A 71,550-nucleotide genomic window follows, 5' to 3' on the forward strand; every position below is an offset into this window, starting at 1 on the left:
GTTTGAGTATAGTTCAATGATCTCAAATTTCATTTATCCATTATAAATTTACCATTTCAGGGAGAAAATTTTCTATTATGTTAAATTTAGAAAGATAAATTTGAAGGGACTAAACATAAATTTAGCATTGTCGTTGTCTCTAAGGACGGACGTATGATTTTATGTTAAGGAGAGAGAATATATAAAATTTTAATGGGACAAACTTATACAATTTAAAGAGTAAAATATGTATTTAGTCATCCAAATATTCTCGCAATTTCGTTTTAGTCAATTAACTTTTTTATTTTCAAAATCATACCTAAAGGTAAATTTTGATTCCATTTTGGTCACACTTCGTTAAAAAATAAACAGAATTGTTGACGTGACAATTTTTTTCCAATCGTGATATGGTATTAGCTAATGGTGACACGTAACATCACCGTTAAATCTTTAACGGAAGGTGGCCAAAGAGTAACTTTAGATATAATTTAAAAAATAATTAAGTCCCAAAAATAGAACCGTAAAAATAATTAAGTAACTAAATATATAATTTAAAATATTTATATTTTAAAAGACAAAAGTAGTTCATCAATAAAAATATATATTTATATTATAAGAAAATTTAAAATTAGAAAGGCAATCATCTCCGTGAACCCCTTAGTTCATCCATTATAGTCTCTGTTTTGAAACAGGATAACAAAATATAGTATAGAAGGGAGCACCGAAAACTTAATGAAAACTCAACAAAACACCTAAATTGACAACACATAAGTATGTAATTATGTATGGGTTTCCAGATTCAAAGAATAAACACATAGAGGCTTATAGAAGAAACAATCAAATAGGTAACAAAAAATAGCCACGTGGAGATATGTAGGGGGTGTTCCAATTCATCGTGGCATGTGGGAATGCGCTTCACTCTCTCCATCTTAATTTGCTTCTTTCTTTGTCTAGTCTTTTTTTCCAAATCCCACAATAATTTCAAACATATAATACAATTACACGTTATGCGTCCCTCAACAAATATCATTTTCTTTAAAGGTTTTAAATTTAAAAAGACGTATTTGAAAAGTATATATATTATCATTATATTAAAAAATTTAAACATATAGTATTGTACAATTATTCCAAACTATTTTTAAAAAAATATAATAATCAAAGTAAAATAACTTAAAAAACAATGACAATAAGAACAACTATTTAAAGAATTTGCGATTAAAATGACAATAAAGGACATGAGATGTTGTATAGAAACAAGTGGACGATGTTAGAAACGCAAAGGTTGAGATAATCACTCATTAAGTTGGAAAAAGACCCCGAATTGGATATTTATAAAGCATTTTATTTCCTTTCTTATTAAACTGTGGGATACGTGACTCTTGCATACATACGTCGTTGTTGTTCGATTTAGATTCATATATCACGACGTATATAAAATTTTAAAGGATCGTATTAATCTTAAAAGATAACATTCATTTCGAAAATTTTACATTAATTATGAACAAGTTCGATCTTATATTTTCAATGTATGTTAACGAATTATTTCTATTAGCTACTATTATCAAACGTATAACTCTATAAGTTTCAGCCTACTTCTTTTCCTTATTTTCTTTATTTTTCTTTTCCTTATTTTTTGTTGGGCGACAAAATGATCGACCATCGTTGTTTCCATTTATTATATTTAATGATTAATTAATTAAATTTAAATTAAATTAGATCCAACTTATATAAATCAATATAAAACAGAATGAAATAAGGTTGGTTTGAGCTTATTTAGGTATATGGGTCGTAAAAATGTCTTGATGCCCCGAGAACAAGGGAACCTTCACCCGAGGTCTGACCCGACCAAAATAAAGTTTTACCCAATCCGACCCGAATATATGAATTAAAAACCTGACCGACCCGAAATAATAATAAAAATTATTATTATTCAATAAAAATAGTGATTTAATTGAAAAAAAATTATATATAGATGAGTACTATTGTAATTATTCCTAAGTATATAAGGTAAAATTATATATTTTTTCCGGGTCGGGTCGAGTATTTTTCACCCTAAACCCGAACCGACCCAAATATCACACTTAAAAAATCCGGCCCGAATATCACACTTAAAAAAACTCGACCCGACCCCGTATTTTTTGGAAAAAAATCCGACCCGATCCCGATTTTTTTTTAAAAAAAATCCGACTCGAATACCAAAAAGATTGACGATGGTAGTATGGTCAAATTTCACATTTCCTCCTCCAAAGGATTTCAATTTCATCATGTTATGGATGTAATTTACTTTCCCTCCCTTTATGGAATTGGATTTCAATTCCCCCTTTAAAAACTTGAACCAAACATATGAGAAAGTGATAAAATTAGATTCCAATTTTACCTAATTTTAAGGTATTCAGGCGAACCAAACGCCACCTAAAAAAAATGAAAAACATTTGTGGGTTATATTGTTTTTTATTTCTTTCGAGGAAGATTTAGATCACATAAAGGACTAGTGAAAAGGCGGTGTTCATTTTCTTCCTGCACCTGATGCTTCCAAGAAGATAAACAACATTATAATATTAATTCATTAGCCTAACACGTATGTGGGTTAAAATTTAAAAATGAAATTATCTTAAAATAAAAGGCAATATCTTTATCCCATTCATTGTATCTTAAAAGTATCTAAATTATTATAGTTAATTGAGTAAATATTTTAAATGTTAACGATTAATTGGTGTTATGTGTCAAATAAATTCCTAAAAAAATTTAAGTACTGTCAGACGGAAATATTAAATATTGGAAGGGACTAATTTTCTCTACAATAAAAGCACCAGGTTCAATAAAGTCTTTTAATATAAAAATCAAGAGGAACAAAGGTATTATTTAACTAATATTTAAATTAAAAAGGACCTAAAACGCAATTACACCAAACATTTGAGAGGGGCAATAAGCCCTTCAACTTTCTTCATAGCTCTATCCCTAATTATTGTCATGTGTTATCATCGTATTAATCAAATAAAAATATTAAAAAAACAACACGTGAACTACTGGTAAGAAGAAAAATTATGATGTGAAAATCATATTAATCAAATTAAAAGAATAACATTCGTGATTGTTTTATCAAAATCTAATTTTATAAAAATAATAGATTAGTGAAAATAAAATCAAAAGGTGAGAAAAAAATAAAATCAAAACATCTCTTGAATATATGCTTTATCTTTCAAAAAAAAAAATCTAACAATTATCAATAAGCTTATGTTTTTATAGGAAACTATGCGTAATATTAATATAGATGTGGAGATTGAGAGAATAATCTGATAGATTACTCCATCAATAGTTTTGAATGCAGCAACTGATTACCGCAAAAGGATTTAATTATATGAAATCGTCGATAACGACAAATCTAAAAATAATTTTAAGATGAGTACAATATATATATATATATATTGATAATATATATTTTTTTACAGGATGTATATAAATAAATTTTTTTAGATGGACACGAGAAGTAAAATAGGTAATTATTTGAGGAAATTTGAATTTCAGTGCCCACCTCAATAAGAAGTGGAATCATCACTGTCCGTCAATCTTTTATAATAAGAAAATATGCAACGATGATAACAATATAAAATGTCAAAACTATCAAAATAATAAATAAAATTATATTGTAGAACTCATTGACCGGCCTAAATACTTAAATAAAATGTTGTTATTCTTAGAGATAACGTGTTTAAGCAACTTTGTTACATGATGTGTATGTTAACAATGACTAAAAGAAACAAATACTACATTATAGTCACCTTAACATTCATATCATAAAAATTAAAAAAAATAAACAATTTAATAATACACTTAGATTTAAAATTAACATAATAAAAAGTCATTTATTTTATTATTAAACATATATTAATAATTATTATATATTTTTATATAGATAAAACGGTGACAAATGACGCCATAATAGGCAGGCACCTAATTTTTCGCAACGTACATAAATGTAAATCTGGCCAAGAAAAGAAACATACGATTTCCCTTCTTTCAATATAAGCCGAAACACCGAGGGCAAGTAAATGCTCTGTTGCTGTCTGCAACTGCAAGAGGAAACAAATCCCATTTCTTCATTTTAGAGTTTCCCAGAAACTTTAAAAGGAAACTTCGAATTTGCATCTTTCAACGCGCAGCCGCTGAGCAGATCAGCCTCCATTCTCCCGTTTTTCATTCTCGAAAATTTCAGTTGTTTTTGTTCTCTCTCCGTTCCACTACGGAAGCAGAGTTTGATTCAGCCGAAAACAGGTACAAATCTCTTTGATTTTTCACTGTTGATTTTCGTTTTCTGCGCATTTGATTCGCGCATCACTCTCAGCTACTGATATTTCTTCTGCGAGTGAAATCTAATAACATAGTATTTTAAAAAAATCATATAAACAAATGGAGGAGGAGAGGATATTGAAATAGCAGTATCCTCGTAACTTCTAGCTGTTTTAAAATTTCCAGAAAAAATTGATCAGTTTCCATTTGATTTGCACATCACTCTCAGCTATTGGTTATTCTTCTTTGAATGAAATCTAACCTTATACATCTAATCACATAGTATTTTGAAAAAAGAAATCATCTAAACAAATGGAGGATGAGTGGATATTGTTGTAGGCCAGTAGTATCCTCGTAACTTCAAGCTATTGCTAAAATTTTAGAAGAAACTGATCAGTTCCCTTTTTCTCTAAATCGAACTGATTAAATTAACCTATAATATAATTTATTTAGATTTTCATAGCTGAATGATTAACAAAAAAAATTCGGAATTTCGTAAGAGAATATTAGATTTTTAAAAAATGTACATATATAATTTTCTTTAACTGGTAAAAATCATTCGAATTGAATTTGTAGAAATTGATATTATATAAATTTGTTTTTTAATTCAAATGAAGAAATTTAAAATATTTAATTTCCTATTATTATATAAAAAATTAAAAACATTTTGTTAAACCAAATATACACTTTTACTAATTATTATTATATACATTTTTAAGTTTTTCCGTAAAAATGATTTATTTTAATATATATTTTTTATTAAATACATCCAATTAGATTACCCAAAATTCTAAAAAAAATACCGCTTTGACTGATACGTATTTTCGGAGAGAAATGATCATGTACAACAGTTTTAATATACAGTTAAAAAAAGATATTATCAATTTTATTATTATTATTTTTAAGAAAATTAATAAAAATTATCGGAAACATTATTATTTCTAACGATTTTGTTATTATTGGGTGCTTTACCGTGTTTAATAAAATATTACCAATTTTATTATTTTTTTCTATTATTTTTATTATTATTGGATATTTTACCGAAAATATTAAGAACATTAATATTTTAAATAGAAATAATAGTATTTTTGATATTTTTTACCGATTTATTAAAAAAATAATGATAACATATTTTTTTAATAGAATATTAAGTCTGCATTAATGTAGAACTCCCTTTTCGTGGCCGCCTATCCCTACAATGTTTTATTTTCCTACCAAAGATAGTTACTGCAGTGCTGACCTTTTCCCTCTCTTTTTTCCTACAAGTCTTTTGGTTTCAATTGTTTTTCTTTCATCTTCCTCTTTGCTTTTCTTCATTTCTTTAACTTATTTTTGGACATACAGCAATGAAGCGGAGTTCAAAGCACCAGCCAGAGGTATTTTTTTTCTGTATCTGAGCCTTTTTTAAATGGGACATGTAATAGAGAACTTGCAGAGAAGTTGGTCTGAAATCTGCTGTTTTGGTTGTTCCTGCATACAGCACTTTTGGCCTCGTGTTTTCGTGCGCAAATTGCTCAACATTGCTCCCAGAGACTCCTATTACAGCGCTGATACTGAGGATGAAGACGACATTAGTTCTGATTCTGGATCCGAAGGTAACTTTCACCATTTTCCTTTAAATAGTCGATTTTCTGCAACTTATATTATAAGGAAGATTGAGCTTTTGGGTGATTTTTATGTCCCGTTGAGTTGGTTAATGATTCTTTTTTGGCTATGTGAATTGGTTTTGCAGAATACTTTGAATGCAGTCATGGCAGAGAATCAAGGTTTAGAGAGTGCAGAGTGGAGGAGCCTCAGTTTGATCTAAATGGTAATGATTTTAATTCCTTAATAACGTCATCGTTTTCATTTTGCTATATCATTGAGGTGTAAGCTAATAATCTTCTATTTTCTTGACGCCCGAGACTTGAGTATGACCATTTTCGTTTTAGTTGTTAAGTTTGGAAATTGAAGTTTCTACAGAAAGAAATTTGGGTCGTACATTGGTGGTTTGATTGAGTTCAGAAATCAGTTTTATGATCAGCTGCGCCCGTAAAGCAGCCAAATTGGAATAGTTGCGATATTGGGATTGAGATTTCTTTTCAACATATGATAGTTGATTTAGTAGAAAGATTATTCAATATAATTAGTATTGAGTGAAGATAATGCAATCATGCCGTGGCCTACAAGTACAGCTCCTTTCATTCTTTGCATGTGTAGTGGTGCATCTCATGAAGCACGATTGATGAGGCTGGCTAGGTTAAGACAATGGACTTAAGTGCGAAGGAAATTTTTATTTATTTTGTTTGATTGATGGAGAATTGATAATCATGATAGAGTTATTCATATTTTTGTGCGGTGTGGGGGCCGGAGGGATCTCTCTTCTCGCCTTTCCTTTCAATTGGATGCCATCTATGTGGATGTGCACTTCCAAAAATACTTAAAAGATAACTGAGGACCACCTAACAACGGATTTATCTATAGCATCCGACTGAGCGAGTATTTTAAGAGTTCAGTTCTTTTAACCTTGCTTCATAACCCTGTGAAACTAATTAGTTAGGTACAATTTATCACTGCAATTTTCAGGTGGAAAATTTTTAATCTGCTTAGGGGTGTTCAAATGATAAGTTCGGTTATTAACCAAACCGAACAATCATTAACTGAATTAACTAGAATTTAAAAATGTTTAACCATTAATCCAACTGAATAATCAACTAAACTGTACTAACTTTATTCTATTGATTTTCGATTTAATCAAACTATTAGTGTTCTAATCAAATCTCCCCGCAAATGGAGACTTGATGTTGGAACTCTAAAATGTGTAATATTTTGAGGCTTGTATGAATCTCCAATTCATGGAGTGGTGAATTGCTCTTGTGATTTCCTTTCATACTAAAATTCTTTTTTCCCTATTTTTGGGTTCAGCGAATATTCCAAGGGTAAGAAGGAGACGAAAGTCAGAGACTTTTAGAGCACAATACATAGACTCAAAGGACATAAGGTGCACTGTCTCTCCCTCGTTGACTGCATATAAAAATCCTAAAATGAGTTGTGGTATTTTGGTGGCTCATAGGAGTTTGGTTGTTATAAGGTTTTTTGCTGAACCCTTGTATTTTGTCCTTCTCAATTAACAGAATATGCGTTAGTACCTGGAATGTTGGTGGTAAGGTTCCACCTAATGACCTAGATATTGATGAGTGGATAGATATGAATGACCCTGCTGACATCTATGTGTTCGGGTAAGTATTTTCCTGACATGTAAACTTTCTTCATTTTCTGGTTGTACATTTTGATTCTAGTTTTCCTTCCGTCTTACTGACAGGCAATGTTTTCATAGAAAGTTTTTCGGTCACTTCCAAATTTTTTTGTATCATCTTGACCTTAAAATCCCTTATCATACATGTCAACTCAAAATATGGTCATCTTGCTTTTAGCAATTTATCCTGAATTTGATTTTCTGCTATTCATATTCATCTCAGAATATGATAATTCCTATATGTTTACAGTCTTCAGGAGATAGTACCATTAAATGCTGGAAATATATTCGGTGCAGAAGATAGCCGCCCAGTTCCTAAGTGGGAAAACATCATCCGTGAAACGCTCAATAGAATTCGACCTGCAACAACTAAAGTAAAATGCTACAGTGATCCCCCATCTCCATCAAAGTTTGAGCCATCTGATGATCTCCCAACTTTAGAAGAGGAGATATGTCTTGAAAGTGATAGTGATATTGGTGAAGAAATTTATCCATTGGATGAAGAACCCCATGGCTTTGATGAATTCAATAATGCAGCTGAAAACAAAATGGTTTCCCCCGATTATGAGGTTTCAGAGTATTATGATGGTTCTAAACTTGATGTGCCAGTAGCTGAAGAACAGGATTTACAAAGGCAATTTTCTTCTCCAAAGAGATTAGACAGACTTAACTGCATGCGGACAGAAGATTGTGCTGAAAATGAGGAAGCCCCAGTCAGTCAACAAAATGCGAAATTTACTAGAATGCTTAGTGGGATTGAACAAAATAGAAAATTAACCAGAATTCTTAGTGGAACTGAAAGGATTGGTTTAAGCTGGCCAGAGCCTCCACTAAACTTGCTATCTCAGCATGTTTTGGAAAGACCAACTTCTTTCAAATCGATCAAAACTTTCACAGCAACCAAGTCTTTTCGAACATATAGTTCCTTCAAGTCCATAAATGACATGCCATCAGGGATAGCTTTGCTTGCAGATCTTGACCTGGAATCCCTCCTGAAGCGGAAAAGAAGATCATCATATGTAAGAATAGTTAGCAAGCAGATGGTAGGAATCTTCCTCACTATATGGGTCCGTAGGAGTTTGCGCAGGCATATTCAGAACTTGAAGGTGTCTACTGTTGGTGTTGGTGTAATGGGCTACATTGGTAACAAGGTCTGTTCCCTTCTAGTGATGTTAGATTCTTGATTTTTTTCCTTAAATTGACTGTTTGTTTTTTCTTGGGTCGTGTTAGAACTTTGTGGAGTAATATAGTTTGTATATTGTGCTGCTGTAGTTCATGTAGTTTTTAGATTGTACAATTCGGCAAGAATGATGGTATTCTTTTCAGATGTTGTTAAATGATCTAACCAGCGGAGGCAAATAGGAGGGTTTTAGTAAGCTAATATATATTTAAGGAAGATCAGATCCCCTTTATTGATAATTTTAAAGAGTCCTTATAGGGCCACATTCAGTAAAATGTCAGTGCATTGAGAATAAATCCCCACCGTCCCAGGGCCACTCTCGATTAGTACCTTAATGAGGGATGAGGTAATGCTACAACTAGGTATACAAGACAGCCCTTTTTCACTTGAGCATTTTGGTGGGAGTCACATTAGTAGTATAAGAATGATGGCATTCTTTTCAGATGTTGTTAAATGATCTAACCAGCAGAGGCAAATAGGAGGGTTTTAGTAAGCTAATATATATTTAAGGAAGATCAGATCCCCTTTATTGATAATTTTAAAGAGTCCTTATAGGGCCACATTCAGTAAAATGTCAGTGCATTGAGAATAAATCCCCACCGTCCCAGGGCCACTCACGATTAGTGCCTTAATGAGGGATGAGGTAATGCTACAACTAGGTATACAAGACAGCCCTTTTTCACTTGAGCATTTTGGTGGGAGTCACATTAGTAGCATGTGCTTGAAATAGGTGATTGAGACGTGAACCTTGAGGGGGTGTGGAAGGTAGTTAATGTAGCCAATGAGGTGGTGATGAGCCATTTTTAAGTGATAAGGAATGAGTTATAAGATAGCAGTTGCTATATCTGCCCTTTTCACTAGCCATGTTACTCGGACTCTGGTGTAAGTGTTGAACACATGTATAGTTAGACTTCAAGTTTTTCTATATCTTTGGAGGTCATATCCCAGTACCCAAGTGTAGGACGTGTACTTCAAGAAAAATAAAGAGTCCGAGGAACATAGTCCACTTGTGATTTAGGTGATCTTATGCATCAACAAATGACTCATGATGGTGGGTACTTAGTTATTCCAAAGGAGTTAATGCAAGAACCCATATTTAAGCAATCTAAGATTGAAGCCCTCAAAGAGAAAACCCTGCTTAGTGACATTCTAAAGATCTGATAGCAGTGGAATATTTCTGCCATTAAACCAGGGTTACTCCAATCAAGTAGGTAGTCTCTATATATCTAGGATATGTGTGGTCAATTTGTAATACAACTGAAACACAATTTCAAGAGTAAGATGGTACGGTTATTGGTAATGCTAAACATGTATATACAATATCATGCTGATTTTTTACTTCCCGTATCTTGTAAATCCTGTTTCTGGGGGATAATCTTTGAAGCAATTTATTGGAACCATGCTACTATATTTTTTGTCAAAAATTTAAGCTGTTGATAATATTGTTATTCAATTCTTCTGTCTATTCATTTTTTTTTCAGGGATCAGTATCAGTCAGCATGTCCATATATCAAACACTTTTTTGTTTTATATGCACTCACCTGACATCAGGTGAAAAAAATGGAGATGAACATAAAAGAAACTCTGATGTGCATGAAATACTTAGGCGAACTCATTTTCATTCTCGTTCTGCAATTGGACTTCCCAAAAGCATTCATGATCATGAGTAAGTATACTCTAAAATCTACTTGCGGTCTGAATCTGTGATTATTTATTCATCTATCATTGTAGCCGTTGAATAATGCATTTGGAACGTGTTTGATTTTTGGGATTTGGGGCCCTTATATAAGAAGTAATTTGGATACTAGTGCCTATAAACAGTATCTTAGGAGAAAGATATATTTTAAGCTTATTTTGTGTCTATGTAATGAGATTATGCATGCTCGGGAATCAGAAAAGTGTTGCTTGGATATGTTCACATGTATTACTCATCTGTCATTTACATAATTATATAACAGAGATACTTATGTTTTTTCAAGCAGAAGAATAATTTGGTTGGGTGATTTAAATTACCGTCTCAACCTCTCTTACGATAAAGCACGAGAACTCATAACCAAGAGGGAGTGGTCCAAGCTGACTGCAAGAGACCAGGTAGTTTAATCCTACACAAAGTCTAGGTCATTGCAGTTTTCTTATCAATTATAAACTTGAAGTCTGTTGATAGGGTACTAGTGCAGTTATTGAATACATTATCTTATCATGTCAGCTTGTACGAGAGCTGCGAAAAGGTCGTACATTTGATGGATGGTCTGAGGGTGCTTTAAATTTTGCACCGACATACAAATATGAGTTAAATTCAGAGAAATACTACGGAGAAGATCCCAAGGTCGGGAGACGAATTCCTGCATGGTATGCTTGAAGAAGATTATAAGATTTATGATCCATGCTATTGCCGTTTGTTTGTCTGGTGATTTTTTTTATTGCACCTCTTCTTTCAGGTGTGACCGCATCCTTAAATATGGTAAAGGATTGAGGCAACTGAGTTATAGGAGGAGTGAACTAACACTTTCTGATCATCGCCCTGTTACTGCCACATATATGGCTGAGGTTGAGATATTTTGTCCGAAGAAACTACAGCGAGCTCTCACCTATACCAATGCTGAAATTGAAAATGAGGAAGTTGAAGCAGAGGTGATCGACTACTGATGATGGAACGAGTCCCTTAGTTGGATCAGGTAAGTGGTCAATAACTTAACAAAGTAACGGTGGGTGCAGATAGTTATTAAATGAATGATGATGTAATGTGAGAGGAGGATTGTTGACAAGATCCTAGGAATAAGGTAAGGAAACAAGATTGAACATCGTTAAAAGCAGTTGATGTTGCAGTAACGAGAGAATCTGTTCCTGGAAGGGGCATGAATTGGTATATATGGGTTGAATGGTGGTTAATATTTCCATTGAGAATTTACATATGCTTATTTTTTTCCCTTCCCTAAGCAGAAGGCTTTCTTCCTGATGCAGGATAGGTTAACCGGGGGATCATGATCGGACACTAATCTATGCCTGAACTGTCGAAGCTGGGGGTGAGAGCTCCTACAACTCTTGATATTATTGCCTGCGCATTAGATTCATTCATTTTGGTTTTTAATTTTATGTGTAATTATAGTTTTTGTTGCAATCATTGTATAAATGCATCAATTTTAGGGGTTCCACAAATAGATTCCAGAACAATGCCAGCTTAAAAAAAAAAGAACCAGAGTTGAGTTTGCATGTAGGCATTCCGCATTCGAATAAAGTTAATGAATATGCCCTTCGGCCAACATCTTTTTCTAGCTCATAAAGACCTGGTGATGTTAAAAGATAGTCAATGCATGTGTTTTGGTGGTGGAGTTGCCTCCTTGGGTCCAAAAACCTCAGTCTTGCTCTCTGCTTTTGGTGTATGGATGTGATCACTGGTCCATCTGGATTTTTTTGTACAATTATTTCACTTTGTTACACTTCCCTACTAGGAACATTTCAAGGTCTCCTTGCTGTTCCTTGCACTCGGGTACACCTCGCTCGAGAACACTTCACAGGTCGACCCTTTGACCCTTGAGATGATCTCGTGCCCATCCTAGGTCACTAGGTACCTATGAGGTCAGGTTACTTTTCTTTTTATTCTCCAATCAAAGGGTGACACATATTACTTATAAGGGACTATAAGTTGGGACTCCTACCGGAGATCCTAACCACCCAAGTTTCATGACCATTCCAGTGCCCTTTACTGGGTGAACAATCCTCAATCACCTCAATCCGATCCTCGTAGTAACACTGTAACACACTCCACTTTTTTCTTTTCTAGTTGGGATCATCATTCATCATGGTTTTAGTTGTTTGCCTGCCTCGAAGGAAATTCCAAATAAATACCATGGTATCTACACCTAACCATTCCTAAATTACTGATTGGAAGTATTTATATATGAACATCTCTAATAGTAAAACTATAAGCAAATGACAAGATGACATGGTTTTGAAGATTTGGGTTCAGAGATTTGATGATATATATTTTTAAAAAAAATTGGGAATAAATATGGCCGGATTTTTTCATTATAAGAAGAGGTATTAAATCTTTTAAATATATACCAAGATTTGAATTTGTAAATTGATTTAGTAAGACGAGATATTAGATTTTTAAATATAAATAAAAATTCGAATTCAAAATTTAGTATTATAAAGAAAGTAAGTTGAGTTGAGAAGATTAGTTTATAATAAATTTTTTGATAAAACACAGATGGTTTTAGATTATAGGTATTGTTTTGTTGAGTTTTTTAATTATTAAAAGTTGTAAAATGATCATTCAACTATGGGTATTGTTTTGTTGAGGTTCATTATTAAAAGTTATAAAATGATTATTTTATATATTTTGAACTCGTCTTTTCTTTTGTTAAAAAGTTAATGGTAGTTTGAACTAGATGTTAACAAATTGACAATGATATGATAGTCAATTAAGATTCTTAGATCAAATTTTATTATATCGCAATAAAAAATTAACATTTGGTTCAGACTATCGTCTATATTTTAACGGAAAATAATGTGTTTGAAATACATGAATAGTTAGATGACTTTGTAACTTTTGATAATTGATAGATTTAATAAGGATTATTATATATTTTTTAATAATTGAGGACTCGTGTCATTTTATAGTCACAGTTTTAAATATACATATATTAGTATGTATCATGTCACAGATCTAAATAAGCTTAAATGTATATTATTAATAATACCGTTTAAACATAAATTATAAATATATGATTTATTATTATTAAAATCATAAAACAATTAATTTAATATTGCAAAACATCAATAACATAATGAATGAACAAATGAAAATTGACGAACAATCGGTTAGTTGACTTCCTTCCGTTTTGCTTATACCTTGAAAGCCAACTTACCGACTTTCTAAGAGTTAAAACCAACAACTGATTTCACTGGGGAAAAAAAAAAACAGAAACCGAACTATTTTGGTCAATGAAAAAGTAAATGTTTGTGGATTTTATTATTTTCGTTATTTGGATTTTTTTCACGTTTTTTAAGTTACAATCTAAAAATATCAATTTTATATATTTATTAAAATCTCAATTTTTGGTGGATATAAAATTTTAATAATGAATATATTTATTTGAGTTTGAGGATTTCATACTAATAATTAATGTTTTGATTAAGTTGTATATAACGAGTTAATTGAATTTAAATTAAATTATCATCACTTTTAATTATTATCAATATTATTATAATAAATTTTTTATTATTTTTTTTATTAAATTTTACAAAATATATTTTAACATATAAAATAGTAAATATGAAATAATTTAATATATTTTATAAATATTTAAATTAAAAATATTTATATAAAATCGATTAACTCGATAGTGACAAAAAACTAATGACGAATTACATATTTTAATATTAAAACCTAAAATAAATTGAATGGATTGAAATAATAAAATTATATCAGAATTTATTTAATGTTAATCAAACTTTGTACCTTCTTACAATTCAAAATCATAAAAAATGAGTTGATATTTGAGTAAAACATATATAAGCCACGTTGATGTTACATACTTTACTAAAATATTGAATATTTTGGTGTTTATATATTTTAATAAACATTAAAATTTCAAAATCATAAATACATTTTTATAAAATAAAAAATTTTAATAGGTTGATAAAATATTGTGATATTAATATTAGTTATTTTAGTATTGATTAAGAATAATGATTAACTGTTAACTATAGTTATTATTGACTTACCATCATTCACCGTTGATCATATATTATAATGTAATATCAAAATTTTAACAGACATGTATCTTTTTTTAATAAATAATAAAGGTAAATTTCTTTTAATGATGTGTTAGAAAAAAACGACTATATAGAATGCATTAAATTTTTAATTAAAAAATATAATATTTATTATTATATTTATTAGAAGTCGCGTGAAACACAGGATGTCTTATGAAAATCATGTAGAGTACGAGACATCTTTTTCACAACATGCACGATAACAATGATAATTGGGTGGTGGTGTAGAAGTCGTCAGATAATCCAAACGTTTTCTAGAATATTTCATGTTATCTAAACATCTTTCAATGGATATTATAGTAAATACCTTAGTTGAATTTTTTTTTCTTCTTTTCATCCTATATGATCAAATATTTTTTTTCAAACACATTATTAGAGTAATTACCCAAATAATAAACTTTTAAGTATGTATTTAATGAATATCAAAATTAAGTATATTTTTTTGATAAAATATATATATTAAAAAAATAAACCGTTACTTAGGGGTGTATTTGGTTCGGTTCGATTTTTTACCAAAAATTGAACCGAACCGAAATAAACAGGTTTTCAATATTTAAATCGAAACTGAAACCGAATAGTTAAAAACCCGAAAAAACCGAAACCGGTTTTTTCGGTTCGGTTCGATTTTTTTAACGGTTCGGGTTTTTCGGTTTGGTTCGGTTCGGTTTTTCGGTTTTTCAATAAAAAAAATCACTTGAAACTATAATTTTTTTTACAAAAATTACCCTATTCGGTTCAATATGAAACAAATGGGTTCCATATGGAAAACCCGAACCGAACCGAATCAAAAAAATAAAACCTTTAAACCGAACCGTTTAAAATCAAACCGAATCGAACCGTTTTACTCGATTCGTATCGATTTTTCGATTTTCTCGATTTCGTTGCTCAGCCCTACCGTTACTAATCAACTAATACAACTAAAATAATTAATAATAAACTCAATCTTAAACCCTCACGCTGTATACAAATGCGGATGAAGGTTCGTTTTCATTATACCCTGGTCATGATCCTCATCATGCGCATGATGACGGAGGCAGCAATATCAACTCTGATAGTTAAACCAAAGGGTCCCACCAACACGGTTTTATAGGACACGTGTACGTTCAAACGAAGCAGCACCTAAGCCGGCACTTTCTCACCGACCAAAACATCTGATTCGCTGCTTTCCCCCCCCCCCACTATTTTGTTTTATCGCAAACCGACATTAATTAATTAATTAATTAATTAATATCCCCATTCATTTCATCATTCTAGATTGTTCTAATCCGTTTATTTCAAAATGTTCCTATCACGACCCAATATAAAATTAAAGGATTAGAATCAAATAATTTTGATGATTGAGGAGAAAATTCTACTTTAACAAGAATTTTTAATTAATAGCACTATTTTTGACCATTCTAATTTAAACAGAATTTTTATTTATTTATTTATTGATAAATTTGTATATACTGTCCAAAGGAAGTAGAAAATCTATTACAACTTAAAAGCATCCCAATAAAAATAAGTATATTTCAAAAGGGAATAGTCCGACCAAGGCAAAAGCCTTCTATTAAGGTTGTCATCTCTCTCATCCCTAGCACCATAAATTGAAGCATTCCTAGCAATCCTAAGAATAAAAGAGATCAAAGATTTACCCCTAAGCTACAATGGCGCCTATTCCAGTTCCTCCTCCTAACTCATAGGCCTCTTAGGAAGATTGTACATAGCTAAAACAATATTTGTATGTGGTGATTGTCAAATGATTGAAATTCTTTCGATAATCATCTCGAAGGATTAATGTATAATAAAGGGACTAAAATCTAAAAAAACTACAATGTGAAGCATCTTTTTAGAATTTGACCATATTTTTAAAATGCTTTTTAATGAAGACGAGTTAATAATTAATTAATTTATAAATCATATATGATAATTATATAAAAAAAAATTAACTTAAATATTTTTCATTTTATCAAAACCCCTTTATTTCTAAATCATTGCATCTTACTTTATAACAAATTATTTACGATTTTATTCATCTAACTTTCAAATTTTAAGAAATTTTTATTTTTAATTTTTTAAAATAAATTTCTTTAAAAGACGTAACATAAAAAATTGACAATAAAAAATAAGTTTCTCGACACTTATTTTAAAAGAAAATATTAAACACTTAATGAAATATGAATTAATTGACATCGATGATAAAAAAATTATTATTATCGCTAAAATATCCTATTCAAATATCTTTAAATAAATAAATGTTGTATTATACTTATTCTGAAATATTTAAAGTAAACATTATATTTAATAAATGTGTACCGAAGTCAAACGAGATAATTTTCGTTTTTCAAAGGAGTAATGAGTGGAACACCGTACTGTAGAAGTCAAATTCATGTATGATGCCATGATAATGGGGATGCATCGCACATCCATACAAGATATATTCCTAGCGCCTCATTGCACCACGTGTCCTAGTATGTTATCTATAGCTGCTCCTTGATTGGCTCTGTATCTGGAAACTGTTTGGGGAGTTCTTTTTAATATTTTTATTATTCTATTTAGGTCAAATTTGGTTTTCAGTCATTCTATTATGATTATGTCTGGGATCTAGTCCCTATATTCTAATTTAATATAATTTAATCCTTCATGTTTATAATATCATTAATTAATCCAAATAATTAATATCATTAATTAATATAGAGCAAACTAAGTTAGGGATCCTCCTCGCCTCTGCAATCCATGATCTAAATTAATCAATTAATAGATCAGATATTGATGATTATATAAAATAATATTGACATTTTTTTTATTAAAAATACTCATTCCAAACAAAAATCCATATCTATGTGTTTGAAAATGTGCTTTTTAATTTTTTTTATTATATATATTGGTCAAGTTTATGGTTTGGTCCATCAACTATGCTCTAATTTTAGATTTAGTTTTATATTTCAATTTGATATGATTTATTTTATAATATTCAGGATGCAGTTATGCAATGCTTGACAGGGGCATGGTCACCCTAATTTTTTTTTCCATCAAATGACAATTTTAGGTCTCTAGTACTTTAAATATTGATCAAACTAAACTTTCACCCATTCAATTTTGGAGTTTAAATCTTTAATAGGTTATTGTTCTTTTGAATATAGAATGCAACGAGAGGAGACACGATATGCCATATTTATTATTGTCTAAATCTCGATTTAAAATTTAACATACTTCACTCGACCCTGATTCATTCAAGAATTAATTTTATTTCACTTTCACCGTTATTTGTGATACAAACAATCTAACTTAAAAATAAGAACCCTAAAATAGAAATTTAAAACAAAAAGAAAAAGATCTAAACGGATACTACATTATAATCATATGAGACTATTAATTTTGAATATTATATAGATAAATATATAGATAGTATTAGTTATTTTTTTAATTAGAATATGAGTTTTTTTAATTCACCCAAGCATTTTAATTAAAATATTCAACTGTGTTAATTGTTTGCACTAACTAATAATATTTATAAAGTAGAAAGATGGAATTATGTCAGATTATAATATAGAGACCAAATATAAAATTTTAACATAGTAAAGGGACCAAAACTACAGTTTGACCTTTTTATGTATTATATTTATGGGTGATTGAAAAATATCTGAAACTAGGATTCTTACAACTAGTATCCAAGGCTGCCCGCTGAAACCTTCTAGTAATTCTGAGCCACTGAACATTCCACGTGTCCTTATAATTATTCGATGCATTCGGGCAGATATGCCCGTGGTTTTCGGTCACATTTCTGACACATGGTCGGTCCCACATCGATGGCATCTAAAGTATCTGATTCTGATCCTCTGGAAGGTCTTCGAGTTGAGTCGACTCCAGAGCTGTAATTCGGTAGCTCGGCTCTTTAACTCATTTGCTTTCCGTTTTTTACTTTCCTCAGAATAAACTAAAACCCGTCACTATAACTGAATACTTGGATGTTATGACATGGCATGCATGCTTGTATGTATGTGTTAATGTCATATCATGTATGGTGGATTCATATGACATAATGACATAAAGAAGCTTTGTGTGAAGTTTGAGGAAAATATCATCACCACGTCATCAGCAATCTTATTCTCGCCAATATCAAAAGTTTCTCTGCTACTTATTGAAATTTTCCCAGCAAACAAACACTGAAAAAACAGAAGAACTCGAGAGCAAATCTGTATCTTTATTATCCCCTTTCCTGTACATGCATTAAATATTCTTTATCAGTGAGATAAATCAACTAAACCAGGAAACTTTTAGCAGCTGGTAACCAAAGCCCAGGTTTGTTAGTCGTCTTCCATTTTCTATGAAAATGGAGTTTTTCTTTTTTCAATTTCTGTTTATGATTTTTTAAATATATATGTTCTTATAAAAAATGGTTTTGAGATTTGTTCAATATTAATCATAAAGCTGATGTTTTCATCTAAATGTTTAGGTAGCTGTGTTGTGTATACAGTGTTCTTAGCTTGCTTATTGACTCCATTTTCAAGATTTTTTCTGATTTTTTTTAATTTTGTTTTTGTTTTTGCAGTGAAGAACAGATTTATGATTACCAGTTAAATACTAATTGGCAAGCTCTTTTTGTTACAAGGCAGAAACTTTGTGGAGACGACTATCATATTGTTTGTAAATTTCCAATCCTTTATCAGAGAGAGAGAGGTGCAATATAGTTTCTCTTGTCGATTCAGTACCTTTTTTGTGTTCTTCAATTGATATACATACATACATACATACATACATACATATATATTTGTGGAAATCCGTGAGCTGAACTGGCTTGGGATGTTGAATTACGAAATATTGATTCTAGATTGGTAGAGTTGCAGAGTGGGAGCTCAAGTTCTGGTGTGTGTGCCTTGTTGTTGATTGATTGGTCTGAAAGGTTATAATTCGGTGACTAGTCCAATAATTTAGGATACATGACTAGCCCGTCCGAGCGATGGATCGATGGTCTTCAGTTCTCATCACTGTTCGGCCTTCCACCGCAAGACCCTCAACATCGAAAGGTACCATAGTTTCTTTGCCTTGGATTATCTGTTGTCTTGTTGTTATCTATTTAGGTTATAGCTCATTATGTTACCTTTTTTTAGGTTCAAATTACAGCGTATGTTGAGTATTTCGGTCAATTCACATCGGAACAATTCCCTGAGGACATTGCTGAGGTATGTTCATCGTCGTACGACGATTTCACATCCTTAGAAAATGAAAGCAAAAGGGGAATTCTTTGATCGTTTGGGATTTATTCACGTAACAAAGTTTGCTTATTCTTGTAACAGCTTGTCCGCAACCGCTATCCATGTAACAAACAGCGCCTTTTCGATGATGTTCTAGGTACTGGCTCTTTCATCTTTTGTATTGTTACACTATCCATTATTACCTCACCTTCAAGTTCAATGAACTTTTATCTTGAATTATACCCGGACAATGACTGATTACTTAATCTGTTTGCAGCAACGTTTGTTCTTCACCATCCAGAACACGGGCATGCCGTCGTTCTTCCAATTATATCATGCATCATTGATGGTATACTGGTGTACGATAAGAATGCACCTCCGTTTTCTTCATTCATCTCCTTAGTCTGCCCGAGTAGTGAGGTATTGTACAAACTTCTTATATGCTTACTTGTATCTAATTTGTTAACTTAAAAAAGCATCATCGTGGCTGACCACGAACATATCTATGGTATTTATGCGTTTTTTTTCTTTCACAGAATGAGTATTCTGAACAGTGGGCACTGGCATGCGGAGAGATCCTGCGAATTCTGACTCATTACAACCGTCCAATATGTAAAACGGAACTTCAAACTAGTGAAACAGAAAGAAGCAGCAGCAGCAGTCAAGCTACAACTAGTGAATCGGTAGACCAGGAATCATCCTTTCATATTCCTTTGGTGCAACACGAGAGGAAGCCTTTGAGGCCTTTATCTCCATGGATTACTGATATATTGCTTGCGGCACCTTTGAGCATCAGAAGCGATTACTTCCGTTGGTGAGTGGTTTCTATTGTAGCTTAGTATTTTTCCATTTTTGTTTAGTTTGAAACATCAATTGGCCTGTATAAAGAAAAAGCGGTTTAACAGTCGAGTGTTGCAATACTTGTATCCTAGTAAACTTAACTTCAAGAAATAAACATGTTGACCCGAAACATGCATGTGGATGCATACATGCTTAGGATGCCGTTTCAAATTGCACCTTGGATGACATTTTTGTTTTTTCCCAGATGTTACTGGTTGACAATTTTATAGCATTTACTATGTTGCATAAGCTCTATGACCAGTTATGAGAATTAGGGGCGGTGCATGACTCCGTTTTGCCCAAAATTTTTCACCGAGGCTTGATTAGTAGGTGTCCGTCCTATAAATAGATCTCATTTTTTGTATGATTATTACTGAAGCTGGTGATCCATTATATGTACGAATAGGTGCAGTGGCGTTATGGGTAAATATGCAGCTGGAGACCTCAAACCGCCTACAACCGGTAAGTTCCATGTTTTGGCTGGAATGTATTATATGAAAATTAATGTTCAGGCATTGGTGTCTTCTGCTACGAGCCTTGTTTCTTTAATCAGGAAATCCCGAATTCTAAATATAAATTTTTTATCATAACGGACTAAAAACAATTCGACGAGCAAAACATGAAGATATTGGACTGAATGAAAGTTGGACTTATGTCACAATTTATTTTTTTCCAACCATAATTAACAAGATATTTTGGCCTGGGGACTCATTATTTGACCACTGTTGTCCACTAGCTTCTTCTCGTGGATCTGGAAAGCACCCTCAGCTCATGCCGCCAACTCCGAGGTGGGCCGTTGCTAACAGTGCCGGTGTAATATTAAGTGTATGTGAAGAGGAGGTTGCACGCTACGAGACTGCTACTCTAACTGCTGCAGCAGTCCCTGCGCTTCTACTTCCTCCACCAACAACAGCATCAGATGAGCATTTAGTTGCTGGGCTACCAGCTCTTGAGCCATATGCACAATTGTTTCACCGGTAAACTGTCAAACCTTTGGGAGTTCTCGAACAGCATTGCTTAAGTATATTTGTTCTATTGTAGGCGTACATGTTAATATCTTGCAAGTGTTGTGCTTTGCCATGTATACATGGCATTGAGCAAAGCACTTTCAAATTTATATCAGGAATGTAGATCTTGTTTAAAAGTTTCAAACGAGTTTACTACGAAGATGAATGCCTGACATGTTTAGTCGCTTGTATATGCATTATCATTTTTTTTCCTTTTCTCCCGAACAGATACTATGCCATTGCAACTCCAAGTTCCACACAAAGACTTCTTCTTGGACTTCTAGAAGCACCGCCATCATGGGCCCCAGATGCGCTTGATGCCGCTGTACAGCTCGTGGAACTACTCCGGGCGGCTGAAGACTATGCAACTGGAATAAGGGTGAGTGAAATGCTTTTCACCACATATATTTGAATAAAACATGACACTTTCTGTCATCTGGTGTCAAACTTGATTTCATGTGATTTTATGATCATTACTGCAATGAATGGGCAAAGTTTAATGACCATTCCCGCAATAACTTGGACATCATTTCCTATAAAAAACTACGCAAATACACTTTCAGCTATCACCATTTGTCTTAGCAAATTGATTTTGTGGATGTTGATGTAGCTTCCTCGAAATTGGATGCATTTGCATTTTTTGCGTGCAATTGGGACTGCAATGTCTATGAGAGTGGGTATCGCCGCCGATGCTGCTGCTGCTTTACTTTTCCGTATACTGTCACAGCCTGCACTGCTCTTTCCTCCTTTAAGACGTGTTGAGGGAGTGGCAGTTCAACACGGATCTTCCGGTGGTTATATCTCGTGTTATGGGAAGCAGGTATTAGTTGTCAACTTCGAAATTTTGCATGTTATCATCCCTTTAATGAGAAGCATTTTTGTATGCATATACATACAATAATGCATGTTCACAAGTACTGAAAATTCATCTCCAAATTGTACTGTTAATCAGATAGAAGTGCCTGCAGCTGAAGCAACCATAGAAGCTACTGCCCAAGGGATTGCGTCAATGCTTTGCGCTCACGGATCAGAAGTGGAGTGGAGAATATGTACCATATGGGAAGCTGCTTATGGCCTGATCCCTTTGAGCTCTTCAGCTGTTGATCTTCCGGAATTAATTGTTGCGACCCCATTGCAGCCTCCTGTACTATCATGGACTCTATACATACCTCTTCTCAAAGTCCTCGAATACCTTCCACGTGGAAGTCCTTCTGAAGCATGTCTCATGAAGATATTTGTGGCCACCGTTGAAGCTATTTTACAGAGAACTTTTCCTCCAGAATACTCTAGGGAACAATCCAGAAAAACGAGATACAGCATAGGTTCTTCCTTGAAGAATCATGCTGTGGCCGAGCTTCGTATGATGATCCATTCCCTCTTCTTAGAATCGTGTGCTTCGGTAGAGCTTGCTTCACGCCTACTTTTTGTTGTCTTAACTGTGTGTGTTAGCCATGAAGCTCAGTTTCGTGTGAGTAAGAGACCGAGAAGCGATGAAAGTTATTGTCCTGACGAGACCATTGAGGAATCCCAGGCACAACCGGAAAAGCTGAGAGACATAAAACCTCAAAAAACGAAAAATCAAGGGCCTGTAGCTGCATTTGATTCTTATGTGCTGGCTGCTGTTTGTGCTCTTGCCTGCGAGCTTCAGTGGCTCCCCTTGGTTATAAGCGGAAATACTCGTTCAACAGCTAAACATGTTCAAGCTACACCCAACTGTACAAAAGTAAATGGATCTTCTATCGAGTATGGACATAGTATTGACTCAGCTATTCATCATGCTCGCAGAATCTTAGCGATTTTAGAGGCACTCTTTTTGCTAAAGCTGTCTTCTGTTGGCACCTCGTGGAGTTATAGTTCGAATGAAATAGTTGCTGCAGCGATGGTTGCCGCTCATGTTTCTGAACTATTTAGACGGTCAAAGGCTTGCATGCGTGCACTCTCTGTTTTAATGCGATGCAAGTGGGACAATGAAGTTTACACCAGGGCATCATCGTTGTACAATCTCATCGATATTCAAAGCAAGACAGTTGCATCCATTGTTACCAAGGCTGAACCATTAGAAGCACAATTGATATATCCACCTGTTTGTTTACTCGAAATGAGGCAAAACAAACGTACGAAATCTGCTTGTTACGATCCCGGGCAACTCTCTTCTTCGGAATGTGAAGATTCAACCCATTCGGACATTAATCTCGGATGTGAGAAGGTGTTAGCATCAGATGTAGGCTTAGGAAATTCTTCGGGCAGAGGTGTAGCAAGTTTCTCAGTAGATGCCTCGGATTTGGCCAATCTTCTCAACATGGATAGGCACATAGGATTCAATTGCAGTACACGAATCCTTCTTAAATCCGTGCTTCCGGAGAAGCAAGAGTTGTGTTTTTCCATTGTTTCACTATTGTGGCACAAACTGATAGCAGCTCCCGAAACACAAATCACCGCCGAAAGCACGTCTGCCCAACAGGGATGGAGACAGGTAATCCGATACTTTTTCATGCATAACAGTTGGCAAAGATATATTTTTTGTCAAAAATTCTGATTCCATGAAGACATATTTGTCTGACCACCCTACTTTTATGGAATTAGGTGGTCGATGCATTGTGCAATGTCGTATCGGCATCACCGGCAAAAGTGGCTACAGCAATTGTTCTTCAGGTCTAAATTTCGTTCTTCTTGCAAGCATTACTCGAAATTTAGAATGACAAAACATTAGTCCATATGTTTTCATAAAAGCAGACACCGTCGTCCAAATCAGCAGCCATAAATTGCCTTGTTGTCTTGCTGTTTTACTTTTTTCTAGTTGTTTGTTCACTTTTATGGCCTTGTTTTATTGTCAGGCGGATAGGGAATTACAGCCATGGATTGCGAAAAATGATGATCAAGGTCAGAAGATGTGGAGAATCAACCAGCGGATCGTAAAGTTGCTAGTTGAACTAATGAGAAATCACAATAGCCCCGAATCGTTGGTAATCGTAGCAAGTGCCTCTGATCTGCTTCTACGTGCCACGGACGGAATGCTTGTTGATGGGGAAGCTTGCACTTTACCCCAATTGGAGGTACTGTCTCTTATTTTCACCAAACGCATCCAGTTCTATCTCAAAGCCTCACTAATGTCTTGAGTTTTTATCTAAAAATTGCAGCTGCTGGAAGCAACAGCAAGAGCAGTTCAGCCAGTACTAAATTGGGGGGAATCGGGACTGGCAGTTGCGGATGGCCTTTCGAACCTGTTAAAGGTGAGCAAGTACCCTTTTTTGGCATGTTCCATTTTCGATGTATTCTAAAGGTTTTACGTCAAAACATGCTCTCAAGCTGTTCATAGTAAGATCTATGCTGATGTGATCTTTAATCTGCCATTTCATGCAGTGTCGCCTACCAGCGACAACTCGATGCCTTTCTCATCCAAGTGCACATGTTCGTGCTCTCAGCGTTTCGGTACTCCGCCATATCTTGCATGCAAGTTCAGTTGAATCGAATTCCAAGGCCATCCATGGTCCCTCACATGAGTTCCACGGTATTGGTAGTATCGACTGGCATACCGATATCGAGAAGTGCTTAACATGGGAAGCTCGTAGTCAACTTGCAAGAGGAATGCCTATATATTTTATCGACACCGCTGCCAAAGAACTAGGCTGCCATGTTTCGACATAATCGGTTATCCTGTGGATTCTTGTTTCAAGTGAAGCTTCCGAAGCATGCAACGCAAGGGACCCTTTTTCTTTTTTTGTACTTTTTCTTTTTTTGGTAAAGTACAGAAATGATTCTTCTACTATATGTTATTGTTTTGTTGAGTCCTCTAACTATTAAAAGTAATAAAATAATTCTTTGACTATATTGAGTTGTTTTGTTGAATCTTTTGACTATTAAAAGTTACAAAATGGTAATCTGACTATTCATTATGTTTCAAACTTATCATTTTTCGTTAAAAAATTAACGGCCTTCTGAGCTGGACGTTAACATATCGAATGAGATATAATAATAGTTTGATATTATGAGTTTAGATTTTATCATATATCAGTCAGCAAATTAACTTCTAGCTTAGACTACCATTAATTTTTTAATAGAAAATGGTTAGTTTGAAACGTAATAAATGGTCCGGTGATCATTTTGTAACTTTTAATATTCGAGAGACTAAACAAAACAACTCTCTATAGTCAAAAGTTCAATTATAAATTGTAATAATCGGAAGACTCAATAAATTAATATCTCAAAGGACCATTTATGTATTTTAATCCTTCTTTTTCTAATAACATAAATTACGATTTGCATTTGATAATAATTTTTTTCCTTTTTTAGGCTTTATTGTAACAAATTTTCAAACATAATATTTTTTAAATTTTAACGTATCTAAATTATTTTTTAAATATATCTTAAAAATTCATTTGTTTTAAAAAATATTTTTTAAATTCTCTTTATCACTTGATAGTTTTTGATATTATCATAGAATCTAAATAAATAAAAAATCAGAAGGAATGATAATAATATCAATAAAAATATTAAAAAATTATAATAAATAAAATTTAATTTAAATACTTAATATTAACCATAGACCTACTTCAGTAATTTTATAATAACATTTAATTTTAATATTAGTATAGATTTAAAAAATTATTTACATGTTTGGACATTAATCTTATTGTCCATAAAAGATGAATTTGGATCTTTAGCCCAAAACCCAACCCTAAAAGCCCTACAACAATCAGTATATATATGTTAGATGAAAACCCTAGTTTTTAACTTTGGCCTCCATTGCATATTGCATAAGCTCATCAGTTCCCCGAGAGCCTCTTCTCCTTACTCCCGTAAAAATGGTAATAAAAAAATCATCTTTCTCATCCGAATTCCTTGTACTTGCATTTCTATTCTCATTAATTCATCATTTTATCTCTCACAGTAGTTTAGACACGCTTTATTTCTTCTCCCAACTCTATTTTTGTGAGGTGTGTTGTTATGAGGGTTTTGTGAAGTGGTATTTGCTTGATTTCTGAATTTGGGTTTGTTTTTTCACCCTAAAGATGGTTGCTTTAAACTCCGTTTTAATGCGTTCTTTTTTATTTTTCTGTGTGATAGTCTCTTGTGACCAACGAAGATTTTCAGCACATTTTGCGTGTGTTGAACACCAACGTTGATGGAAAGCAGAAGATTATGTTTGCTATGACTTCCATCAAGGGTATTGGAAGGCGTTTCGCCAACATTGTTTGCAAGAAAGCTGATGTCGACATGAATAAGAGGTTTGATTTATCTTCTAAATTTGTATATGCAAAGAAAAATGTTTTTTAATGTCCGTTTTAGGCTTAGTTTTGGTTAATACGTTTCTTGTTACAAAGGTTAGACAATAATATACGATATGCTTTCTGTAAATTTCACATTGAAACCGTAGATGTAGTGGTCTTCTAGGTTGGAATTATGTATTTATCGGATAGTATTTGCCTGTGGCATGATCAAGTTGCTGAATGGTTTTTTATTCTTGGTGGGTTGTGAAAACTTGAATTTGATATACTTTGTTGTTGTTAGGGCTGGTGAATTGACCGCACAAGAGTTGGACAACCTCATGACGATTGTGGCAAACCCAAGGCAGTTTAAGATCCCAGACTGGTTTTTGAATAGGCAGAAGGATTACAAGGATGGTAAATATTCCCAAGTTGTGTCTAATGCTCTCGACATGAAGTTGAGAGATGACTTGGAGCGCTTGAAGAAGATCAGGTTAATTCACCGTCCAGTGTTGCTTTTGTATATAAAATGCCTGAAACAATGTGATCGACCCTACTACATCCTTCTGGTTATTAACATTTGCTTTTGTATTTCCAAGCATGAAAGTAATAGTCTACACTGTGTATTTGGGACAATTTTCTTCTACAATGTAATGCTTATATCCAAGTCTCAATATAGAACATGTGTTGTCTCTCCCTTTTCTGACATTTTTGGTTGGTGTCTTGCACGCTTATGAGTCATGGGGTGGTTAGGTTATTCTCATATTGCAGCGATGCCATCTAATGGTTGTCATTGTGATTAAAACGAGTAAAGAGCTACATTAATGAAAGCCTATAAATCTAAATGCATCTTATGTTTTTATATTGATGCATTTCCTTTATGGATTGGTTACACCTCATGCATATATGATTAGCTACTTTATGCAGCCCCAGATATGTAGTGGCAACTATCTAACAATTGATATTATACTGTGATGCAGGAACCACCGTGGTTTAAGGCACTACTGGGGCCTTCGTGTCCGTGGTCAGCACACCAAGACCACTGGTCGCCGAGGAAAGACTGTTGGTGTCTCCAAGAAGCGTTGAGTGCTTCATATCATAGTCTATTATGAGGCAGCAGATGGTTATTTATTTGCTTTTAAGCGCTTAGTTTTCATCAAGACGAGTTTTTGGATGTGATTTTGTTGTTATTTTTTTGGTTTGTTTGAAACCTTGCAGACAAGTAGTGTTTTGTTTGATCTTTTTATCAATTAGTATTAATGGAACCATTTTGTTCATTAATTAACTGTAATGTGTCAGTAATATATAATTTAAATATTACTTAAATATATTAAATAATGGAATAATTTAGTAAAGGTTTAAAATCACTGGTGAATACATGCGGAAACGTAGCGTTGTTGACAATGTGAATTATTAGCACAATTAAAACGTTATTGGAAACGGCACTTAAAAGCTGTATCCAATTCAATATCCATGTGTTACGCGGTTGAACAGCACTGGTTGAAGTGTCCAACCTCCGTGCAACCTCTTTTGTCTTTTTAATACAAAGTTACATAAACCGAAGCAATCTGCAAAAGTTGAACGAAATTAAACAAACGAAGGGGAGGAATAAAAATTCTCTATTCTTTCGTCGATCGTGAAAAAACAAGGACATCGGCAAACGGGGGAGAAAATTGGGAAAAACTATGGGGAAGAAGAGGAAGTCAATAGCGACGAGCCTTGACGAGGTGGATCGGACTATGTACGCTTCGTTTTTCAGCGCCGCTAATTCTTTGTCTCAGCTTTATACTCAGGCTATGAACCAGCAGAAACTCTCCTTCCAAGCTGGCAAACGCCATAGCCTTGTACTCTCTCTCTCTCTCTCTCTCTATATATATATATATATATTCATGGGTTTTCATATCTGGTTTTGCATACATATATTCATTGAATTTTGGTTGTTATTTGTATGCAATTTAGCTTGATGGTTTGTGTTGTATCTGTTTTTGCATATATTTATATATATATTCAATGAATTCTGGGTTGTTATTTGTATGTGATATTAGCTTGATGGATTTTTGTGTCTGTTTTTTGAATCTTGATTTTGGATTTTATCTTAGTTCTTCAAAAAGATATGATTTTGATCAATCAAGCTTGTTTTGTTTATTTATTTATTTATGATTTATTGATTGTGAACGTATTTTTTATGCGAATATGATTAGGGGTTTGCTGGTTGTGGATTTATTATATGATTATGATTTCCCCCTCTGCTCGTGTTTCCAGTTATAATGCATTTCTACGTTTGTGTGATTTAGCTTGAAGGCAGTGTGGTGCTTTTTAATTTTTCTTTTGTGAAGCCTAAATGATAATCTTAATTAAAAAAGAGGGTTTTGGTTAATATGTTGGTTTGTTGTCGTGTTGTACTTATTTCTAAGAGTGGAACTGGTTGCTACGGTGTGTTTGAACTCATGGTGAGTTTCAACTTGAGCTAATCTTTTGGTCGGCATTGATACTTTCGCATCGATGATAGAATTTCCATTTTTTCTTAGGCTAGATACTCTCTTACAGCATTGCCTTGCTTCTGAAAGTCGAGGAGTGTGCAAATTGATGTTCTGAAGCTAGTGAAACCATTGATATCACTTGTTTTGACGTGTATGTTGTTCTAAAGCTTGAAACTTGTCGGTCACCGAGCCATTCAACCAGCTAATTTAGAATCTTTCAGAGTTTCGACGTTAAGTACTTTTAGTTTTAATAAAATACGATAAAGACGGACTCGGGAGGGGCGTAGTGGCAGTTTGATGGCGGATTGTAAATCATCGATAGAATCGGCTCACTCAAGTGTAACTTCTAAAGAGGACTTTGGATGTTATACATAAATTCTGCATGTTGCCTTTGTTAAGAGCAATGGTCTATGCATATTTGCACACGGCATCGAGTGTAGAATCTATAAAATTATAAATTTTCAGCCTTTATTTGTGAACTTGCATATCTAGTCATCTATGGAGTGCTTCTAATTGTGAGTTTGAAGTTTATGCTAATAGATTGTTTAAACTTGCTTTCAGGAAAAACTTTATCAGTGGATTCGGAGGCAACAAGAGGCGGGAACGAGAGTAACAACAATGGATATCCACAATTACCTTCAGGTTTGTTGTTCTATTGACTATTTTATAATTTTCCGTAGAGCTGGGAAAATGATCTGAATGTGAAACAGTGACTGGAAAAAGTCCAAATCCAGACGCGCACATACCCGAATCGACCTAAAAGCCAAACACCCTAACCTGAAAGAATCTGACTCTGCTGCAACTTGAACTTCTAATGAGCCAAACTAGAGATTGACCTGATCTAAATTCCTAATCTGCCAGTCACTCTTGGAATGTGTTTGTTCTGGAATTCTGTTACGAGTACCGCTATACATGTGGGTGCATAAAGATAAGCATTGTGCCATTTTATTTATAATGTAGCTCATTGAAATATCGTCTCTATGCTTCCTGCTAAGGTCGAATGAATATCGCTTTTCCTTAATTGCTTGTTTTGAAGTTGTATGACGAATCCCTTTTTCTTGGCTGCCGTGTCAAACTCAAAATGCAATTTCTCTTCCTTTTTTCTTGTGTATTGGAGTGTTATACACCCGGACATCTGTCTGGATTTGTATTGTACACCATTGTCGAACGCGATTAATACGAGAAAAATAAAGTTGGAACAACATAGGTCTATTCATATGTTAGAAGCTTGCAGGGGGAGTTATTTTGCTTTTGGAACTGGAAAATTGGGAAGCAGTTTTATGATATTCTTGTAGCTTTAGCCTCTAAAGATGTGTGCAGGCACTAGCATGCTTATTACAAAGATGGGCACTGGTAGATTCTCCCTTCGGACCTGAGGGAATCTTCTTTTGATTCCTTTGGAAATCCTTACGATTTCGTGTTTTTGGATCCTTTCTATTTGTGATAATATCAGATTATCTTTACTATATTCTGAAAATCTGGAGATTTTTATGATTTCCTTGCAGAACGAGCTAGACTACTGTGGCGAGGAGCCATCAATGTCACCTAGAGCACCAAGCCAACAGCAACAACCCCAGCCTACAATGCCGTTCATGAATCCCGGTTTCATGGTCTCTTCAGGCTCATCCTGCCAAACTTCTGTGCGGGGAACTCGCCCCGATCATTGTGATCAGCAGCCAAAGAATTCTGTTTTCTCAAATGCCTTATCGAGCCCTGTTCGTCTGAGTCTTCAGCATTATCACATTTCTCAGGAAGGTAACTGTCCGAACGGTGGTCTGCCTTCGGGAAATGGAGCCGGGAAGAACGAATCCAACTTTCTGCAGCACCAGATTCGGGATCCTAACCCTCTCAGCTCCAACGATACCTCGATGGACATGCACGCAGATAGTTCTTCACATGAATCTACTTACTGAGAGAACGGCAACGGTAGCTCCCGACAATTATCACCGAAGTGAAGATAACTCTCCGCATTCATTAAAAAAAAAAGGAACTCAGGGCAGTGGCGATTAAAGGAGAAGAATCTGCGTGTGTTGTGTGTTGCATAGATAGCACAGATTGGTGTGAATTTATCAGTTTTATGTGCTTTGGCCCTACTTGCTTCCAAGTCTTCAATTTCTTATTGTAAAACATTTTGTCTAGTCAATACAGCCGCTTAAATAAATTAAAAACTACCATTTAGTTCTAAAATTTAAGGAATTTTAATTACGCCCCTAAAAATTTCAAAATTCTATTTGGGTCCTCTTAAAAACAGGGTAAAATATACCTCAACTCGTTCCATTGTAACAATCGTTTTTTAAAATTATAATTTAATTAGAATATTATTATAAATATGCTATTCTGTCGTTAAAAATAAAACATATGTATAATGTAACCTAATATATTAACAATTCAAAAAAAATGCAACTTGTTAAATAGGGTCCCTTTCTATTTATGTCTAGGGGTGCAAATCGTTTCTTCTTTCTAAGAATGTGTCCTCAATAATTCCCAAGACTCTCCTTTCTCCGATTTCTTGCATTTGCTCACTTGTCTTGTTCATATAGGGTTTAAAATGCAGGGTTTATCAATTCAAAAAAAAATGTAGGGTTTACTATCATTGATGGAAATAAATTGATGGTGGAATGTTTGTTGGTCGATGTTAATTTTTTCTCTCTATTACAAGGTAAATGAGTGATCAGCGAAGAGGATAGTATAGTCTCTTATTTTGGTATTGATCGAGATAATTTTATAGTGACTTTTAGTATTAATATCAACCGTAGGGTCATGATAAATATTTGTAGGTTGACAATATATATGAATTCAATTGATGTGATCAGTTGTCGATCGATATTAACCCTGATATATCACGTGATACTTATCGGAGATAATTTTAAAAGATTGCGACTTTTCGAGAAATGAAATACTTCAAAGACCCCATATTTAAAGACATTCTTTCAAAACTTTAACTATAAAAATGTTTCCTGAAAATTTTAATGTACAGAGACGGGACAACAATCATATTCATGTATTATACCACATGTTTTTCACTTGAGATTGAAGATAACAATTGATAATATTTAAAATTAATTATGTTAATGGGTAGGGTAAAGTAATTTTTTTCAATCACGTGATATATTCTTATAATATCAAATTTTTAAAATGATTAAAATAAAAATGTTAAATTAAAAAAATAATGTGAATTAAAATAAAATTTGAAGACTAAGTTAAAAAAATTATCAAATTTAAAGACTAAAAACCACTTTATCCGTATTGAATAAACAATAATGATCAATCATAATATAAAATAATCAGTATAAATCTTATTAATTAAATTTTAACTCTTATTTTTTTTATTTAAATAGTTTTAAAGAGCCTTGTCAACATCAAGGTTAAACTAATTATGCATTGATCCCCAATTTCTAAATATTAAAGATAATTTAACAATTTTTTTATATTATATGTTCTTTATCTATACATATTTACTTTTTTTAAAACTTTGTGATAAGCTTTGTAAGTTTAATATTTATTTTCACTCTCCATCTTTATTTTATATATGTGTTGTACTTTTGTCGGTTAATCTTCGGTAAAAGAATCTCAAACACTCAACATTTCTTATAAAATCGTGGCATATTAACATGATCTCTGATAAGTTCATGTGACTTATCAAAATTAAATATATTATCAAATAATCATATATACTTAGTCTGCTAACATATAAATAGCCATAATAACTATACTTCTGGAGTCTAGATTAAGAGTTACAAAACAAAATCGAGAGGATGGATGAAACTATTTCACCCTTATTCATCCTCTTTCTATCTCCTTATGAAAACATAATACTTTGATAACGACCAATTATCGATTCACCATCAATGAAAGATCCAAAAATATTTTTGAGAGTTAACACATATGTTAATAACACAATTTTTAAATAGGGATGATATAAATAAAATTTCACGGTGGGTACTATCATTAAAATAAACAACTAATCAAAGAAATTTCGGATTTCATGATGGATACATTTTCATCCTCATGTTAATGTAGACATACCTCTGTCTACAATTAATTGCAACTCTTCGTCCAAATCAAAAAGCTTAGAACACCTATAGTTATCGTGATTCATTTATTCTTATCAACAAATAATATCACGAGTGCAGAGCATTTATTAGAAAAATATCAATTAAATGCATTCCCACCCTAGAACAAACATATTAAATAAAATGTTAATAAAAGCATAATTCAATTAGTTATTTAGTTAAAACAATAACAATAACAAAACCCTATTCCCATATACAATGGGGGTAAGGGGGAAGTAGGATAGTAGGCTGCCCCCAACGCCAGATTGAGAGCAGCTTCCGTGGAAGACCTCCGGTAGTTAAAAAATTAAAAATAAAAATAAAATGCAATGCATGTATATATAAATAAATAATTACAAAGTTAAACAGTCTTCATATGCAGTCTACATATGCGAATCTGTGATGGGAAGTAATCCCTGAGTAAAAAGCTCTGCATATAAACAGAAACGTAAGATCCGACTAAAATTAAAAAGATGAAACATGAAGAGAATGATACACAGAAGTCAACGAGAGCAAGCAACATGAAGGAATATAGTCAAATGGTTTAAAACCTAAACTAATACAACACTACTCCACTACCCTAGTTCTAATCCTTCATAAATTCCAATAACAGAAACGTATAAAAAGTAGAAGTCATGGAAATTACTACAAATGCATTAAAAGAAGACAGAGATGATACAATTTATGGATGTGACCATCACTACTCGGTTATCCTGATTTTAAGTCTTCATACTTTCCTATCATAGGTCATGTCATTGGTAAGGATTAAATATTATTATCATGAGGGGAATTTTCCTATATGAAATTTAAGAATTTTTTTCTGCTAATTAAATTAGGTATAGACACATAACATGAATTCAACTTATTCTAACTCGGTTTTATATGATCATTTTTTTTCAAAAAAAAATTAAGTTAATTTTTTTTTGAAAAAATAGGTTAAATTCAAATTTTGGTAAAATTTTTTGACTCGATACGATTCAAAATAATAGTATAATTACTTTTTATATATTTAAATAAAATTGTAATAAAATTTTATTCTTTGTATTTTTCAACTAGATTCATTTTTCATCGAATAAAAAGTTTATGTATATATATATATATTCGGATTAAATATGATATTTTACTTTAAAAATTAAAATTTTAAATCAAATAAAACCTTCTGAAACATAAATCAATCAAAAACTTGTTTCATGTCCATCCTAAGCGAAACGCACCATTAATAATACAAATTCTTTTTCCGAGAAAAAAACAAGGAGAGAATCGCTATCATGCGCAATGGATGTCACTATCCCTATCCTTCACTTTAAATAATTCCATCCAGATATGAGCTCTAAATCTTTTTATTCCCTCCCTACCCAATAATATATATTTTTTCTTCCCCACCCATTTTTTATTACTAATTTCTCTCGAATTTTTGGCTCTCCAAATTTCCAATTACCAGCCGATTAATCTTACGCTAGCCGCGGTCGAACACACCGGCGCCGGAGCTTTAATTCCCTGGGTTTTTTTTCCTACTCGCCAGATCGGCTTAATCGCCATCAGGTAAGCTCTCAAAAACCTTTTTTCTCTCCAAAATATGATTTCCTGTTTGTTTCCCGAGAAAATAAAAGGAGAACAAATCAAGCAAAAAAGGTTTTCAATTTAAACTGTTCACTGCCAACGTTTTTTTCTGTTCCATTTTCTTTATTGCTTTTAATTTCAATCAAACAGAGAGCATTGCTTTGAGCCGATCCTTGTTACTTTAAACTGAAAACAGATCTTAAATCATTCTTAAACGAATTTAATTTTTGTTATTTACGTTGTTGTTCTTGATAATATATATATATATATTCATAATGTTACTCTGTTGATTTTTTTCTTTTTTTCTTTTTAAATTTGACTAAATTAATGTTATTGAATTTTATTTATTTAATAGAATTATATATCTTAATTGTGCGTGCTTTTAATGAGGGGGTGACCATGTTGATAATCATTGCCGTTTTTGGGAAGAAAGTAGTTATTATGTCTGCAATGAGTTATGGTTACTTAGAATTCACTTAATATGTAAACTGCAAATGGAATTTAAGATTTTCCATTGATGTTAGATTTTCATTATTTGGTAAGCTTATAATTTTACTGACCTTGACATATTGGTGGATGAATGAGATAGGGGTAGTTTGATTCGGTTTGTTGTGACAGGAGGCGTGTCGAAAAGAAGAAAAAAGAAAAAGTGATGTCTGGGTGCTCCAGATGAGAATTGATGTTATTAACAGTAGAAGGAGGAGGGTTCTTCTCTTCTTCCGCGTCCGGGTATAGCAAGGGCTTGGCCCTTCTGCTCCTGGGTCAGAAGCACGAGGACAAGTCCATGAGAGTTACGCCGTGGAACCATTACCAGTTGGTAGACCGAGAACCCGTTCCTGACCTCCAACTGGCTTCCACCAAGAATCGGCTTCCCCGCGGGTGCGCCTCTTTTGTCTGCTTTCGTGGCACTTCCGCAGGGATTGACACACCATCACATCTGAAAGTTGGCCCTGATCAACAGCAGGATGTCTTGCCAGGCTCTTTTGTTGCAGATAAGAGTAATGATCAAGCAAATGAGCTTGCCGATGGCAATACCAATGTAAGAAAGGTTGTTTTAAAAAGTAGTTTGAAGAAGCAATTAAGTAGTGCTCAAGTTTCTCTTGAGGATGTTAATGGTTGTGAGGCATCAGGGGAAAAGGATGGTTATACCCCAAGTCATACAGAACAAAGAAAGGTGCAGTGGACTGATGCTAATGGTAGCGAGATTGCCGAAATCAGGGAATTTGAGCCCAGGTACATGAAATTTCTGATCTAAATTGAAGTTATATAAGCAATGCAGTTCAATTTTCAATCAATTTTTTCTTTATTTTATTTCTGTTTTTATTAATGTGCCTTGTGAATTTAATTAATCCCTCACTTCCCACTAAGTGAATTTTATTAATGTGCCTTGTGATATCAGGGAATTTGTGCCTTGTGAATTTTATTTCTGTTTTTATTAATGCGCCTTTGTACAAACTTGGGATATAGCTGAAAATTGTTTGTGTTTGTTTTTATAGCCTACGAAGGTGTGAATAGTTAGATGCTATCAGACCACATGCATAGATCTGATCTTTGAGAATTGGCTCTCAAGATCACAATCATAAGACTTGTTTTGTTTGGCAAAATGTTATAAGTTGTGGTATAAATGTGCCAACATAATTAGCATGCATCTATGGATTTTGTAAGGTGTTCGAGAACTTTCTTTTATACTAATTTGAATATAGTTGCCTTCACTAGAGATTACTGCACAATTGGTAGATAGTGCATTAGGTTAATCCTACTCTAATGCCTTTGATGTATTTTTTAGCTGAATTAGGAATTAGTAGTAGTAGGTGCACAAGTCCTTTGTTATGGCTATTCATATTTCTTGTGCATATAATGTTTTAATCCACATGTTTTCTGCTCAAATTTTAACTAATAGGAATAGATACAATGGCATAGGTGCTAATAAAAGTAATTCAGAGGAAAAATGTATAATTTGTTTATCTGATTGGGTGGTTAATTATTCTTGAGCTAATTTTATAGTTGGCCATTCCTTACTATACGGTTAAATTTTTATATATTCTTCTTGTTTGTTTAGTTTTTCTTCACTCCTGGGTTGCTGATATCATATTTTTATTTAATGTCAGTGAAACAAGCGATTCTGATGATGAATTTAGTAACGGAGTCGAAAAAACTTGTGCATGTACAATTATGTAGTTCGGTTATTATTTCGAGTTCTAATGATGCCATCAGGTAAAATTGCTTGCTAACCGACCTTAATCTTCACGTTGGAAATGCTGAGTAAATTTGTGGGCCAAGAAGAAGCAAGTTCCTATTGTTGTTGATGATTCTACATTGAAAATTGAATGCAAGTAATTGAGATGAGCTTTCTCGTTTGGTCAGCTTAGTGGACACATCTTTTGTGTGTATATTATATATTTAATTTGAGATTTCAATTTTGTCATATACATTTTCCTTTTTTTTATATCATGATTATGATTATTATTCTTACTGCATGACTCTTTGTTCATATCTTTATATATATATATATATATATATATAGAATTTCTTTAAACATTTTGTAAGTTACACGTGGTAGAACCATAATGTGCCATATAAATTTAATAGTCAACGGATTGATTCAAAATTTTGATTTTATGATTTAATATCTTAATTTGAAATTTTAATTAGATGCAGAAAAAATTTAAAGACATAATTGATGTTGTAACAGCACCGGTGACAACTGAATTAAGATTTGGTTGATGCTTTTATATTTATTAGATATATCTATAATATTCTTTTTCCAACTTAAGCATTACACATATAATTAAATACTTATTTGATTTTATTCAATTGACATTTATGATTAGAATAACGTTTAATTTAAAGATTGAAATTTAATATAGAGTTGAAGTACGTACCAAGTCTTCTAACTGAAATTTTTTTTATTTAAATATTTAGTAGTCTCTTATTTCTCTCAATGATTGATCCTAAATACGTTACTGATAAGAAGTTTCCAAACTGAAGGTCCTTTGAAAAGACCTATGACAACGTCTTATCGCCTCCAGGGTCGTGGCTAGGTTTTCGGATGCCTTGTACAAATTCTTATAAAAGGTTTTATTTTTTAGATATATTTGATTTCGGGATAAAAATAGTGGTTTTTTAAAAAATATGTCGCAATAGGTCCATCTATAATGACGTTTATTGAAAAAACGTCACTATATATATATATATATTTTTGGAGCCTACTTTTTGGGGGGCCTGCATAGTCGCGCAGTTCGCGCCTCCCCAGTCACGCCCCTCGCCTCCCATCAAGCCAATTCCTCCATCACCAATTTCTCTATCAGCACCGGATTTCGTGGTAATTACCGAGACCAAAAGGAGATCACTTTGGAATTCCACCTATCGATTGGAATTAAGTTCAATGTAGAAGACTGTAAGAGATGGTTAACTATATTAAACATTATGCATGAGAAGGTTAACTACACCAAATTTCCACGTTTCCTTTAATTTTTTTTTTTAAAATCGGTTCTTGAAATTTTTAAGTTCAATTTTGATAATATGTCGGTTTAGTTCAAATTTATTCCGATAAATTATCTTGAGTTTATTAAATTCCTATAATAATTTATTTTAATTATAATAGTTGATATAATTACAACAATGGCCCCTAACCCCAAAACAAGAAAACTATAGTTTATTAATGAATGCAGGTGTGAATTTTATTATTGAGAGCAAGTATAACTAATCCATCTCAAATTTGTATTGATCCTTAATGAAATCATAATCTGCCTTACCTTGTGAAAATAAATAAAAGATTTCGAATCTAATATTAAACCAATAAGATATTATAGAAAAACATTGCCAAACGTACACACAAAAGTGAAAATGAAAAGATATAAAATTTTATGTTAAACAATCTAAATCATTAAAAAGTTATATTAAAATAATAAAATTTTAGGGGATATGAAATTAGATCATCAACAGAAAATACCTAAACCATACGAGAATTTGAAATTTCTAAGAGTTCGACCGCCCCCTAACTAGGGATGAATATGGGTCAGGTCAGGTTTTTGATTGACTCGAACTCGATCTCAATCTGAGTATTCTACCCCTCCATCTATCACTTGATTTGATATGAGTTTAGCGAGGCTTCACTCGACCTAAAACCTAGCTTGATTTTAAAATAAAAATGTACATCTGACCCAATATATTATATATATAATTCTCATTTCATTAGGTAAAATAGGGATCTAATTGAAAAGAAATATATAAATAGAAGTGTTATTACAATTATCTATATATATAAGGGATAATTATATCATTATCTTAGGTGAGTTGGATTGGAGATTTTTCACTCTAAACCCAAACTCAAACTAGTCTTTTAAAAAATTAAACCTAACTCAAACTTGATTTTTAAAAAAAAAATATAACACTATAAGATCAAGTCGGATATAAATTCATCGAATCCGAATCTTATATCCATCCTTAACCCTCCATCCGTACAGATGACTAATATGAATAAAATCTTATGGAATGACTTGAAAAAGGCTATAATAAGACCACGTTATGCTTTGTCCATTACACAAAAGAAACAACAAGAAGCTGGCCATGGCTATAGCTACTAAATCTTCCATTGCTTTCCTTTTGACGTCTTCTGTTTTGCTTGCTTCTTACTTATCTATCTCGGAGGCCAACGTCGACCAGCCGGTTCCAATCGTGAGTGGTCTCTCCTGGACTTTCTATCAAAACACATGTCCGATCCTCGAATTCATTATCAGGGACTATCTGATATCGGTGTTCACTAACGACATCGGCCAAGCTGCCGGCTTGCTCCGTCTTCATTTCCACGATTGCTTCGTCCAGGTACGTTATGGAACGGTACGACGTATAATCGTCGTTGTTTTATGGTTTTGATTCGTCTCGTCTGTGGTTCTTATTAGGGATGTGATGCATCGGTGTTGTTGGATGGATCAGCAAGTGGACCGGGGGAGCAACAAGCTCCGCCGAATCTCAGCCTGAGGGCTAGGGCATTCGAGATCATCAACGAACTGCGCAATCGCATCGAAAACGCCTGTGGAAGAATCGTCTCCTGTGCTGATATCCTTGCTCTTGCAGCTCGTGACTCCGTTTACTTGGTATCATCCATACTATAATTTTTTTATATAATTTTTCTATATAATTTTTCATTCATATAATTTCATTTTTCATTTTAAAGTATTAATACTTATACAATGACTACAAAAATAAGAATCAACCATCTAAATATATGATTTTTTTAAAAAATATAATAAGTTTACTTTGTCTAAAAAAATTGTGTGCCCTTATGTATTAGAAACACATATTAATATGGACACGAATCAAGCGACAACGTACACATACATGTTAGAATTTTAACTCTAATAATTAACAAAAGTAAGTTAGAATATTATATTTAAACACTTGAAAAAGATACTATTCAACCTATGTAATTTTGTAAAGAAGCAAAATCTCATGTTGGTCGGAAATTAACTTTTCAAATATTTAAATATAATATTTTTAGCTTATTTCATTAAGTGATTAGGGTTAAGGTCATTGCATGTACATTGCTATAGATGCTTAATCTAATATGTGTTTATGAATGCATGTGTATTTTTTTTCTTGCAAAGTAAACTTATTTTATTTTGATTCATATTCTATTTTAATTTAATCATTGTTTAGTTTTTATTCTATTTAATTTATGTCTTTTACTAATATTATTTTGAAAAAAATTAACAAATCTTAAAATAACCCTAAAATATAAAAAGAAGTAATGACTTAAAAGGCAAAACTCACGACATAATGGATTCAAAAAAAATATTTGACGAGATGATGCACTGGGCAGATTAATTGCTCGAATGGGGTGAATTCTACAGTGGCAACATAGGTCGCCATGCACGCCCGACGTCCTTATAGGTCGCCATGCACGCCCGGCGTCCTATAAGGACGCCATGCACGCCCGACGTCCTATAAGGACGCCATGCACGCCCGGCGTCCTATAATTATTTGCTTGGGGTGGCCGCTGTTGGTGGCCGCTGATAATTATTTGCTTGGGGTGGCCGCTGTTGGTGGCCGCTGCTTTGGGGTGGCCGCTGTTGGTGGCCGATGTTGCTCGTCCATCATTATTTGCTGCTTTGGTGGCCGCTGTTGCTCGCTGATGCTGCTTTGGTGCTATGCATGGGCCATGCACGAGGCATGGGATAGGTCGCATGCGCTTTGTTCACGTGGTCTGATCTCGGCAAACCTCTGCATGGGCCATGCACCAAGGATGACCAAGGATCAGTTCATGCATGGGGCACTCGGGGCGACCAAGGATCGGTTCTAGGTTGCCGGCGACATCGCGACATGGTAGGTCGCCATGGAGTCCCGACGACATGGTAGGTGGTAGGGTAGGTGGTAGGTCGCCATGGAGTCTCCATAGGGAGATTCCTGCATCGCGACCCAGCTTTAACTGTAGCACTCATGCATGCAACGACCAAGCTTTAACTGTATCACTCATGCATGCGTTGCATCCATAGCTAGCTGGGAGATTCCTGCATCCGTAGCTGCATGCGTTGCATCCATAGCTGTATGATTGCAGCGTTAATTTAGCTGTTAAATACAGCAAATATTGCTGTTCAATTGAAGACTTTCAATGCTCAATAGTTATACGATTCAATCCTAATAATATTTTATTCAATAGTCAAATTTTAAAGACTTTGTACAACGATTTTTTGCTTTATATAAATGATATGGGGTTTAGGATAGAAGGAGAAGAACAACCAGGAGTATAAGCATAAGCACGTATAAACTTTGCCGAGAGAAGGAAAAGGAAGAAGAAGAAAATAAGATAAAGGATCAAACATAGTTTGTGAGGTAATTTTTTATTGTTTAATTTAGTTTATTATATGAAATTATTAGTTTGTTAGTTTAGGGTTTAGGGTAAAACTAAAATCTAGTTAATTAGTTTGTTAGTATAAATTATTAGTTGGTTAGTTTAAGTTATATATTATATTATATAAAAAATTAGTTAATTAGTTAATTAGTTAATTAGTTTAAGTTATTAAGTATAAAAAAATATTAATTAATTTGTTAGTGTCTTTAAACATATATTAGATTGTTCATTGAAGTTGAAGTTATATTATAAAAAAATTAATTAGTGCTTAATTAGTGTGTTATTTTAACTAAGTTATATTATAATAAAGAAATAGTTTATTAGTTTAAGTTATATTATAATATATTAGATTATATAAAATTAATTTGTGGGAGCTATTGCTGTTTAAATAAATTAAACGGTTTACACATACAGGGCATTATTCCACAACATTTGCCCATGTTGAAATTGATTCGAATAAAGAAACAAAGAAGGAAAAGAAAGGAAAGGAGGAAGGCATAAATACGTGAGTAATTTATTATTTTTTGTTGTCTATTTTTTGTTCTTGTGTATGTGTAAATTAGTTAGATAGTAAGTTTATATTAGATTATATAAACTAATTTGTGCGAGATAATTTTTGTTTAAAAATTATATTGTGTTTAAAAATATTTAGTGTTGTTTAAAAAAAATATTTTGTTTTATTTATATTGTATGTGTAAATTAGTAAGGAGTAAAAATTAATTGAATGAAATAATCCGGCCAACAAATTTGTTTGATATTTTTAAAAAATAAAAAAAATTATCAAACTAATCATGATTATTAGTAATAATAACTAAATAATTAGTATCAAATCTAAATCATTAAATATTTATAATAAATAATTATTAGTAATCATGACTAAATCATATTATTATTAAATCATTAAATATCAAATCATTAGATTAATAATAATTATTAAATCATTATTAATAATATTAGTAATTAATCAATTAATCAAGTTAAAATAACAAATTTTATTTGATCATTAATATAATATAATAGTATATTATATTATATTTAATGATTTAATGTTTTATGAAATTATCTTATCTAATATTTTAATCTAAATTAATTTATTTTTTTATTTGTAGAGAAAATGAGCAACAACTTTTTCACGATTGTCCATTATAATGGACAGATTATGGAAAATGAGGTCGGAGTAGCTTTTCAGTCTGAAAAACCAATAAATATGATGTTCAAAAAAGACATCACATTTATAGAAATGAAGCATAAGATAGAAAGAAAAATTCGAGCTGCAGTTGATGGTTTGAGGTATAGGTTTATGATATGCCCCAACCCAGTCAGATATGCTGCAGTTCCACTTGAAGAAGATGATGATATTGGAACCATGGTTGGATTACATGAGTCAACCAATATAGCAGTTATTGAGTTATTTGTTGATGTGTAACATATGTGATGTTCATGGGTCATCAAGAGGTGTGGCTCAAAATCCATCTGAAATGGCTTTATATAGTCAGTTTGAGGAGCCGACGTACAGGTTCCCGAACAGTTTTATGGCACTATTGGAAAGTGTAAATGAAGTCGGGGGGACATCTGCAACAGCAGAGTATGAGACGAGAAACATATCGAAATTGGTTGTTAATATTGACGCTGAAAATCGATGGGGAGAAATTCACGATGATTCAAGCGAAGATGAAGAAACCGAAGAACCCGTTTTGGGCGACGACGAAAATATTTTTGGTGGAGGTGCAATTGATGAAGTTCCGGCACCGTATGAAGCTACTCCTCACATGTACGAGATAGACTATGATGCAATGAGGGCACCTGAATTCCCATACATGCCACATTTACCTCCGTACCAAATGACTGAATCATTCGATAATTCTGGTGAATTTTCAGTTGGGGTGCAATTCAGAGGAAAAAATGAAGCTACGCTGGCGATTAAAGAGTACTGCATCAAATGCCATGTTGATGTCCATGTTGCAGAGTCCAACCAGAAAACCCTATACGCAAAGTGTGTAAAATATGGCCCAGAGTGCAAGTGGAAGATCAGAGTGTCGAAAAATCAAAGGCACGATGTTTGGGTCATCACGAGGTACAATGGTTCGCACACATGTTTGCGAAACTCCATCGAACAAGACCACCGACTATTGGACTCCGATGTAATATGTGAATACGTGAAGGCGATGGTTGAATAGGTGAGGGTCGACCTGAGTCCACTCGAATTCATACCAGTATGGATTTTCATGCTAAAGAGAGAGGTCAAGCAAAGAGATGCGGATTATGTAGAGGTGAAAGCCATTCAAAAAACAATTGTCCTAATTTACCAAGATATATGCCTCATCATTAGTAATCATATATGTATTTCTATGTATTTATTAATCATTATAAAAATGATTTAATAATGATTTAAATATTTAATGATTTGATGATTTAGTAATGATTTGATAATAATCATTATAGTAATGATTTGATAATAATCATTATAATAATGATTTAGTAATAATCATTATAAAAATGATTTAATAATGATTTAAATATTTAATGATTTGATGATTTAGTAATGATTTGATAATAATCATTATAGTAATGATTTGATAATAATCATTATAATAATGATTTAGTAATAATCATTATAAAAATGATTTAATAATGATTTAAATATTTAATGATTTGATGATTTAGTAATGATTTGATAATAATCATTATAATAATGATTTTATAATAATTATTATGTTATTATTTAGTAATTATTTATAATAATGATTTAATACTAATGATTTAATAATTATTACTAATAATTATAGAATACTAACAAAGTAGTGTACAAGTGTGGATTACTGAGTTTAAATTTATACATAGTCGAATTTATTAATGATTTTTAAATATTTAATGATTTGATACTAATGATTTACTAATTATTACTAATGATTTAATACTAATTATTTGATACTAGTAATGATTTGATACTAAACATCATTGTTAAGGTTAAAAAAAGTAGTCTAATTTCAATAAATAATTTGTAATAAATAGCAAACGAGTTTACAATTGTTGTCGATGTCGGGGTGTTGTTGAATGATAATGTCGGGGCGGACGTCTGATACGTTGTGGCCGTTGTGGCTCAGGAGTATTGTACTCATCCCCCTCATTCATTGGGGTATTTGAACTGTCATGTGTTCAAAGTCATACGTCGACGAAAACGTAGGAGAATAGATGGGTGCCTCAGGCTGCACAAACTCTGGTATGTATGCCGGGCCAGTAGAGTCATCAACTGCGTGATGCAACGATTGTGGTGCGCTATTATCCACATCGGTCATTTCCGCTTCAGTTTGTAGAGATGAACTCCCACTCCCACTCGGTAGAGAGTATTCAGCTTTACCAAATCTTTTCTTAAACCTCAAAAATTGTCGCCTCTCTACTATTGTTGTGAGGAACGGCTTTCCATTATCCAAAAAATAAGCAAGGTAAGCCGAAGTCTCAAAATTAAAGTCGTCGTCTTGAATGGCGTCAAGAGTTGGCATGAATGAAGCCCTATTGTTCCAAGCATTAATGTAGGTTGCATGCTTCTCAACCCAATTAACGCTTTCTTTACGACGACCATCAAATCTGTGCAGGTCGTCATGCGTCTCAACCCAATTCACTGGACGACGACCATCTAAGTTTTGGAGGAGGTCATGATCCCATGGACTCCGCGGAATAGGTTGGTGGAAGTGGAATTGCCTCAGCACTCTATCCCCAAATTGGATCTCAACAAAAGCAAAATTGATCAATGGTGTAACAGCACACCAATATTGAAACCCATCTAAAATATCGTGCGATATCAACGCAAATAATTCTTCATTCATGTATGGTCTCCAATTAAACTGTAAAATTACAAAAACAATAAAATTTATTTAAATTAGATAATATAGTTAATTTAAATAATAATTAAAAAATACAAATTATGCATACCTCCTTTTTGGCCTTAATGTCTATCTTCAACCTGAACTCTTTAATGTTGTTGTGCACCAACCCTGTGCCTTCAATTTTATGCCTCCATCTGTATATCAATCAAAACAAAAATAGAGACATTTTGTTCAATAATTTTAATCAAAATAAATATTTTAATTAATATTTATATTAAAATAGAGGATTCATATTACCTTCCGGCAAGTGGAAAGTCAACCGCAGTCCGACTAATCGGTGTCAAAAACGGAAGTCTATGCCAAGCCCATGATTGTAGAAGCAACAGACATCCACCGATTTCTACTGTATTATTATCATTCACGACTAATGACGCCTTGCACATCTCACGATACAAGAACGCCAATATCGCCGAACCCCAGCTATATTGCCTACAATTCTCAAAATTTGTTAAAAAAAGAAGATACTGAGTGTGAACATAACTACCGGATTTATCAGGCATCAAAATTCCCCCAATCAATTGTAATATATATGCTCGTGTTGCATATATAATTTCGTGCTCCGTACTATTTGATTGAAGTTGAAATTCATTCTTCAACCATGACAACCTCACCCGCCACCCTTTACACTCTGGTGGTACGGGCGCTTTCCCAAGAAACAAGTTGCAAAGTTGTTCCACCTTATTAAACTCATGTGACATTACCACCGACATCCCATTAGTTTGGACCCCGAGTTGCATTGCCACATCCTCCAAAGTTATCGTGCATTCGCCACACGGCAAATGAAACGTGTGCGTTTCTGGTCTCCAGCGTTCAATCAACGCACTGATCAAACCTGGGACCAACTTGTAATCTCGCACAAATGTGATATACCAAAATCCAGCCTCTTGCAAATTTTCTTCTATTAGTGGGTGTGGCTTGGGCACTTTATGTAGTCGAAGACGAAGGACTCGCTGCTCGTCCTCCTACAATTAAATATTTCAAAAAATTATCACAATCATAAAATAATATTCAAATATTTATTAATTATAATTCATTAAACAAATATTTTATTCACCATTATTCCCAAATGACTTGAAATATGTTCATTGTCAAGCCTCAACAGTGGAATTTGGTCAGCCATTGGAATGAATCTGTAAAAAAATTAAACAACAATATTTAAAAAATCATTTAATATAATCTAATATAAACTAACTAACTAATTTACAACACTAAACTTTAATATAATAACTTATAATATAATAAACTAATAAACTAACAAACTAAACTTTTTAAAATATAAGTTAAACGTAAACACCAAACCCTTAAACAACTAATAAAATATTTTTTATATAACTAAAACTAACTAATAAACTATTTTTCATTATAATATACTACTAATAAACTTACTAACTAATTTTTTATATAATATATTCAACAAACAAATATAACTTAACTATTTAACTAACAAAAACTAATTAAATAATTTTTTTTATATAACTAACTATTAACAAAACAAACTAATTAATTATTTTTTAACTATATAACTATCAAACATATACTAATTAAATAATTTTTAATTTATGTATACTATAACTTAAACTAACAATCATATAACCCTAAACTAATAAACTAATTAACATTTATAATAATAAACTAATTTAAATATAAACAAATTTACCTTATCTCCCTTTCTTCTTCTTACTTTCCTTTCTTTCTCCCTTTCTTTCTTTCTCGGCTGCAATCTCTTCTCCCTTTCTTTCTTTCTTTTATGTGTGATCTTTCTTTTATGTTCTTGCAATTTGCACACCCCATATATAACCGGCTGCCTCAATTATTTCACCAACAATGGTTCAATTATTGTGCATGCATGGTCTCGTGAGCTAGGATCACATGGCATGCTGTAGGCATGCAGCGGGGGAGCAGGAGCACGTGAAGTTATCTTGGCATGCATGCAGGCATGCAGCGGGGAGCAGGAGCACGTGAAGTTATTTGGCTGCATGTGCATGCATGGTCTCGGGAGGCAGGGGACGCCGGGGCGACCTACAAGGTCGCCGGGACTACATGGCGACCTACAAGGTCGCCGGGACTACAAGGTCGCCCAGACTGCATGGCGACCTCTCTATTGGCTGGCTCCTTTGCATGGCGACCTCTCCGTTGGCTGGCTCGTCTGCATGGTGAGTATATGGCTTGTATGGCTCGTCTGCATGGTGATGGTGAGTATATGGCTTGTATGGCTCGTCTGCATGGTGAGTATATGGCTTGTATGGCTCGTATGTCACTCGTATGTCTCCCGTATGTCGCCTGGATTGCATGGCGTCCTACAAGGTCGCCTGGATTGCATGGCGTCCTACGAGTTCACTGTAGAATTCACCCTATACCAGCAATTAATCTGAAATGTGCATTATATCGTGAATAAAAAAAATCGAGAACATTATCTCGTGAATTCACCCGACTTAAAAAGCTAAAATGAAAATTTTAAGAATAAATTACTAAAGGGTTCTACTTGTTGAAGGGGTAATCAAAGATCTAAGAGGGCCTTAATAACTGCTTTGTCATTAGTCGTTAGTCATTACTTCGTTAACTTATGTAAAAACATTCATTATTATTGATTAAAAATGTTAGATCAGATAAATTTAAATGTTTTTATTTGAATTTATTGAATGATTTTTGTAATAAATTAAGAAAATATTATTATTTTTTATTTTTTTAACAGATTCATTTAAAAAGTTATATTTTTAAGAGTGTCGCAAATTAAAAAAAGTTTTAATAAGATGTAACTTTATAATCTTGGATTGTTTGATATAAAATTTATGGGTTCATCCCTTGCAGTCAGGAGGTCCGTATTATGCTGTGCCATTGGGAAGAAGAGATGGGTTAACTTTCTCCACCATAAATGCAACCCTACAGAACTTACCGCCACCCTCCGCCAACGCCAGCACCATCCTCTCCATGCTCGCCACCAAAAACCTCAACCCGACCGACGTCGTAGCTCTCTCGGGCGGCCACACGATCGGCATAAGCCATTGCACCTCTTTCACCGACCGACTTTACCCTACCCAAGACCCCACCATGGACCAAACATTTGCCAACAACCTCAAGCTCATTTGTCCGACAGCAAATTCGACCAACACCACGGTTTTGGACATTAGGACCCCTAACATATTCGACAACAAATATTACGTCGATCTCATGAACCGACAAGGACTGTTCACCTCCGACCAAGACTTGTACACCGATAATAGGACGAGGGGCATCGTTACTAGCTTTGCAATTGACCAGAATCTCTTCTTCCAGAAATTTGCGGTGGCGATGACAAAGATGGGGCAGTTGAGCGTGTTGACCGGAAACGATGGGGAGATTCGTGCCAACTGCTCGGCGAGAAACGCCGGTAACAAGTCGTTTTTGGTGTCGGAGGTGGTGGAAGAGCTGCCGGTGGAGGAGGCTCGGTCCGGATTTTAAGTAGTTGATTAAGCTTGTTTAAAGCGTGTAGGATGTTGATCGTGTCATTTGTGTGCATGACTGTGGGGACTGAATTTTGTATTTCACTGTGTCTGGGAGACTGTTATACTCGTTTTCTGTACGTCTGGCTTTGTATCGAATAAATTGCGTTTGTATTCACTGATTTAGTGGAAGAAAAAAAAAAGCAGTGATTCTAAAGTCAAGAAAATAAATACAAACGTTGAAATTTGAATTTGATATTTATGTCCAGAAAAAGAACTAATACTTTTAAATCTTACGATTTAATCCATACAAAGACGTCTCATCACAAGCTTTATCGGAGTATCGATATCATGGTATTTATATGTCAAACTTTTAAATAGATTTTCATCAATTTTAATTGAGTTTGGTGAAAAACCAATCCTAAGAAAAAAGAGAAAATAAAATACAAACATTTTGTTACCGATCAATCCGTGAAATATGACTAATGATGGGTGGTGTTTGACGGCCAACAACAACCGAAAAGTACAATGCTAACAAAAAAACAATTTAAAAGTTCAGTGACAAAATCAATACACTTCTAAAGTTTATATAGTGAGTAACGACGTTTGCTATTGATAATAATACGTTACTTAATAAAGTCATATTTTTAAATAAGAATTGATTCACATTCTCGTTTATTAAGAGATAAACCGAAAAGATAATGTGGAGTAAAGTCATATTTTTAAAATTTTAAATTTATACATAATTTAGTTTTTTTTTTGCTGATAATTTAATTTTTATATCAAAATTTTATAATTTCCCACCTCTAAAATTTTTAATATAAATTCTTGAATTCACACTTTAATATAAAATTTTGTGTTTTATCTGTAATTAATGGAAATTTAAACGTTCAATGTAATAATAAATTATTGGCATTGCACATATATAAAGCCCAATCTCGAAAAATGATTTAAACAAATATATGGCTGAAACAAATATACTAAAAAGTGTTAAACAAATTATGTTCGGTTATTTAAGTGTATAGATTAATTTGTTAAACAAATGCAGTTCATTCTTTCAGGATGGGTAGTATCATATACATTAATTTTCTCATCTTATACGTCGTTTTATCATTTTTATTAGATCATCAATGGACAATATATGTATGTTATTTAACGGTTCAGCCATGGAGCAGATCTTTCTCGACAGCAGAAAAACATCCAATACATGCAATGGTCTGGGTAAGATTACCAGGATTACCATATAGATACTACTCCAAGGCTTTATTCAGATACATAGCAGCAGCACTTGGGAGAGTAATAAAGATTGGCTATAAGACTCATGCAGGGGACAGAGGTGGCTTTGCTAGATTAGCCGTGTTGGTGGGTTTAAATAAACCACTAATCCCATACCTAAAAATTGACGACTTCCTGCAACAGGTGGAGTATGGACTCTAACCAATTTGCTTCAAATGTGGTAAATATGGTCATGCGCAGGATAGATGTGGAATTGAGGAGACAATTGAAACGGAAAAAATCAAGACGAGGACAAGGAAAACAGGTAGTCGATAATGAGGAGAAGCTTGAAGAAGATTCGGTTTTTGGCCCTTGGATGGTCGCGGAGAGAAAGAAAAGGAGGTCGCGACGGGAGAATGGCAACAAATCTCAAAAGAGAAGGGAGTAGAAAACCACAAGGGGGAAAGATCTTAACCTGGAAACGCAAGGCAAACACTTCAAGCAGTAACAAATCTCAAGGGGAAAAGAAGCAGCATTTGGAGAAAATCAGCATTGTAGCTAATGCATAAGGCCCCGCAAATCACGACACACTACGTAGAAAACAAATCTGGAAACCATGCAGCAGTAAAAATAAATGAGGATAGGTGATATAGTCAACGCAGCAAAGGGAGAAAGGGTGGAATACCAAAACCCATGCCGATATTCATAAGAAAGGCCTTCGGGTTAAAATAAATAAAGGCACAAAGCTCCCAAATCTACCAATTCTGAAAGATTGGGTTAACTTGGTCACAATACAGCAGAATTTGGAGATACAAAACCACGGGTTGAGCGATGACGTTAACCCAACAAGCGAAGTAGGTAGAACAAAGGAGGGTGGTCTCGAAGATATACACCCAACAATGTTCGACACAATGGATACACAGGAAGCTTGTAGAAGTAGTGGTAAGGGAGGAAAGGAGTGCGGAATTGCACCAATAAGTGGGTTCGAACACTTAACTTTACAATGGTCAAGTTCATATTTTGGAACTGTTAAGGTGCGACCAGCACCAACTTTCGACGACATCTAAATGAGATTAGCAGAATTCACAAACCTGAAATCATTGCTCTCTTTGAAACAAGAACCAGCGATAGACTTGCAGACAAAGCCATCAAACGCTTCGAATTTCCGAACACATTTCGAGTAGAAGCTCACGGTTTTAGCGGAGGTATCTGGCTACTACGGAAAAACACAATAGAGATGGAAATATCACGTGTCTCAAATCAATTCATCCATGGGAAATTCCGGGAGAAATCGGAATCAAAGTGGGTATTCTTCACAGGAGTATATGCAAGCCCGAATATTACAATCCGAAAACAATTATGGAACCAGCTGCTGCATATGGAACCTCAATCGAACGAAGCATTGATACTAGGCGGAGATTTCAATGCCATCCTACGGCAAGAAGAACGCCTTGGTTGTTCCACGCTTGGTCTGGAATAAGCAAAAGCTTCAACAATTTTGTCTATGACAGCGGCATCATTAAAGTAGAGTATAAAGGGCCAGACTTCACTTGGAAGAGAGGTTCCTTGTACAAACGACTCGATCGATGTTTTATAAACAATAGTGGGGCAGATGAATTCCCCATGACTTCGGTGATTCACCAGAACCGAGTGGGATCGGACCACTGCCCTTTACTACTTCAATTGCAAAAAGCAAGAGAACCGCCAATGGAGAGGCCATTTCGTTTCTTAGCCGCACGGCAGGAGCACCCGAAGTTCAATGACTTCCTTTCAAATGTATGGCTCAAAGACGGAGAGACGGTTGCCAACTTAAAGATTTTCCAAGAGAAGGTTAAAGAATGGAATTCGAACGTTTTTGGACACATCGGCAAAAAGAAGGAACTACTAACTTGAATCCGGGGAATTGATAAGGCACTACAAAGGAATTATTCAGATCGATTGTTGGAACTTGACCGGCAGCTAAAAAGGGAATTAGATGAGGTGTTGCGCTATGGGGAGAGTTTATGGTTCCAGGAATCTAGGAGCAAATGGATAGTGCAGGGTGATAAAAATACTAAAATTTTTCATGCCAGCACAATGCAAAGAAGGAGAACCAATACCATTACATCACTCAAAACGCAAGATGGCATATGGTGCACGGATCAGCAAAAACTCAAAGACATGGCAGTAGATTTTTACAAACAATTGTACACAAGCAGTGGCTGTAATGGTACAAACTACTCTACAAGGGACCAATTTCCGCGTGAATCAATGGAAACCATGCAAAGCTTGTGTCGCCCGATAGAAGATGAAGAGATAAAAGGAGTAATTTTCGAAATGAACCCTTTGAAGGCTCCTGGAGTAGACGACATCCATGCCATGTTTTACCAAAAGAACTGGACGATAGTCGTGTAGATTTATAAAAGGAGTATTTGAAGGTCAGAATTTTGAAGAAGCACTAAACAACACCCTTTTGGTCCTACTACAAAAAGTCAAAGCACCGGAATCCATTAAACAATTCCAACCAATAAGCCTGTGCTCCGTTCTCTATAAGGCGATAACAAAAATCATTGTGAACCGGTTAAAACCACTACTAGCAAACTGGATCTCCGGAAACAAAACAAGTTTTGTCCCAGGCCGAAACATAACCAATAACATTATTATTGCTCATGAGGTGGTACACTCGATACAAACAAAGAAAGGAAAGAAATGGTGGATTGCAATCAAAATTGATTTAGAGAAAGCCTATGATTGACTAGAATGGCCTTTTATCGAAGATACTTTAAGCGACGTCGGACTTTCTAGGAAAATTCGAGATTTAATTATGAGATGTGTGTCTTCCTTTTCCATGTAAATTTTATGGAAGGGGGGGGGAGGTTCCGGAGTCTTTTAAGCCAACAAGAGGAATCCTTCAGGGGATCCACTCTCACCTTACCTATTTGTTTTATGCATGGAACGGTTAGCACAGACAATACAGAATAAGGTACGAGGAGAGGTATGGAAACCTATCAAGCTAGTACGAGGTGGGCCGGAAATATCACACTTATTCTTCGCAGATCATACGGTGTTATTCGCAGAAGCTGATGAGAATCAATTAGAGACCCTAGAAGAACGTTGGAGGAATTCTGCCAAGCTTCTGGACATAAGATCAGTATGGAAAAAACAATTATATTTTTCTCCAAAAACGTCGATAGGACAATACGACAGTAATCAGCTCCAAGCTTGGGTTTACTGAGGTCAACGACCTAGGGAAATACCTTAGGGTACCGCTACTCCATACACATGTAACTAAAGCTTCCTCTATCAGGCTGGACCGCACGCTACCTATCACTAGCTGGTCGAATAACGCTAGCCAAAGCAGTCTTTTCGACAATTCCATATTACACAATGCAATCAACGCTGCTGCCAAGAGGAACATGTGAAGAGCTAGAAAAATTAATAAGAACATTTGTTTGGGGCAAAACAGAAAGCAAAGGAGGCACTCACCTAGTTAGATGGAAGGAATTATGCAAGCCTATAACAATGGGGGGTCTTGGTTTTAAAAGAATGGACACTCAAAACGCAGCTTTTCTGTCAAAACTAGGTTTTAATCTTATCACGCAACGTGACAAGCTATGGGTGAAGGTGCTGCGCACAAAATACAAGTGCAGCAAAGACATTCCGGAGTCTCTAGATCGACGTTCTTGTTCGCGTCTATGGAAGGGAATCAGTCTGATATGGAACGACGTAAAAGATGGCCTAACATGGAACATTGGTGACGGAAAAACAACAGGTTTTTGGTGGGAACCATAGCTAAGTGATGTTGGAGCACTACATACACAAGTCTTGGACCAGTCCAGAAAGACGAACTTACCTACGTAAGTGTTGCCTCCATGTTGAATAATGAGGGGGAGTGGAAATGGAACGAGATATCAGATCTACTACCCCAATGGGTGAAGGTACGTCTGGCGGCTACACTACCACCCCACAATGAACAAAGAGGAGATAGTCTAGGATGGAAATAGAGGATGGATCGAAGGTTTTCAGTAAAATCAGCGTATGAGCACAAATGGACAGAAACAAAACCAAATGAGAACATTGAAGATAGAACGTGGAACACTATTGCTAAATATCAAGGTATGCCGAGAATCCTGTTTTTATGGTTAGTCGCACACGAGAAAATTCTAACGAATAGTGAAAGAGTGAGACGCCATTTAACAACGAGAGAAAATTGTGAAGTATGCGGAGCAAGTGTGGAGTCAACATACCACTTGTTTAGGGAATACCCTACTGCGCTGGCAATATGGTCAAACCTGGTAAAAACCGATAAACTGATCGAATTCCTGGAATTAGGGTCGAAGGATTGGATCCGACTGAACTTAGAACAACCGAAAAGATTCACAAAGGTACCTGAAGGCTGGGACATTTTATTTGGATCGATTCTGTGGTCGTTATGGCTAAGCCGAAACGCACGTATTTTTAACCCCGAAAGCACACACATGGAATCAGTGTTGGAGCATAGCAGCCGAAGACTGCAAAATGAAAGCTACGCAGCAAACAAGACAATAAAGAATGGAATAAGTGGAAGGAAGAATGTGAACGGAGAGCAAATAAGATGGACGCCACCACCGCAAGGGTGGGTCAAGTCGAATATCGATGGTGCAAGATCTTTGAACGAAGGAAAGGCTTCATGCAGAGGAGTAATCCAAGGAAATTCAAGTGAATGGGTAGTAGGATTTGCGAAAAACATAGGCATGTGCACTATTGTGGAAGCAAAATTATGGGGGGTCCTTATAGGGCTACAACAAGCATGGCGATTAGGAGATTAGGCGAAACAAAAGTCAACCTAGAAATAGATAACCTAGACCAGCTATTACATGTTTGACAATTTCACAGTAACTCATTATCTCTAATGCACGCAATTAAGGAATTTTTTGAGAAGGATTGGACGGTGGAAATCAACCACATCCCAAGGATAGGAAACCTGATCGCAGATAGCCTGGGGAAAAATATAAAGTTTGATTCAATGGACAGCTTCGTATACCTGAACCCTCCTATGGAAGTCAAACAGCTAATCCAACTCGAGTGTAATGCCCAAGATCAAGCCTAATGCTTAGAGGGGTTTAATTACTTTAGTTTACCAAAAAAAAATTAATTTGAGTGCAATACTTAATTATTCTTATGTATTGACTCAAATTTTAATTAATAAATTAAATTAATTTTTAGTATAGTTCTAGTGATTGGAGATTATTCGATAAATAAATTTATTTTGGAAAAAATTATATACTATAAATTTTTTTGATGATCAAATATTTAACTCTATAAATATATGACATATCCTAGCCTTTAAAATTATAGGTCTTTGGGATCTCTATTTAAGAGATGAGATTTCTAGCGATGTTAGAAGAGTTATGATAAAATACATGGTTTGTGAGCAGGGCCGACCTTGGGCCAGGTAAAAGGGTGCCCGTCCAAGGCCCACAAATTAAAAAGTTATTAATATAATATTTTCTTTTATTTTTTATAAGAAATTAAAAAATTGTAAAATAAAATAATATTTTTTAGAAAAACTGTAAACGAAAATAATGGGTCCTATATATTTATTAAGGTGTGATTGTAATTATTGAATTTTTATATTAATTTTAATAAATAGTTACACTTTCAAAAAAAAAACTCTAATAAAAATTTTATATTATATATTTTTTAATTTTTCTGAATTAAGGGTATATTTTTTTAATTTCGCCCCGGTCAAAAGATAGTCAAGACCGACCCTATTTGTGAGATATAGTTATTGAGATATAGAGATTTCTATATATTTAAATTATTTGTTTTCTCTCCTCCATGGAACTAGATAAAGCTGGACCATGTTAAAATTTGACTATTACGTGTGATTTTTTTTAAATTTTAAAAGTTATAAAATGGTCATTAGACTATTCATATGTTCTAAACTCGTCTTTTTTTGTTAAAAAAATGATGATAGTTTGAGATGAACGTTAATCTGTTGACTGAGATATGATAGTCGTTTGAGGTTTTGGGATTAGATTTTATCATATCACAATCAACAAGTTAATGTTCAGCTCAGACTGTCATCAATTTTTTAATAAAGAATGACGAGTTTCAAACATATGAATAGTCATGTGACTATTTTGTAACTTTTAATAGTCGGGAGAGTCAACAAAGCAATTCCCTATAGCTAAGGGATCATTTCATAACTTTTAATATTCGGATGATTCAATAAAGTAATGTCTTATAGTCAAAGGACTATTTGTGTACTTTAACCTAGATAGATCAATTTAATCCATTTATTATACATATTGGTTTAAATTCGTCTCTCTTATTAAAAGGATCAATTTATTTCATCTACTAATAAAAATAATTAAATAAGATATTTTTTTAAATATCTAACTTTTATTGTTTAAAAACTTACATAAGAACTATTTTTTAATTTACAGTCCAACTCCATTGAAATATATATATATATATATATACTAAAAATATTATCTCTGTCAAATTGATAATGTGTAATTTCACATGTCAGTAATAAATCAAACAATGCAACATTATTTTTTTAAAAAAATAAGTGAATTTAATTTTAATTTTTATGATTTCATCATTTAAATCGTTTATATTGTATTTGACAATACATGTCAGGGTGAAGGAATCCTCGTGGCATCGGTGGTAAATGAATTATTTTTATTTCTTAAGGTCCCGATTTCGAGCATCAGTAATGTTAGAAGTATGAGCGACCAATGTCAAATGGTTAAAAGTTATCTTTGAACATATACTACTTTATACTTATCTCAGATTAAGAAGATAACACATAACTTTTCGAAAAATAATTTAAAAGTAAATACAACAAATGATAATTATTTAATTTGATTAGTGAGCTCAAAAATCTTCCCCACAAATATTTTAAAAACGATATCAATAGTATATTCTACATATATACCAAAAGCATGCGAAGGCAATCTAAAGTAGCAGCAAAATGATGCCATTCATGTCATGATTAGCATCATATAAGATAAGAGTATTGCCTTTTTGTCATTCAAGTTGGGGCCAAGGCCATGCCACTAGTCATATTGGTATTGGTGTGCCTTTCAACTTTTTCATATCCAAAATCATAAGAAGATTTGATTTTGGGTTACTTTCTACATGGAATATTTCAGCTTCTTTTATAAAAAAAAATCAAAAGGAATTAATTATAAATTGGTGAACACATCAAGTGGTCTTAATGATTAAAGAGAGTGTTGTTCTCCTTAGAAGTCTTAGGTTCAAGTAGCTACGTCTGCGGGTGTGAGTGCGTTGTCAATGCCTAAGAAAGATTCTGAATATATACTACTTTGTAATCACCCCAGATTATTCAAAAAAAATATAAATTGGTTTATCGAGATCGGGTTTAGATCATTTAAACAAGTTAGTGTTTTAAATCCTGATGTTATAAATGGAGAAAATTAGGCTATAAACATGGATAGACGCATGATTTTATATTAGGGGGACAAACTGCTAAAATTTTAGAGGGAAATGAACTTATAAAATTTTAAGGAGACGAAAATATATTATTAATAGATAATATCTATAAATAACAATTTAAATTTTTCAGGGGACGACTACCTCCAACCGTCCCCTAAATTCATCCCTAATTACAAATGTCACTTTTATAATGAACTTCTACAATATGTAATATGAATTGATTAATAAATCAAATATCGATGATTATATTAAAAATAAAATTAAAAAACAAATAAGAGTGGAAAATATTAGATTTCATTATATGGCTTTATTAGGGTTTTGTTGGCCACCGGGTTGATGCTTTACTAGTTTTTTGCAACAAATTTCAGCATAGTATAAAGCCTAAAGTATGTTGCTTAAGAGACATACATTTATGCTGCTACTAAGATATTCCTTCATCTACTTGTCTTGGAAATGTTAAAAAATATTATAAAATGGGGAAAATGTACAAATCCCCCCCAAAACTTGATGAAAAAATTACTTACCCTATGGTTTACAAAATACTCATTTACCCACCTAAGATTTACTGAAAAAATTACTCATACTGAGTATTAAATCCACAACCTAAAAAAATATGACGTGTCAACTGAGAGCTTTTACTATTTACTCTCGAAATTGTTGAAAAATAATAATTGTTCTTTATAAACAAATAAAAAGTATAAATTTATTTCTAATTAAATTATGTTCGACTTCAAATTAGTATCTAAATTTGTTTCGTGGTTTAAATTGATCAAATTAATAAATCATCTACCATTTTATAAAAAAGAACAAAACGAGCAGTTACTTAATTAGGAAAAAAAGAACTGTAAGTATTAAATTAAACTTTTAAATCAAAATTAAATATCTAATTAAAAATAAATAAATATTGAAGTCAATTCAATTATAAAATATAATATTATTTTTTAGAGATTCTGAATTCAAACAATTATATTTATAGAGTATGTTATTAATCAATTAAAAAATTAAATAAATATTATCTTATAATCATACAAATTATTCGAACAATAAAAAGTAGACAATTAAGGAAATTTACCTGTAGTTAATTATTTCTCGTCTTAGCAAATCATTGTAATAAAAGCCCTTCACGTAATAATTTAACCTTGATGTTCCTTTTGCATCATTGGAAGGGAATTGCTGTGCTCTGCACGTCTGTAAAAGTTGGCTAGTTTCGGGAAGTTGTCGGCAAAAAAGCGATTCGGACCTTATAAATAAAGTAGTATAACACATGTTTTGCAATAGGAAAAAGTGATTGAATAATGTAATCAAAAAAATTACATAGTACAGTCGAATAATTATTTGATTATGTATGATGATTATATATTACAGTGATTATTATAGGTCTCTAGAGCACACGGTGACTTCTATAGGTATCCAGGAGCATAAGGCGACTTATAGAGCACTTGGCGACTTATGGAGCTACAACAACGAGGGAAGAGAGAAGAGTTGCTGCAACAGATGAGACTTTGTCGCAAGGAACACTTGACGACTTATGGAACACTTGGCGACCAATGGAATCACTGTAACAAATACCCCAGTTCAATAAATAATTTGGTTAGATCCCTATATGGGGAAAAATTCTTTTCCAACGCCATACATGGGCGAGAAAGCCTTTGTAATATTGAAAATTTTAAAGGTAGAATCATTTTTTGGTCCTCAAATTTAATTCCTTTTCAAATTGATCCAAACGCGATAAAACAATAACAGACAATTAAGCTATAATATCAATTATTTTATCTTTTACTATATCATAAAAGTTATTAAAAATAATTTTAAAAGAAAAAAACTGATGCCAATATTTGATACGGATAAAATGATTGTTTAGTCTTTTTTTTATGAAAATTTTGATGATACGACATTAGAAGATGAAATAATTAACCTTAATGTAAAGATTTTGTTATTGCATCGTGTTTAAATTAATTTATAATAAAATAAAACTTTAAGGACAAAAAAAAACACACAATATAAATTTAAGCATTAAAATATAAAAAACCATATATCGGCTAAGTCAAGATAATGTAAATGAAACACAAAAGGTCCACTTAGCACTAAGCCAACCATATATTGGTATAAAGTGGAAGGTGACTCCAATCTCTTTTATAAAGGCAAAGTTGGTGCTATGAGTATAATTCTCCACGCCATTCCATCTCTAATAGTGAAAAGGACATATTAAATTACTTTTTAGTTATTTTTAATAAATTTTACATTTTTAAAGAAATATTTTAAAACTTTATGTATTTTCAATGATTTTTTTATTCTTTTTTAAATTTTCAATGTTTTCTTTACGCTTAGAAAATTTTGATTGTGTCGTGTCATCGTTTTTTCCCCTACGAAAACCGTTCAAAGCCCAAGTGATAATATAATTGAAAGTTGAAGTCATATGTAAGAGAATGCAAAGTTAGGAAATTATATTTAAAATTTAAAAATGAGAAGTTAATAAAATTTAGAATATATAATTAGTTTTTTAATATAAAATATATACAAAAATACTTAAATTATACGAAATTTTTAAATTTTAGAAGGTGTCTCAACATCTCTTTGATCCATCCCTAGATCAAACTAACTAGAAAATAATAGAAGAATTAAAATAATACAAAAGCTAAAGGGTGTACCCAAAATTAAGTTGATTGCAGAGATGACTCATCAAAGCATTATAATATTTTTTTAATAGTTTAGAGTAACTATAAGATATTATTTATTTAAAAAAAATTAACCAATGACAATGTATACAAGCTTTGTAGGCCAATAGATTCAAAGCACTATAAATTAATTTAATTTTTTTTTTAATTTCATTAATCTCGTTTTAAGCACTCAACAAAGGTCCCCCAAATGGTGGGTTAAATGGACTATATGCACCATGTGAACCCATAGGTGCCGTGCCATGTTTGAATACAACTAGAGTCCCATCAAACCAATGGCCGTCATTATTCCTCCCCCAACACCATGATTTTCCAAGCATCCTCTCAACATCACACATGGTTTGCCTCATCATCATGCACTCCTCGTATAGAATTTTATGTTAAGAATACGAATTTAGGATATTATATTAAAAATTTAGATTTACGAAATTTTAAAATTACAAGAATACAAAATTATGTCATCAAAAGAAAATAAAAAAAAAATCTAAACCAGGAGATACGACCAAACCTCCAACACCTACTCAACACACCGACCTATCATGTTTCCCCCCTTGATATAAATGCAATGAATGGACCAACAATGAGCTTTGCTACTTATTATAGCAAGCTAGGTTTAGAGGTTTTGGTTTCTTTCAAGTAGTTATGGAGAAGAGCAAGTCCTTCCCTCAATATTCTTCGTCTTTCTCTGGCGAGTTTGACTTCGAGAACCGACAGAATTCGTACAATTTCAACGGGCCATGCAGCAAGAGTAACGGGTTGCGGCGTCGAACAATCCGGAGCTCAATGCTACTTATTATAGCAAGCTAGGTTTAGAGGTTTTGGTTTCTTTCAAGTAGTTATGGAGAAGAGCAAGTCCTTCCCTCAATATTCTTCGTCTTTCTCTGGCGAGTTTGACTTCGAGAACCGACAGAATTCGTACAATTTCAACGGGCCATGCAGCAAGAGTAACGGGTTTGCGGCGTCGAACAATCCGGAGCTCAAGAGGAAGAAGAGAATCGCGTCGTACAACGTGTTTGCGATGGAAGGTAAGTTGAAGTCGAGTGTTAGGAACAGCTTCAAGTGGATCAAGAGCAAGTTTAGCGACACGCGTTATGGTATGTGAGTTTGCATAAAAAGAAAGCAAAGATGTTTATTTTACATTTTAGTCCTTATATTTGTACACAGTTTGTTTGGAAACTAGACAAGGGGGGAAGAAAAACCCAATGAAATTGGAAGTGGATTATAGTATTTCATGGGAATTATTGCAAGTTTGGTCCTTAGGGTTGTTTTGTAATATGTTCTTGCTGAAAAAATGGTTAAATTTTATTTCTTAAACTGCGTTTAACTCAACTAACTTATCTAATCATTCGTAAAAAAATATATTCAACAAGTATAAAATTTGAATCTCATGATTTACGATCATTGTCGTTGCTTCGGGTAAGGGAATGTATAAATCTATGTACAATGAACCACATGCTGACAACAGTGGCAAAGCCGGACAGAAAAAATTTGGGGCATCGTGGAATTATGATTTTTTCTGGGGGGTTAGGAAGTAGTTTTCCCATTGTTTCAATTTAAAAGTTCTCAAGTATCTAAGGGGTTTAAAGTAATTTCACCATCTTTTTGGATCGAAACTGCAACAACTAGTAACGAAAAGAAGTGTATCTCATATTGATCGGATATAATTTCTTTTTATGGGTATTAAACCTGTAACGTAAAATAAGATGACAAGTGTCAACCGAGAACTTTTAATGTTTTAGAGATTGTTGGTAAAATTTAATTATTTTAATTTATTTCATTATTTGATAATTTTTATTATAAATAGAAGATAATTTTTCATTATTTGATACATTGAACACTCAACAGCTTCTTCTTATTATTATTTCTATCTATTTCGTCATCTTTTCTTCTGAAGTGAGAAATACCATTTAGGTTTAATCTTTTTCGGTTTGGTGTACGGACGTCGAAGTTTTATGTTAATTTTGAGTAATAATTTTTATTTTACGATTACACTAATAAAAATGAAATTATTTTTAAAATAATAATTTTTACCATGACATAATAAATTTAACTTATTCTATTGAAAATTTATATATTAAAATGACTATTCTAAATTATCAAAACTTAGTTTTTTTTTCAAAAGACAAAAAATATTAACAAAATTAATTATTTAAAAATAAAAATATAGCAAATTAATAACATAAGTGGTAATACGTAATTTTTATGTCATATTTCATATATTATTTTTTTTCAAAATTTATAATTTAATTCTAAAATGCTTAGGATTTCACTCGACATGTTTGTTTTTGAACCTGAATTATTCATTCTCAATCCCTTAAACATACAAATAAAAAGAAAATTCCAGGTATGCTCGTCTTCTCAGGACCAATACTGTCACGCCACCTCATCTTTGGCCACCACAAAGTTGATGCTGATGTGGAAATAAGTCATAACAAGGGATCGAACGGTAACCGCAGTGGGCAAACTAGTAATTTCGTAACTCCAAACCCTCCAAGAAAATTCATTTTTAATATAAAAAATTAGAATAATGAACTTATTTTATTTTCCAAACTAAAATATAATACTACTAATAATAATTTTATACATAGAATAATGAATGTTCATTATAAAAAATTTGAAAGTATTTAAGCATATACTATGTTCACCTCAAATTTATATAAAAAATAACATATTATTTTTTTAGAATTATATAATTTATATGCTGATTTTTTTCTGATTAGATATATTAGTCTTTTTATTTATTTAAATGTCTAAAATAAAACTAGGGTAAACTACACATATAGTATCTAAACTATCAATTTTATTTTATTTTGGTACCTAAACTTTCTTTTTTTTATAATCATACAAAACGCTTAATTTATGTTTCATTTCGGTATCCCGGAGTTAAAAACTTTAAGGTGAATTTGACATATACCATAAGATAATGACATATAATTATTGAGAAAAATAAAAATGTCACATCAATATATCTGTTAATTTTTTAATCTAGTGATATCAAATTAAAACCTAAACTAAACTTTAGATATGATTCTGGAAAAAAATAAAGTTTGGATATCGAAACAGAATAAAAGTAATAGTAGTTTAGGTACTATATGTGTAGTTTACCCATAAAACTAAGGGGTAAACTACTTGAATGACCACTTAACCATAAGGTTAATTAATTATGTTTATACGTGTCACCTCCTGATTGAAGGATTAATTTATTAAATTAAATTAAATTGAAGAGTTAATTTATTAAATTAAATTAAAATTGTAACTAAATTGATTGAATGTATAAGCATTGGGGATTAAATATAAAATTATATAAATTTTGTTAACTGCTACGTAAATACTTCGTTAAATGTTAACGATAGATGGCTTGATTGAAACCACTTAAATAGTTAAGTGGTCATATTGAGAAAATTAAAAAAATGGTAGTCATATCGACACAAATTCTATAGTTAGATGGCCATTCAAATAGTTTACCCTAGAAATAAAAAAAGTTTTCAACTCGGGCGTTTCACGATTCAATCATAACCCGATTGAGTACGATTTTCAGTGTGCTCTGGGGAGTTTTCGTCAAGAGAGGTGCTGCGATTTTGTTTCTATTTTTTTTCTGTTGAAATTCTTATTGTAAATGAAGTGAAAGCTCCAGCACAAGTTTAACATCTTCAACTGAGTTCCAGAGTAGTTCAATAAAGCTACAGGAAGGGGAAGAGGACTTGGAATTTCTCTCATGGAAAAGCGCGTGTACGAGGTTTGGAAAGGAAGTAATGTAAGGATGTCACTGTTTTTTTCTTCTTCTTCTTGTTCTTGATTTATGCCGAAATGTACTGCTTTGGTATCTGGGTATTTGTTAGTTTTGTTTAGTTTTTAGAAAAATGAGTTGGGTTTTTTATTGGTTTAGTTATTAGTAGGGTTTTTATGTTTTAGGGTTTTTTAATCAGTTGAAATTCTTATTAGTTTTTACTCTGCTAGGTGAATTTTTGGTGCTATGAGTTGTGCTAATGGAAAAATGGGGAAGAACATGGAGAAAAATAGTATACTCTTTCTTCTGGGTGTTTTGACTGTATGTTTATTTATTCCTGCATTTATGGAGTTAGGCAAAGAACTTGGTTAATGTTAACGAAGCAATTTTAGGGGGCGAAGCTTTTGCTATTTACTTCTATAACTAAATGGAGTACAATCGTTGGCTTTGAAAACTGACAGTTGTGGATTGTTGATTAGTATGGCCTTACAATATTTAGGTGCAAGTGGTATGCTGTTATGCATACTTACTTCGGAGAAAGTAGACCAAATTCATGCTCGCTACATGACTGATTTTAGTGTATTTTTGCATTGAAAGGTGCCATGTGTGTTTTCTATCGATCATGAGAACTCTAGCATTACTATGATGGGTGCTGTTAAGAGTTTCAAACTTCTCTTCTCCCAGTGTTTGGAGAGAAATGGCATAGTTCAATTAAGTATAACTATAGTGTTAAAGTTCTTGCTAGTGTGTAAGACCAGATGGGACAGATTCTCTTTGCCTCTAGATTACATTTTCCAAATTCGAAACTACGATGGTTTTCCAAGTTTGGCAAGCCTGTGAATATACTTGTTACTTTATTATTGTGGCGACATTAGGATCAAAAGGGATGCTTTTGTGCTGTTGTGCATCACTCGATGCAAAAGTATTGCTTGAAGATAGAAGGATGAGAAAATGTGGTTTTAGTTTGTGATTTTTTTAGATGAATAACCCTATTTGTTGGAAGTTACAGGTTACATTTACAATCTCTAACACCCTTATCCTCCAAATAAAAGAAGAATAAAAAATATTTTCAAGGAACATGGTGATGAAAAATTGTCCGACATGCATTTCGTGACATCCACTGCTTATTTGGATGTCAAAATCAACAGTATTTTCCTTTCGGGTGTTGGGATGGAGAGTATTCCAATGAGTAATAATTAGAATGTTGAAGAAAGCGATATTATTTGGAAATTTCAGGGGATTTTACAAGGCTGGGGGATAAACAATGCAGTGTCCACTATTTATACTATCACTGACTGGATTTGTGAAGTAATTGATGATCCGATGTTTGATTTTCTTCATGTTTGAGAAGTACAATATGTTGCAGAGTTTTTCTGTTCATTCTATGTTGTGATGATCTACACGTTGTGGTGATAATATATTGAGGTTGGGTTCAATGTTATGTATCTCTTGACTCTCAGAAACTTGATATAGTGCTAATTATTTTATGTGATAGCCCTTGTTAAATTCAAGAAAATTAAGAGAATTAATCAGTAGATGATCAAGGACCTGGGTTATGGAAAGAAAAGAATATTACTTGAGCTTGAAATCCCTTTAAGCCATTAGATGAGTAGATATATACATACTTTTTTCCTCAAAAGAAATTCAATCTTGTAAACCTTTGATGCTGTTTAACTTGCTATGAACTTTGTGTTCCTTGTGATACTACCATTACTATATTTTACTATTAGTCTTTTGGAAGGCCCTATTCGGTTCCTTTCAGTGTCTTCCTTTGAGTGTTAGCCTGTTGGGTTTCCCTTTTACATTTTTCTAGCGTTTTATATAATCATATTATGGTATCTACAAAACCTAAAAGATGAATGATTAAATTAAAAAATGCACATATAGTTAGCATATTATTTAATAGGAGAAGATTATTCCCAAAAGGGAATTATGCTTTGAACTTTTGGAAAAAGCTAAGTAAATTTTTTGTGCATAAGGATTTCAACCATTATCATGGGGCTTTCAGTATCCCTGCAATCCTTTTCTGTTGTTCACAGCAGCTGATTAAGTTTTATTGAAAAAGATAAAGCTAAGGCTATTATGTATGACTAGCATAGAAAGTAGGAACAGATTTCACGATTGGTACTGGTCTGGATACATGCAAAAAGTTGAGTTTCTCTTCGTTATAGCCTTATACAATTTGGTTCTTGTAGGATCCCTTCTGCCACTTGTGTGGGTTTGTAAAAGAAAAGTATTGATCTATATGCTCATCTGTTGATTTAAATAGCATATATTAGTGAAGGATCTTGTGGTAGATGTTATGATAAAGGAGTATTTTGTAGATACATATATTGATTCCCTGTGTATTTGTTTCATGTTATCACATATATGCAACAAGAAACTGCTTTAAGTTCTCATTCTTTGTGCTGGTGTAGGATAAACTTATCACATATATTTCAAGATGGTACCCTACATAATTTGTAACAAAGGTTGGAGGTAATTGAAAGTTAGAATTTTGAAGAGTGCTTTAGGATGCAAGGATTTAGGTTAATGATGACCAAAACTGAATAAATGGGGTACAATTTATTTATTTTTGATAGGAAAGGTAGGCCTCTTTAAAAACCCCCTTCATGATTAACGGATCACACGGTGCTCCTTAATCAGCGGAAGGAGGAAAAGAGTGCCTCATTAATTCATTGATAACCACAAGTTACAAATACTTAAAACAACCATACAACCTATCATTCAAATAAGCAACCCAAAACCTAACAGAAACCCAACTAAAAACCAGAGATCTACCCAATACCAGCCTTAGCTAAACTATCAGCCTCAACATTGGCTGACCTAGCAATCCATCTAATACTACTATTCAGTCCACTAACCTTGCCACCAATAGCTGTCACAATGTCTAAGTAAACATAGGGACAACGGTCGATGTTCTTGACCCAATCCACTGCTAATTTACTGTCTGATTCAACAATTAACCTTTCCTTAAACCGCTGCTGAAACGAGTCAAAGAAAGATAACCCTTTCATAATTGCCTTGAGTTCTAACAAAACTGGAGGACCTGGACCAGCAGCGTCTTGAAAAGAGCCCACCACCGAACCATAATGATCTCTAAGAATGCCCCCAACACCACTCTTCCTCCAATCTGCAGTCACAGCCGCATCCACATTCAGCTTAATAAATCCTTCTGGAGGTTTAGACCAGGACACCGTTTTGACAATAGGAGAGCTTAATAAGGAGCAGCAATCCCCAAGTGAAGGGTCACAAATAAGAGAGTCCTTAGGGATAGATACAGCCTTGAAGTAAGCTAAGAACCAAGCAGCCAGTCTACATCTTGCCAAAAAAGAATAAATCAATCTGATCTACCTTCCCCCCCTCGAACACAATTGCATTCCTCCCCTTCCACATTGTCCATAAAACCACCCCCGGAATGAAGGACCAAATTTTCGAATTAGGTACCAATTCATCCCAAGCGACCATAAAGCTGTGAGCATTGTCTTGAAAAACTGAAGAAACTCCCCAGAAAATCAAAAATTTATTCCATAAGGACCACACCACCGAGCAAGAAAAGAATAAATGTGCTGAGGTTTCATCCGCCTCTCCGCAAAAAGGGCAAGCAACATCCACAATAGTTGAAACTCCTCTCCTCTGTAGCTCAACTTTAACTGGCAATCTTTGGTGCACGACCTGCCACAAGAAGACCTCCACCCTAGGAGGCACCGTTCCCCTCCAAACATACTTATTCCAAAAGGGGTCTGTTATACCAACAGGCCTGCATGACTTAACACTCGAACTAACAGTATAAACACCTTCCCCATTGCCAAACCAGACCAACCCATCCGATAATTCCTGAGAAAGAGGGATATTGTGGATTAGGGTCATTAATTCAGAGTACTGAACCAATTCCCATTCACTCAAATTCCTTCTCAAATTAACATGCCAAGACCAAACTGAAGATCGAAATTCCCCAAACTCATAAAGCTTCCCATTCTTATTTATAGACAGCACATACAGCCTCGGAAAAATCACTTTAAGTGGGGAGTCATGTGCCCAACTATCCCACCAAAATCTAATGCTCCCTCCATCACCCACTCTGACTTTAAAGTTGCTACGAAACTTTGCTCCAAACTGATCCTTTTTGAAATGGTTGAGGACCACCGATTTCCAAATCCAAGAAGCATGTGTAGGAAGTTTCTCGTTAAACAGCAGTAAACTGGGATCCAAATTATATTTACAACAAATAACCTTCTTCCACACTGAGTCTTTATCGTTAGCAAACCTCCAAGACCATCTCCCTAAGAGAGCTCTATTCATAAGACTTATATTCATAGCACCAAGACCTCCAACACTTTTATCGGAGCAAACTTTTGTCCAATTGACCCAATGGATTTTCCGAGCCTCCACTCCTCCTCCCCATAAGAATCTGGCCATGATGGAATTCAGCTTAACACTCACCGAAGAAGGCATCTTGAAAAGGGACATGAAATAGATAGGAAGGGAACCCAAAACTGCCTTCAGTAAAACCAACCTCCCTGCCATTGATAGAGTCTTCGCCTTCCATCCGGCTAGCTTTGAATGAAACTTTTGAACTACCGGATCCCACAACATCATAGAGTTTCTCTTCGCACCAAGAGGCAGCCCCAAATATTCTGCAGGAAAATGTCCTACAGGACATCCAATAGCATTAGCCCACTGAAGAAGCTCTTCCTCATTAATATTAATCCCAAATAATCTACTCTTAGACAGATTCAGTTCCAGACCAGTCATAATTTCGAACACCCGAAGGATCCTCTTAACATTAACAATCTGGGTCTTCGAAGCACTACAGAAAATGATTAGGTCATCTGCAAATTGCAGATGAGATAAGTTGACTGAGGCCTCGTCTTTACCAACCACCAGACCACTGAAAAGGCCCGAAGATACTGCTTTACGAAGCAACAGGTTAAGCAGTTCTCCGACAAGGTTAAACAACAGAGGGGACAGGGAACAACCCTGCCGGAGGCCTCTAGCCATAGGAAATTCATCAGTAGGAACCCCATTAACTAATACTGACACCGAAGCAGTTGACACACACATCCGGATCCAACTACACCATTTAGAACCGAACCCCATCTTCGCCATAACTTTAAATAAAATGTCCCAATCTACCGAATCATAAGCCTTTTTAAAGTCTACCTTAAATACACAACCCTTCAACCCTCTCTTCCTCCATAAATCAATTCCTTCATTAGCAATAAAAGAGCAATCCAAAATTTGTCTCCCAGGAATGAAAGCAAATTGAGAATCACTGATTATATCATTGATGCAACATCTCAATCTACTCGCAAGGCACTTAGATAGGATCTTATACATCCCACCTACAAGGGAGATAGGTCTGAAATCATCTAAACTCCCAACATTAGAACCTTTCGGGATGAGAGTTAAGAAGGAATGGTTAATACCATGCTCCCATTCCTTACCCAAATAGAAGTTGTGGAAGAATTTCAATATATCGCCTTTCAAGCTAAGCCAGAAGGTCTTGAAAAAACCCATGTTCAACCCATCTGGCCCAGGGGCTTTATTTACTATCACAATAATTTAATGGTCCCCCAAATCTCATCTTCCGTAAACTCCTTCTCTAGCAATAGGTTCTGTTGCAGGGAGATTTTTGCGAAATCTAAGTTAATACCCTCCACTTCCATTGTTGAGCAACAATTAAAAGCTTTAAAGAAATGCTCCCTGACCCTAGACTTGATAAGACCTGGATCATTGGTGATGACACCATCAACATTTAAAGCATACAGAGAGTTCAGCCTCCTCCTAATGGAAGCGCAAGTGTGAAAAAACTTTGAATTACGGTCACCACCTTTGACCCACTTCTCTCTAGACTTTTGTACCCAAATTTGCTCTTCGATTCTAAGCAGTCTCCAAAGTTCATTTCTCAACAGTCTCAATTCTGTCGAGATGACAACATCATTGGAAGGAGGATGATGTTGCATCCCCTTTTCCAATCTGATGAATTTTGTCCTCTAACATAGAGATGTCCATTCGAGGAAATTGATTTCTATCTCCAGACCAGCACTTAATGGCAGACTTTGTATTCCTAAGCATACTCAAAATTCCACCTCTTGAATTTTCTTCTTTGAACCGCTTAACAGACTCAACAACCATCTCCTCAAAACCATCCTCAGACAATAGATAATTGAACAGCCTAAAGGGTCTCTTACCCCAATTATCTGCCCCCCTCTCCAGGAAAATTGCATTATGATCGGAGATAGATTTAGGCAAAAGAAACTGGTTAATACCGGAAAATTCTGCTGAGAAATTACAGTTCACCAGAAACCTATCTAGTCTTACAACCGTCGGCAAATCCCGATAACTGCTCCACGTGAAATTCCCCCCCAACCAGAGGCAGATCAATAAGTCCCGTTTGCTGAATAAAATGATTAAAAGTTTCCAATGAATTCCTGTTATGACCTCTGCCTAACTTCTCCTCTTCAATCAAATAGGCATTGAAATCCCCTCCCACACACAAAGGGATACTGAACCCGTTTACAAACAGTCCCAGTTCATTAAAAAAAGCAGCCTTCTCTTCCTCCACAGACGGGCCATAAACGTTAATGAAGCCACACCTAAGGTGATTAGACTTGATCCTTCCAAAAACAGCAATAAACCTCCTATGAATAAACTGATCGTCAATCTCAAAAAAATTATCATCCCAACAGCTTAACAAACCTCCAGATGAACCTATTGCTGGAGACTCAACGAACCCCTGCAACCCATTCAAACCACTCCTCCTTAAAAACGACATTGGTAATTTTTCGAGTTTTGTTTCTTGAAGAAAAAGAAACGACGGTTTTTTCTCAGAAACAAGTTTTTGCACAACTCTATGTTTCTCTTTTTTTACCCAAACCCCTAACGTTCCAAGACAATATACTTAGCTTAGTCATGATACCCAAACAAACAGAACCCAGAACTCCCACATACAAATCTCCAGGTCAAATAGCCCCACACAACCCTTTCTCCAATTCAACAATCTTTTGTATAAAAGCTTCCTTCCCCTCCTTGAAAGATATCCCCAGCATCTTACTAATTTCCCATGTAGCAATTGCTTCCTCAACCAGCAAAGGAAAAGCTGATGAGGAAACAGTATCAACACTAGCATGATCAACAGCTTCCCTAAATAGAGACCTCTTAATTCTCCTGTATGGTCTGCTCACCCAAGAACTGTCCCATTCCTTTATCGAAAACCCAGCAGCCTTGGGAACATCAGAAAGACAACCTCTAGAAATTAAAGCTCTTCCTGTCTCACCATTGAACACCCCTCGTGACTTTTCCTTACAATCCTGCATCTTATTACAATTTTTCACAACCTGATTCCAGATCTTTCTAGACTTCGACCTACTATAAGTTTTATTATGACTTCTGATGAATTTCCTTCCAACCGGAGCCGTCTTCATGGATAACGAACTTGCAGAGCATGTTTGTGAACCATCTCTTAAACTTATCAACTTTAAACCAACCGGATCCCCTCCTCCAACTTCAACCCCTACTGAGTCCTTAATTGTATCTGATGAAAAAGGACTACGGCCCATAGAGTTTAGGC

The 71,550-nt window shown here is 33.8% G+C and overlaps 7 protein-coding genes and 1 long non-coding RNA gene across 11 annotated transcripts in view; all 8 read left to right on the forward strand.

The window, feature by feature from the left end:
• Positions 1–3,973: 3,973 nt before the first annotated feature.
• On the forward strand, positions 3,974–11,704 carry LOC120218520 (type IV inositol polyphosphate 5-phosphatase 3-like). Of its 2 annotated transcripts, none has more exons than XM_039215440.1 (12): positions 3,974–4,251; positions 5,611–5,642; positions 5,747–5,861; positions 5,999–6,076; positions 7,171–7,246; positions 7,380–7,484; positions 7,752–8,652; positions 10,163–10,347; positions 10,664–10,772; positions 10,888–11,030; positions 11,120–11,356; positions 11,643–11,704. In XM_039215440.1, the coding sequence occupies exons 2-11, from the start codon at positions 5,613–5,615 to the stop codon at positions 11,325–11,327; spliced, it is 1,950 nt and encodes a 649-aa protein (XP_039071371.1). In that variant the 5' UTR covers positions 3,974–4,251; positions 5,611–5,612; the 3' UTR covers positions 11,328–11,356; positions 11,643–11,704. The 2 variants fall into 2 exon arrangements, with proteins under 2 accessions (XP_039071371.1, XP_039071372.1); XM_039215441.1 differs by having other exon boundaries at positions 11,648–11,704.
• Positions 11,705–18,548: 6,844 nt separating this feature from the next.
• LOC120218519 (protein GIGANTEA-like) lies at positions 18,549–25,309 on the forward strand. 2 transcript variants are annotated; one of them, XM_039215438.1, is made up of 16 exons: positions 18,549–18,743; positions 18,994–19,131; positions 19,281–19,468; positions 19,553–19,624; positions 19,739–19,793; positions 19,914–20,056; positions 20,173–20,450; positions 20,883–20,938; positions 21,213–21,453; positions 21,712–21,862; positions 22,094–22,303; positions 22,436–23,956; positions 24,067–24,135; positions 24,318–24,536; positions 24,621–24,713; positions 24,844–25,309. In XM_039215438.1, the coding sequence occupies exons 3-16, from the start codon at positions 19,382–19,384 to the stop codon at positions 25,126–25,128; spliced, it is 3,480 nt and encodes a 1,159-aa protein (XP_039071369.1). In that variant the 5' UTR covers positions 18,549–18,743; positions 18,994–19,131; positions 19,281–19,381; the 3' UTR covers positions 25,129–25,309. The 2 variants fall into 2 exon arrangements, with proteins under 2 accessions (XP_039071369.1, XP_039071370.1); XM_039215439.1 differs by having other exon boundaries at positions 18,994–19,088.
• An 872-nt stretch (positions 25,310–26,181) lies between these two features.
• Positions 26,182–27,968, forward strand: LOC120218525 (40S ribosomal protein S18-like). The gene is made up of 4 exons (XM_039215446.1): positions 26,182–26,288; positions 26,548–26,708; positions 26,992–27,180; positions 27,668–27,968. The coding sequence occupies exons 1-4, from the start codon at positions 26,286–26,288 to the stop codon at positions 27,771–27,773; spliced, it is 459 nt and encodes a 152-aa protein (XP_039071377.1). The 5' UTR covers positions 26,182–26,285; the 3' UTR covers positions 27,774–27,968.
• A 275-nt stretch (positions 27,969–28,243) lies between these two features.
• On the forward strand, positions 28,244–31,321 carry LOC120218522. Its single transcript, XM_039215443.1, has 3 exons — positions 28,244–28,531; positions 29,729–29,809; positions 30,673–31,321. The coding sequence occupies exons 1-3, from the start codon at positions 28,373–28,375 to the stop codon at positions 31,078–31,080; spliced, it is 648 nt and encodes a 215-aa protein (XP_039071374.1). The 5' UTR covers positions 28,244–28,372; the 3' UTR covers positions 31,081–31,321.
• Positions 31,322–34,593: 3,272 nt separating this feature from the next.
• On the forward strand, positions 34,594–37,249 carry LOC120218523. 2 transcript variants are annotated; one of them, XM_039215444.1, is made up of 3 exons: positions 34,594–34,761; positions 35,369–36,012; positions 36,888–37,249. In XM_039215444.1, the coding sequence occupies exons 2-3, from the start codon at positions 35,459–35,461 to the stop codon at positions 36,955–36,957; spliced, it is 624 nt and encodes a 207-aa protein (XP_039071375.1). In that variant the 5' UTR covers positions 34,594–34,761; positions 35,369–35,458; the 3' UTR covers positions 36,958–37,249. The 2 variants fall into 2 exon arrangements, with proteins under 2 accessions (XP_039071375.1, XP_039071376.1); XM_039215445.1 differs by having other exon boundaries at positions 35,398–36,012.
• Positions 37,250–39,319: 2,070 nt separating this feature from the next.
• LOC120218521 (peroxidase 12-like) lies at positions 39,320–49,103 on the forward strand. Its single transcript, XM_039215442.1, has 3 exons — positions 39,320–39,603; positions 39,681–39,875; positions 48,322–49,103. Exons 1-3 carry the CDS (start codon positions 39,349–39,351, stop codon positions 48,949–48,951), a joined length of 1,080 nt encoding a protein of 359 aa, XP_039071373.1. The 5' UTR covers positions 39,320–39,348; the 3' UTR covers positions 48,952–49,103.
• Positions 49,104–60,719: 11,616 nt separating this feature from the next.
• Positions 60,720–61,523, forward strand: LOC120218347. Its single transcript, XR_005525232.1, has 2 exons — positions 60,720–60,869; positions 61,084–61,523. It is a non-coding gene; the product is annotated as an uncharacterized LOC120218347 (long non-coding RNA).
• Positions 61,524–63,747: 2,224 nt separating this feature from the next.
• LOC120218526 (protein S-acyltransferase 8-like) overlaps positions 63,748–71,550 on the forward strand; it is an 11,878-nt gene continuing 4,075 nt past the window's right edge. Inside the window, exon 1 of the mRNA XM_039215447.1 lies at positions 63,748–64,004. Coding sequence (XP_039071378.1) covers positions 63,966–64,004 — 39 coding nt within the window. The 5' untranslated portion in view covers positions 63,748–63,965. The remainder of the gene's footprint in view (positions 64,005–71,550) is intronic.

The sequence above is a fragment of the Hibiscus syriacus genome, unplaced genomic scaffold (assembly GCF_006381635.1).
Source record: "Hibiscus syriacus cultivar Baekdansim isolate YM2019G1 unplaced genomic scaffold, ASM638163v2 tig00110198_pilon, whole genome shotgun sequence".
Lineage (NCBI taxonomy): Eukaryota > Viridiplantae > Streptophyta > Magnoliopsida > Malvales > Malvaceae > Hibiscus > Hibiscus syriacus.

Excerpts from the sequence above, each read along its gene's own strand:
- LOC120218520 (XM_039215440.1), top strand. The coding sequence starts at position 5,613 with ATGAAGCGGAGTTCAAAGCACCAGCCAGAG. Across the intron at positions 5,643-5,746 it reads GTTCAAAGCACCAGCCAGAG|CACTTTTGGCCTCGTGTTTT; the intron begins GTATTTTTTTTC and ends TCCTGCATACAG. Across the intron at positions 6,077-7,170 it reads GCCTCAGTTTGATCTAAATG|CGAATATTCCAAGGGTAAGA; the intron begins GTAATGATTTTA and ends TTTTGGGTTCAG.
- LOC120218519 (XM_039215438.1), top strand. The coding sequence starts at position 19,382 with ATGACTAGCCCGTCCGAGCGATGGATCGATGGTCTTCAGTTCTCATCA. Across the intron at positions 21,454-21,711 it reads TATGCACAATTGTTTCACCG|ATACTATGCCATTGCAACTC; the intron begins GTAAACTGTCAA and ends TCTCCCGAACAG. Across the intron at positions 24,714-24,843 it reads GCCTTTCGAACCTGTTAAAG|TGTCGCCTACCAGCGACAAC; the intron begins GTGAGCAAGTAC and ends CATTTCATGCAG.
- LOC120218525 (XM_039215446.1), top strand. Across the intron at positions 26,709-26,991 it reads GATGTCGACATGAATAAGAG|GGCTGGTGAATTGACCGCAC; the intron begins GTTTGATTTATC and ends TGTTGTTGTTAG. Across the intron at positions 27,181-27,667 it reads GAGCGCTTGAAGAAGATCAG|GAACCACCGTGGTTTAAGGC; the intron begins GTTAATTCACCG and ends ACTGTGATGCAG.
- LOC120218522 (XM_039215443.1), top strand. The coding sequence starts at position 28,373 with ATGGGGAAGAAGAGGAAGTCAATAGCGACGAGCCTTGACGAGGTGGAT. Across the intron at positions 28,532-29,728 it reads CTGGCAAACGCCATAGCCTT|GAAAAACTTTATCAGTGGAT; the intron begins GTACTCTCTCTC and ends ACTTGCTTTCAG. Across the intron at positions 29,810-30,672 it reads ATATCCACAATTACCTTCAG|AACGAGCTAGACTACTGTGG; the intron begins GTTTGTTGTTCT and ends ATTTCCTTGCAG.
- LOC120218523 (XM_039215444.1), top strand. The coding sequence starts at position 35,459 with ATGTTATTAACAGTAGAAGGAGGAGGGTTCTTCTCTTCTTCCGCGTCC. Across the intron at positions 36,013-36,887 it reads ATCAGGGAATTTGAGCCCAG|TGAAACAAGCGATTCTGATG; the intron begins GTACATGAAATT and ends ATTTAATGTCAG.
- LOC120218521 (XM_039215442.1), top strand. The coding sequence starts at position 39,349 with ATGGCTATAGCTACTAAATCTTCCATTGCTTTCCTTTTGACGTCTTCT. Across the intron at positions 39,604-39,680 it reads TCCACGATTGCTTCGTCCAG|GGATGTGATGCATCGGTGTT; the intron begins GTACGTTATGGA and ends GGTTCTTATTAG. Across the intron at positions 39,876-48,321 it reads CTCGTGACTCCGTTTACTTG|TCAGGAGGTCCGTATTATGC; the intron begins GTATCATCCATA and ends CATCCCTTGCAG.